The 60,948-nt window shown below is 39.2% G+C and overlaps 2 protein-coding genes, 1 long non-coding RNA gene and 2 pseudogenes across 4 annotated transcripts; 3 read left to right on the top strand and 2 right to left on the bottom strand.

The window, feature by feature from the left end:
- Window positions 1-1,030: 1,030 nt before the first annotated feature.
- Window positions 1,031-4,899, top strand: LOC121742651 ((E,E)-geranyllinalool synthase-like). The gene is made up of 12 exons (XM_042135855.1): window positions 1,031-1,398; window positions 1,476-1,668; window positions 1,784-2,016; window positions 2,146-2,269; window positions 2,370-2,479; window positions 2,567-2,793; window positions 2,887-3,002; window positions 3,082-3,180; window positions 3,258-3,473; window positions 3,584-3,713; window positions 3,824-4,057; window positions 4,138-4,899. The coding sequence occupies exons 1-12, from the start codon at window positions 1,074-1,076 to the stop codon at window positions 4,642-4,644; spliced, it is 2,514 nt and encodes an 837-aa protein (XP_041991789.1). The 5' UTR covers window positions 1,031-1,073; the 3' UTR covers window positions 4,645-4,899.
- Window positions 4,900-22,781: 17,882 nt separating this feature from the next.
- On the bottom strand, window positions 22,782-25,744 carry LOC121741886 (serine carboxypeptidase-like 31). Its single transcript, XM_042134819.1, has 10 exons — window positions 25,333-25,744; window positions 24,808-24,915; window positions 24,567-24,662; window positions 24,389-24,481; window positions 24,230-24,315; window positions 23,876-24,154; window positions 23,670-23,800; window positions 23,354-23,449; window positions 23,162-23,267; window positions 22,782-23,086 (listed from the first exon to the last, which is right to left on the bottom strand). The coding sequence occupies exons 1-10, from the start codon at window positions 25,616-25,618 to the stop codon at window positions 22,934-22,936; spliced, it is 1,434 nt and encodes a 477-aa protein (XP_041990753.1). The 5' UTR covers window positions 25,619-25,744; the 3' UTR covers window positions 22,782-22,933.
- A 5,141-nt stretch (window positions 25,745-30,885) lies between these two features.
- Window positions 30,886-32,012, top strand: LOC121741887 (annotated as a pseudogene).
- A 965-nt stretch (window positions 32,013-32,977) lies between these two features.
- LOC121811651 lies at window positions 32,978-44,663 on the bottom strand (annotated as a pseudogene).
- On the top strand, window positions 35,954-37,653 carry LOC121811652. Of its 2 annotated transcripts, none has more exons than XR_006052741.1 (3): window positions 35,954-36,333; window positions 36,445-36,761; window positions 36,851-37,653. It is a non-coding gene; the product is annotated as an uncharacterized LOC121811652 (long non-coding RNA). The 2 variants fall into 2 exon arrangements; XR_006052740.1 differs by having other exon boundaries at window positions 36,442-36,761.
- Window positions 44,664-60,948: the final 16,285 nt, after the last annotated feature.

The raw sequence follows: 60,948 nt of genomic DNA, 5'->3' as shown, positions 1-60,948 counted from the left end.
GGCGGGACCCCTTCGGCTTAATCTGGTGGTAGGCCTCGGAGACCTTTTCCCAGAAACACTTCCGGCTTTGTTGATTCCCGACGATGGGATCGTATGAAACACGGATCCAGGCGTTGTACACCGTCATCGTTTCTTTGCTGCTATACGGATGCCGGCCTAGATCCTCCTCCTCTTCCTCCTCCTCCTCGCCCGCCTCCGCCTTTGCCCTGGAACTTCCACCGCCTCGGCCTCCTCCCGGAGTGGGTTCAACGGAATAATCCTCCCAAATCTAGGATAGTCCCTGCGAATACCGCGGGGCAGAGGGACGGGCATATGCATCCACGTCAAAATTGGGTGGTTGGTACCCCCCGGCGTCGACGAACCCTGGGTGCCCGGCGTCGACGAACCGGAACCACCCAATGTGTTGTACATGCTCCCCCAGTCGCCGAACGCATTGAGATCCCACGCGCCGGAGCCGCCACCGCCGGAGTTTCCGTCGCCGGACATTTGTGATGAGATGTTAGATGAAAATTGGAGAGGAAATGGACATTATTTGGGGAGAGAAGATGTGTAGTTGTGTGTGAAATGAGAATAAATTAGGAGTATTTATAGAGTACAAAAAATTAAAAAAACAATAATAAAATAAAAATGGCTAATTAAACGGCAATTTTACCGTTTACAATTTATATTTTTTTTAAATTCGAATTATTTTAAAAAAATGATTTATTGCGTCAGCGTGACGATGCCCACTCGCGAGCCGACGAGTGGGCGTCAAGCATGGCGCCTCGACGCGTGGCGAGGCGGCTCGTCACTCGTCATGCCGTGACGGGACGCGGGACGGGATCGGGACGGGCTGGGGACGAGACGGGGCGCCGCAACGCATCGCGCCGCCGTCCCGTCCCCCGTGACGGAACGCAGGACACCCGCGTAAGGCGTTGCGGGTGCCCTTAGTTTGTTGTATCCAGGTTATTCAAAGAATGTCCCCATCACTAATTTAGTATAAATACATCCATCCATGGAATATATGTCATGTCCAAAGTAGTTGCACTAATTAAGGAAAAGTGAGAAACAAAACATTTCTGAAAATAATAATAATGGAGTCGTCACTGCTGTCAATCGAGTCCCTTGTTAATCAAGTGAAAAATGAAATATTTTGTAAGCTCCATAGCCATAGTGATGCATTTGTGTCCCCCTCAGCCTATGACACTGCTTGGCTTGCCATGATTCCCCACCAAAATAATCACAAAATTCCCATGTTTTCCAACTGCCTGAATTGGATAATCCAAAACCAAAAAGAAGGTGGGTTTTGGGCAGAAACCAATGAAGAAGGAATTCCCACCATTGATGCTCTCCCCTCTACTCTTGCTTGCTTGATTGCTCTCAAAATGTGGGACCCTGCCCATCCAAATATTGAATCAGGTATTATTATATTTCATTCATATATACTGATATAGTTAGTTAATTAGTTTGTGACACTTTTATATGTATCCATGCAGGGCTGCGGTTTATTGAGTCGAAGGCGGAGATACTTCTCAAGATAAACTATCAGAACTTGCCGCGGTGGTTCGTGCTGACTTTTCCGGCTATGGTTGAGCTGGCAGAGGCCCACGCGCTTCCTCTTGTTTTCCCTCACGGATTAGTCACAGCTATAGCTCACATTTTCGTCCGGCGTCAACATATTCTTGAAACGTAATTACAAAATGCATAATTTTCATTATTAACATGTTCTCAACGTGAAATGCAAGCTAGCTAATTAAGCCCAAGCTAAGTCTTGACTAAAACTAAAAAATGGGTGGAATTGCAGGGAAGAGCTAGTTGGAGACGAGGAACGGCGTTGCTTTCCGCCACTCCTTTCATACTTGGAGACATTCCCATCTACTTACCATTTTGATCACAAAGAAACGGTGAAGCGATACTTGAGCAGCGAAGGATCGCTGTTTCAGTCGCCGGCGGCCACTGCTCAAGCCTTTATGTCCACCCAGAATATGGATTGTCTTAAATATCTGCAATCACTCCTTCATAAATTTCCAAGTGGAGGTAGTTTACTTAGTCTAATAATAATCTTGTACTACATATAATAAATAATCTATCCCTTCTGCTGGCTCAGTAAGATGTTCATAATAAATAATCTTGAGTAAATTAAAAAGAGAATTAATGACATTGCAGTACCTGCAATATATCCTATGGATGGAGACTTGATAAAACTGTCCTTGGTGGACCACGTGCAAAGACTTGGCCTAGCTCCACATTTTCATCAAGATATTGAACTGCTTCTTGCTCAAATCTATAGGTAATAATCCTATTTCTAACTACCATCTTGGCTAATGAACCGCAACATCATAGTCGATGATAAATTAACTAAATCATCGTATTGATTTGCGTTTGTTCAGGAGTCAGCAGAATAATAAACCAAATCCGAACAGCAGTTTCCCCTTGAAATTATTCAAAGATGCAATGGCTTTCCGGCTTCTCCGGATGCATGGACACGACGTTAATCCAGGTACTTTATCTTAATTTATCAGCACTTGAATTTCAATCAGTTTATGTTTAGTATTAATTATTTTCATATTAATACAATTGTAAGCAGAGAGCTTCTGCTGGTTTGTGAATCAACCAGAAACAATGGAGTATATGGAACAAAACAGCCAACACTTCATCACCGCGATGTACAGTGTTTACAGAGCTACAGATTTAGCATATCCAGGAGAGCACCAATTAGATGAAGCAAGAAAGTTTGCTACTAAATTGCTCCAAAATTCCAAGACCAGGCATAGAGATTATAACTTGTTAATTTCAAAAGGCCTGCAAAATATGGTACATATATATATATATATACATAAACACACAGTCAATTCATTTTATACTTTGTAGCATCATCTCATCTCCTTCGATTATTCATCTGAGTAGATCAAGTATGAGGTGGATGTTCCATGGACTGCTCGTCTTGATCGTCTCTATCATAGGAAGTGGATTGAGGAAAACAAAAGCAGCCCTTTATGGATTGGGAAGGCCTCTTTCTACAGGTATCTATTTTCATCACTCATAAATTGTTAGTTACTTATAAGTTATAGTAATAATGCTACCTACTTTGATAATAAACAGGTTTTCCTGCCTTGAGAACACCAAGTTGAGGCAGCTGGCTGTTGAAAATTTTGAATTTATGCAGTCAATATACATGCGTGAATTAGAGGAGCTTAAAGGGTTAGTCCTATTCATGAGATTAATCCTTTCAATTTGACAATTATTAATGAGAAACATATGCTTGAATATATATTTAGGTGGGCGAAGAAATGGAGGCTTAGTGAGATGGGATTTGGAAGGGAGAAGACAGTTTATACCTATTTTGCAATTGCTTCTTGCTCTCTCTTTCCTCACAATTCAGTCATGAGGATGATTATTGCAAAGGCTGCCATAATTGTGACAGTCGCTGATGACTTTTATGACATGGAAGGTTCCTTGCCTGACTTGGAAATTTTGACTGATGCAGTTCAAAGGTATAACCATATTTGAGCATCAGCATCGCAAGTTCTCTGCGCACACACCATGTGCACGCACTCTGTACTCATGAATTGCGTGAGAATAAATACTTACATTTAACTTGTAGATGGGAGGGCAATGGATTAGGGGGCCATAGCAAGACGATCTTTGAGGCGGTAGATGAGTTTGTGAATGACTTCGTTACAATATGCGAGCCACAAGAAGGAAGCACAGTAGTGCCCAAGTTGCAACAACTTGTAAGTTTGGTGTAACACTAGATTTTAATTTACTTTCGAGTATATATTTTTATAGGGAAATGGTATGCTACATACCTTATATGAGCTGCTCTGCTGTTTATATGTTGTAGTGGCGTGATTGCTTCATGTCGTGGATGGTGGAGAGAAGATGGAGTCTAACAGGGTACACACCATGCATGGATGAATACCTAGAAACCGGGATGCTGTCGATCGCAGCACACACAATAGCTCTTCCAGCCACCCCTAATTTCTTCAACCCAAATGCAAACCCTCTTCAATACCAAAACATCACCAAATTGCTCATGGCCATCGCACGTTTATCAAACGACATGCAGAGTTATCAAGTAATTATTCACATATATTACTAATTAATGGGATAATCTCTTTATTTCCTCCATTGAATAATTTTAATGAACATATGCAGAAAGAAGTGGTGGATGGAAAGATGAACATGGTGATGCTCCACTGGCAGCAAAATCCCGAGAGTGGCATCGAAGAATCAGTAGCGCATGTGAGAGAGATGCTGGAGCTGAAAAAGAAAGAATTGGTGCAGCTTGTGTTCTCAGACAGATTTGAACAAGAAATGAGTAAATCTTGCAAGCAAACACATTTATATTGCATGAAGGTGTTTGAGATGTTCTTCAACTCAGCCAATCTCTTTGACAGTGAAACTGCACTTATGCAAGATATAAACAAGTCCATCTACCTTCCCATTACTCATCGCAAACCCTTCCCATTTACCGCTCCTAGTGCTGTTCCCTCGCTCAAAAACAACGACAAGTCCAAGGTTTCCGCTCGCGTCCACACCCTCTGCACCTCAAAGTCACCACTACACACCACCAATTATATCAAACTTGCACCCTCACCAAAACTACTACACCTTCCCATAAGATGTAATATGCGTCTCACCGGCATCCCGTTGCCACTATAATGATCTTCTACATTTCCTTTGTATGTCATCGTGAATGAGTTTGGTATTTGGGGACGAATATCAAATGTATGTGTAGTTACTATTATTGTTTAGCCACTATCTTTTACTTTCATGTCAAAAGTTTCCAAGAGTTGGCTAGCTTGTATACATAATGTTTATCATCTTATGGTCGTACTATGTTTTTATATTATGTACAGTAATGTTTCAATAGTGTCTTTATGGCCTAATTAAAACTTTAATCACGATTACTCTGTACAACAGATGTATAATTGATGTTTGATTCACCATTCAAGTTTTGCCGTGTATATACAACTATATTAGTCTAATAAATCATGACAACCCTTCGAAAGAATAAAAGAAATTATATTAGTCTAATAAATCGTGATGAGCCTTGAAAAGAATAAAAGAAAAGCATGATGAGCCCATTAAAAATTTGCCACTACAGCAACCTCCACCATATGTTTCTCTGTAACTATCCACTAACTAAAAAAGAGTCACTTGAGAATTCTCCATGTCTTAGTATTTCCTCCGTTCCATAATAGTGAGTTATTTTAGCATTTTGGTACTTTTCATAGTAGTAAAGTGTTTTTTTTTAGTAAAAGTCAATACATTTCTTCTCATTTAGTTTGCTTTATCTTACTTTATTCTCTCTTCATCTCTCCACCTTTTTTCATTTCCTACTTTATTATTTTTTACTTAACTCACTTAACACAATTTTTTTAAATCGCGTACCGAAAAGAAATGCCTCCACTACCGCGGAACGAAGAGAGTATTAAACACACCGTATGCAAAATCGAACATCTTATCAGCAGTGGGAAATCTAGACCACGAAAATGGAGGGGTGAAATTTAGTACTAGTTAATGAAAAAAGAAATGACTTAACTACGATGAACGAACCATAAAAGAAGAATGCGTCTCAACTCCAGGCGACGTCGGAGATATTCTGTCAAGTTGTACTGAATACCCAATGCCGGCAAAAAGAAATTAACCTTGTTTGTTGACACATATTTTTTACTTCCTTTTTTAATTTTTTGAATTAGAAAGATGCTCGATTTCTGTTTCACACAAAAGAGAGAAAATATCTTTCATTATCTACAATTCGACCAGACAAAAGAGTTCATTTGTCGGATATTATTGGAGTACGTATATGAGAAACTTTTTCTTTTACTAATGAATTTAAAAATGTAATTTCACTATAACTTAAGTATTCTTTGCTTCACACATTTTTTTCTATGTCTTATCTCTTCTTCATAACATTATATGTTAAGCTATTTGTGCAATCTCAACATTATCCTAGAGAAAGATCAAAAAAGTTTCATTTCTCTTTTCAAACTTCAATATACTAATTGAAGAGGTTTTATCAATCTAAAGTACTAGTGTGTCACATTCTAGCTTTTCAAACTTCAATACAGTAGCGGACGAAGAAAATTTTTCTAGTAGGGGTTGTATTTAGAGGTGAGCAAAATAATCAAAAATCGATATTTGATCTGGATCAGACCAAATAAAAATTTAAAATTCAGTTTGTTTTTTTTTATTTTTCGATTCAGGTTTAAACTTTTGGCTAATTCAATTTTTTTGGTTCGTTCGGATATTAAAAACTGAAAAACTAGAAAAAACTGATTGTTTTTATAAAAAATAGTATTATAAAAATAATACTATATTATACCTAAAACAAATTCTATTTATGTTGATTTATATATGAAAAAAATTATGTAAAAAATTACAATCACATTAGTATAAAAATACATAAATACTTTATATCTTAATTTTTCCATAATTAAATGAGAAAGAAAAAAAGAAGATAAAAGTGAAATTACCTACTCCATTTGTTAAAATAAAATATTTCTCGTCCCGTCCGGCCTAGGGGTGGGAAATTATACCGAAATACCGTACCGAAAATACCGATTTTTCAGTATACCGCAACTTCCGGTACGGTATGATACCGTACCGCAGTGTTTCGGTACGGTAACAGTATCAATTTTTCTATACTGCGGTATACCGAATCCACGGTATACCGGTATACCGATAGATTATTATTATATATATATATTATATTAAAAAATTAAAAAATAGAATTCTCTAAAATTTAAAAAAAATTAAAATGTAATATTTTGGATATATATTATATTAAATTTTTAAAAAGTGTATATTACATTTATATATATATATATATATATATATATTATTAAATAAAATTTTAAAAAAATTAAATGTAATATATATATATATATATATATATATATATATATATATATATATATATATATATAGAGTTGTGATCAATGTCGAACCAATTTTAAAGACCGAACTAGAGACTAAATCTGGGCCATTAGATCTAGTTTTTTTTATGAGATGTGCTGCTGTGTAAATTTTCCGGTCTTCATTACAAGCTCATTTTACTTTCATTGTATAGGTTTATTACTTCATTCCGTACGTAATACCTTGAAACTACAACATGTTTTTACTTTTTTCCATTAGGTTTTGAAATGATTCAACATAGGTTTCATTTGAATTCATTGACATGAGGTTTTACTTTATTTACATTAAAAAATGCAATTTATTTAAGTGCGTTTATTACTTCATTCAGAAACGTTATTACTTCATTGGATAAGGTTTTTACTTCATTCCAGTATGACTTCAAATGCTTCTACATATACTTCATTCCAATAATTTATTACATCATTCCATGTGTTTATTACACCATATCGGCGTTGTGGCGGTGGTGATACATATTGTAGAGAGAAAGAACGGCACGCGACGGCGAAACCGCATTTACGTACTTGAATGAAGAAATAATCCTACTGGAATGAAGTAAAAACCTACTGGAATGAAGTAAAAACCTACTGCAATGAAGTTAAATCTTCGTAACATGTTAGTATGACTTATTTACCTTTGGATGAATTAAAACAGGCTCGTGATGAAGGCGAAAATAATTGATAAATTTGTGTCTCTCATCCATAAAAAACTAGATCTAAAAACCCTAATTTGGTATGGTTCGGCGGTTCGGTCTTTAAGAGTGGATTTGTGAATAATGGAACTCTCTCTCTCTCTCTCTCTATATATATATATATATATATATATAACGGTATACCGGAAATTCGGTATGGTATCGGTATGGAATTTTGACATATCGTAATTTCCGGTATGGTATGCGGTATGGCACGGTCGGTATGGTATACCGTACCGACCCACCCCTAGTCTGGCCAAATATATATACTCCGTGAAAACAAGAGTGGAACAAATCTCTATACACATAATATTACAGGGGATCACTTACAGATATAACATCCTACATGTAGGGATCAGATCACTCAGGTTAACTAATTACTTGGACCTCTTTTTATTATTGAATCAACACCGAGATGGCTAATCTCAGTAAAGAACAAGCCAATTACAAGATATTTGTTACAACTAGAATCGTATGCTACGAGTACAAGATTACAGTAAACCCTAGCCTATATAGGACCTGGAACCGATCGAATATCTCGAGCTATACACTGTGAATCTCCTGCACACTGAATACACAAGTTAGTAACACAATATCCAAGATCCTTGCGGATCTAAACTGCAAATGAAAGACAAGAACAAAATAGGACAGAAGATTTAGAATATGGCTCAGGTCGCACACACGACTGCACAGGGCCAAGGACCTCCTCAGTCTTCTCCAACAAATCACAAGGGAGCACAGTGAAACAATCGAACCCCAAAACCTAGGGTTTCCGATTACTACAACACAGTAGCCACCTCACACATCAAATGACTCACACCACAGCCACAAGGCTTCAAGAACACACAAATCCCATGGATCTAAGAAATCAACTGAAGATCTTCCACCAAACAGCCAGAATCGAACTCAACCGTTCGAAACCAAAGAGATCTCCTAATCAACCCAGGAGTTGAGAGATGCACACTCGATTCTCACTAAAACAGAGAAGGAGTCACCGGAGAAGAAAGATCGGAAGCCATTTCAGAGAGAGAGAATGTTCTAGAGAGAAGTCGGAGAAAAAGCATGTAGAGAGAGATGCAAGTGAATAGACTGAGGAGTCAAGGAGGCGCAGGGAGTGTATAATTGAGCAAACAAACACACCCTAGATCCAATGGCTCATCGTCATGATCCGCGTGAGGTGGCATACGTGGCAGCCATCGGAGCGTCCATTTAAATATTGGGTCAAATCCGGATTGGGTCACCAATAAACACCAATGGGCCATCAATTAAAACCAGCGCACCTAATTTAAATAGCAAGCTCAAATTGAAGTCCATACACCGTCTCACTTCTCACCTTGAATTCATTTTCAATCTTTCAACTCCCTCTCCAATTCATCCCAAAACGTCTTCTCACTACGGAAATGTGACAGAATGGGCGAATGTGACATGACTTTTTAGCTATATTTTTAAATACTAGCATGTTTTACACCTTTTAAAAATTGATTTACACAAAAAATGTTCGAACGACGTGATTTTTTTCAGGTAGCAAATTAGATCTTATGATAAACTTTAACCCATTTTCATTAAAGATTACTACTAGTGATATTCGGTGGATTTATTGCCTTTTTCAATGAATTCCTGGTCCTAGATTCGATTTCCATAAAATGCTTATAATTTCCAGCAAATTTATACATGCAATAAGGTGATGAATTCATTATAGATCTTCACTATCTAAGAACTACATATAAATAATTCTTAATTTTTATTCTAAAAGCTATGTTTATTTTAGATACCCCTGTATATGACTTAAATTCACATTTCTTGAACTTGAAATTAGAAGTAGATTTGCTACTATACAGACTTGGATTGTATTCAAATCCTTTTCACCTTATATATCCTTTCTCCTTTTTAATCTCATCCATGGATTTCAATGCATCTAATGGCTTAAATTTTAAACTGAAATTATCAAAAAAATTTAATTTTCAACGCTTGGGGGTGAAATAGGGATTAACCAAATTTGTTAGTTACGGAATTGTCCATGAATTACTCCTTTTAGGCTGTATGCAGTTTCAACAAATGATTTCTTCCCAATTTCTCGCTGATTTCTTTCTCCAGCACGCCGCTTTTAATTTTGATAATTTCAGTTCGAGAAATTGGCAGTTCACGATTATAGATCGTAGATTGTGCACGCCGGTGCTTTGTGAATCAAACGCAGACAATTGTAGATTGTGCACGATTGGTCGATAATCAATGGAAGAAGGTTATTCACCCGCTTCTCGCTCATGTTTAGTGGTTTCGACGATTTCATTTTGTAATTGAATATCAGTCGTAATACATAATCAGTGTAGAGCTTCGAGATCGTTTTTCATGTTGGTGTGCGTCTGTTCTCAGTCGCATTACATAATCTGTGTAGATCAGCAAAATAATGCATTAAACATAGGCATATAATGCACAGATTATACAAGGTAATGTACAAACAAATAATGAAGAGATTAAACCAAGTAATGCACATCAACATATTCCATGTACTTTTCAACAATAAAAACCACCAGTTACATGATGCATACACCAGGATATGCTTATGCATATAAATATTCATATAATGTGCGGAACCATTACAATAATGAACACACGAATATTGCATTAATGTTTACAACAATGACCACCAAAATACAAATAATGACTACATAAGTTAAAATAATGCACACATTTATGTTCTAAGTCTAAATAACGTTGTCCAAATACACGAGCTGCAGTAATTCATCTGGGATTGCACATTCATAGTGCGTAGGTTTTTTTTTACTGATTTACATAATGTACATATTATATAGTATAATGCGCAGTTTAGTTTCTGTAATGCATTATTTGTGATATGTAATGAACATTTATACTGACCCGTTTAATTTAAGTTGTTCCGTGTTTCGATATTTGGTTCACGTTTCTTGTTTTCCCTAAGGGTTTAACAAGCCTAGGGGCTAGGGTGTAGTATGTTCTATGTCAAACAAACGTTGTCCAAATACACAAGCTACAGTAATTCGCCTGGGGTTGCACATGCATAGCGAGTAGGCATTTTTAAAAACAGATATACATAATGTACATATTGTGTAGTATAATGCGTAGTTTTAGTTTCTGTAATGCATTATTTGTGATATGTAATGAACATTTATCCTGCTCCGTTTAATTTAAGTTGTGCCGTGTTTCGATGTTTGGTTCACGTTTCTTGTTTTCCCTAAGGGTTTAACAAGCCTAGGGGCTAGGGTGTAGTATGTTCTAAGTCTAACAAACGTTGTCCAAATACACGAGCTACAGTAATTCGCCTGGGGTTGCACATGCATAGCGAGTAGGCATTTTTAAAAACAGATATACATAATGTACATATTGTGTAGTATAATGCGTAGTTTTAGTTTCTGTAATGCATTATTTGTGATATGTAATGAACATTTATACTGACCCGTTTAATTTAAGTTGTGCCGTGTTTCGATGTTTGGTTCACGTTTCTTGTTTTCCCTAAGGGTTTAACAAGCCTAGGGGCTAGGGTGTAGTATGTTCTAAGTCTAACAAACGTTGTCCAAATACACGAGCTACAGTAATTCGCCTGGGGTTGCACATGCATAGCGAGTAGGCATTTTTAAAAACAGATATACATAATGTACATATTGTGTAGTATAATGCGTAGTTTTAGTTTCTGTAATGCATTATTTGTGATATGTAATGAACATTTATCCTGCTCCGTTTAATTTAAGTTGTGTCGTGTTTCGATGTTTGGTTCACGTTTCTTGTTTTCCCTAAGGGTTTAACAAGCCTAGGGGCTAGGGTGTAGTATGTTCTAAGTCTAACAAACGTTGTCCAAATACACGAGCTACAGTAATTCGTCTGGGGTTGCACATGCATAGCGGAAGACATGCATTCACAAATAAATCATATATATGGATCTATTTGACCGATTATGGGATTAATTGATTCACATGTAAAACATTGAATTGCATACAAGAACGCACAAAAATCATGCTTAAGGAATTAAAATCATAATTCATGATATTCTACGGTTTAGGATTACCGATCTGATTCTCCAAAGAATCGACGATTGCTTGCGCCTTCTCCACGTGATGTTCTTCGTACTCAACCACGAATCTTCTAATCTGTATCCCGAACTCAGATAATGACCTTTGGGTGGGCAAAGCTTGTCATAATCGAAAAAGGCTTGACTAGAAAGAAGACAGAATATCAGTTTTCTCAAAAACCGATTTTTCGTCCACTCCCACTGGGGAGCACGAAAATTAAGAGTAAAATCACCACCTTTTGTCTTCTATTTAGTCTCCTTTATATAGAGTTATGATGGGCCAGATTAGGGATCCATGGAGGTTGGACTTGGGCCAAACCTGTTGGACTTTTACTAATTAAATTGAGCCCCAATTTAATACAAGTCCAATAGAATATTATTATCATCCACTATAGAATAATAATATTGACTGCCCGTCCAATTCCAAATTACGAGTAATCCGGGCTTTACCTCTTTAATTTATTATTTCCCGTGTTTAAGATATAAATATCCATTAATTAATTTAAGTCTGCTATTTGACTTTAATTAATTAATATATTTTTCCAAGAGTTGTCTAGTTCAAAATCTTTATTTATTATTCTGGAATAAATTCCAGCCGGCCGGGTTTCTGAATAATAAAACCTTTTTCGAACACCTCTTGAGGATATTATCAAACTGGACTCACCCAGCACACGATTCATTGCAATAACAATACTAGCACCTCTAGACATTGATCACCACTACCCAAGATACCAGGATTCTTGGATTGCGAAAAATCCGCACCATTTGATAATCAAAGTAGTGCATAATCAATATCGTATGCTCAATGTTATGTCAACAATGATTAAGAAATAACAATCACTGAGACCTCGTCTTTCAGTAAATAGCAAGAAAGACTTATCTCAACTGTTAGATCCTTCAGTGCTATACCACACCAGTGTCGTTTATTTCCTAAGGTAAGGAAACATGCAGACTGACACTGCAACCTTTCACGATAGGTAGCCAAAGCCTATCTAGGTTGTGAAATTCTATTTCTCTTCTACAAAGGACCGACTGAGTCACCTTCTGTGAACGTCGTTCACGACCAGTCTACTATGCAGAAGAATTAGACTTATTTGCTTCTTATACATTTAAATGTTTGAGAAACATCTTATAAATGCATAAGCAAACACCAATGCGATAAAATTATTTCTTCTCACCTTGGGATAAAAGTGAATTGTAGAATTTATTGTATACAAGCAATTCTATCCATGCAACATGCTCGAAATATGTTTTTCAGTATACCAATCCTAACATGGTTCACGTTTTTTGTTTTCCCTAAGGGTTTAACAAGCCTAGGGGCTAGGGTGTAGTATGTTCTAAGTCTAACAAACGTTGTCCAAATACACGAGCTACAGTAATTCGTCTGGGGTTGCACATGCATAGCGAGTAGGCATTTTTTAAAACAGATATACATAATGTACATATTGTGTAGTATAATGCGTATTTTTAGTTTCTGTAATGCATTATTTGTGATATGTAATGAACATTTATCCTGCCCCGTTTAATTTAAGTTGTGCCGTGTTTCGATGTTTGGCGCACATTTCCTGTTTTCCCTAAGGGTTTAACAAGCCCAGGGGCTAGGGTAGTAGTTTAAACCGATACAAATAATGCACCAAATGTTAATAGATAATGGATGGTATTGACTATATAATGAACGATATGTGAACTGCAATGTAAAGGTTTTCTGAGCCGGTTTGTTTGTTTGTGTTATACAATTTCATGAATATGTCAGGATTGGAACGGTTTGATTTTTGGGTTTAGTTTCAATCATTCCCCAAGGGTTTAGAAATCCTTGGGGCTAGGGTGTAGTATGGTTTAAACATGTTTGCCAGATTGTGATTATGTGGGGTTTAGGGTTCATTCATTCCCCTCGGGTTGCCCAATTCTGGGGGCTAGGGGTGTAGTATAGTTTGAGAAACACAACCTCTACGAAGGACCGCGACTATGAGTCATTCCTTTAGGGTTTAGCTATCCTAGGGTATAGTGTGTATTATGTATTATGTAACAAAACAATAGCCAAATACCTAATTCACGTAATGTACACATTTGGCATTGTAATGGTTATTTTATGCCTCTGTAATGAACGTTTTATATCTTATAATGTCTTAGTATCCAAAACATTTTTTTATTTGTGTTTGTATACAGTTATGGTTGTGCCTGAATGTTCTCCGGAATCGAAGCCCGTCGTTGGTCAGAAGTTCCAATCATTAGATTTCGCATTCGAGTTATACGATGTATATGCTCGCGCTGTTGATTTTGATACGCGCAAACAAGGGATGAGGAAGGTGCAGAATAAATCCAAAAAATGCACACATGAATATTGCAATCACCCATTGTCCCATGTCCAACAGCAGTCACATAAAACATAAATCATGATAAATAATGCACTATATTAGCTAAATAATGTACAGATACGGCCAAGTAATGAACATACAAATATTCCATTCACTCTTTGACCCATGTACAACAGCAACCACGTGATGCATAAAACAGGATAAATAATGCATTCAAATAGCCAAATAATGTACAGAATAACTCAAGTAATGAACATACAAATATTGCATTCATTCTTGGACTCATGTACAGTAGCAGTCTAATGATGCATAAAACATGATATATAATGCATAGAAATAGCTAAATAATGTACAAATATTGCATTCACTCTTAGACTCATGTACAAGTTCCGTGACGACTTCCTTCTGCCGTGGAGTTAAACTCTTAATACAATTCAGAAACTCTGTTGGGGTTCATCGACAATACAGATGGTTGACGTTCCTACCCCTTGGTTTCCTATCCTCCGTCTCTTCCGAAGCTGTACTAGTCCCGGCCTCTGATAATCGCTCCTGAAATTTTTGGGCAATTCCTACTGGCAGTATATCATCGACAGCCTCGTCGATGTCCAATCTTAGCTGCTTTGATGTTGTACAACATACAAAATAATAACATACAATTAGTTACATAATGTACAGACTGAATAAAATAATGTGGACAGTTATACTGCATTCACTTATACACCCTTGTACAGAAGCATCAAAATAATGCATTTTAATAATCAAATAATGTTCAGAATAAATCAAAAAATGCACCAAGAATATTGCAATCACCCATTGTCCCATGTCTAACAGCAGTCACATAAAGCATAAACCATGATAAATAATGCACTAAAATAACTAAATAATGTACAGATCCGGTCAAGTAATGAACATTCAAATATTCCATTCACTCTTTGACTCATGTACAACAGCAGTCACATGATGCATAAAACAGGATAAATAATGCATTCAAATAGCCAAATAATGTACAGAATCACTCAAATAATGAACATTTAAATATTGCATTCACTCTTAGACTCATGTACAACAGCAGTCAAATGATGCATAAAACAGGATAAATAATGCATAGAAATAGCTACATAATATACAGATTCGATTAAGTAATGAACATACAAATATTGCATTCACTCTTTGACCCGTGTACAACACAAGTCACATAATGGCTAAATCATGATAAATAATGCATAGAAATAGCTACATAATGTACAGATTCAATCAATTAATGAACATACAACTACTGCATTCACTCATTGACCCATGTACAACAGCAGGTCTATAATGCCTAAAACATGATAATTAATGCATACAAATAGGTAAATAATGTACAGATTCAGTTAAATAATGCGGCCATGAATATTGCATTCACCCAGTACTTCATGTACAGAAGCAGACAATTATTCCAGGAATTGGACATGCAAATGAAATAGAATGCTCACCTTCAGACTGGGATGGTTGTGAAGTTGAAGGACGTCCTCTTTTCGTCATGATAAATCTGGGAGACGAACCAAAAAATCAGAATGCTCACCCAGTAACACAACCATGATGAATCATACAAGATATCAATATAGGTAACAAATTAACATTCCAAATAATGAAATAGCTAAAGCAAATAATGCAATTATAACCTAACCATGATGAATCATACAAGATATACTCTTAACCAACAAACTAATTTCATTAATGACAAATACACATCAGTATCCACTATACACAATGCTTATCTTTTAACAAACAATGCACACCCACACATATTACCTGTACTTTTAAAAGGTTCAGTTCATGATATTTTGATCTATAAGAGTAATGAAACACTAATATAGCATATATGCTGACACTAATGACCACTGACATACAAACAAATGAAACATCAGATAAATTAATGCACATAATCAAGAAAATAATGTACAAAAAGGACTAAATCATGTAGGATCAAATTGACAAATATGAGAAGCAGAAAAACAGAGCAGCGTGCAAACAGAAACTCACCCCCTTCTTGTGTTTGTTGCGATTTCGTAGGTCTACCTCTTTTAGTCATGATGAAATCTGCGCGCAACAGTAAACAATCACAAAATTACAGAATTTAACAACAAATAATCGCGGATTTGATGGTAATCTATTGAATCTTGGTGTGGTTGTTTTATTTCGGTCGGTTATTTGGAAAACGATTGTTGAAAATCGAACAATATACGACGAAACCCTACCTGCTGTTGTAGTCCAGCAAAATCTAGTTCAAACCGTGAGGGGATTATGGAAAGCAAGGCACCCAGCGGTGAATCTCCGAGAAAACGCCGCGCTTTTGAACAGCGGCGGCTAGGGTTTTTGGCACTGGAAGGAATTTGTGGCGTCGTTCGTGAGAGAGAATCTGGAGCGAGATTTTTGAGTAATTGCGATTGGTGATGAAGGATGTATTTAGTCGATGGAAAGTAGTGGAGTAGCCCGCTTAAATTTTGGTCAATAGGTTTTCAACATTTTTTGAGTACACAAAATGACTAAATCACCCTCATGATGCATCAAACTGGGTAAATAATGAAACGCGGGATGTTAAATTAGATTATAATCTAGAACGTCCATCCTCCTAATCCAACGACCGAGATTGCGTAGAAACTTAAATCTAAGGGGAAAATAGGAGTTTAACACTACCCATACAGACTTTGGCATATTAATATCTATATATATGGTCCACAAAGTATTGTATGTGGCCGCTGGGATTCGAACCCAGGTCTCCAGAGACCCAACACAGAATTTTTACCACTAAGCTACAGAGCCAATTTATGTTTACAAGCATGTGTGTCATGTATTTTACCCTAAGATGCATGTCCCTCATGCGTCTTTCAATTAAAATAAAAAAAATTAAAAGACGCATTATGCTCATGCGTCTTACGTCTTACCCTAAAACGCATCACGGTCATGCGTTTCATTAACGAGTGACGCATGAGGGTCATGCGTCTCTGCGAAAGCCGAAATTTTAAAAAAAAAAAACAGTACACTTATGGAATGTAAAAAAATACCCTAGAAAAAAAAAAGAATTAACCCGGCGTTTTTGCTAACTGAACTCGAATAACAACCAACCAGCGACATCTGATTTACTCTGCGGGCTACAAACAAGCAATTTCGAACCCCCAGAGGCCGATGCCGGAGAAACATCACGAAATGGTAAATTCCAACCTTTATTGTTCGTCGTTCGTGTTTTTAAAATTTTTAGTTGCTGTCAATAAGTAATATGTAGATTTTAGGGTTTATTCAATTTGTGTGTTTTTGTTCTGGGGATTTTAGGGTTTATTTGTTCGTCGGCCAAATCGCCAGAACCTTAATTCCGTATGGATTTGGCATCCATTGTTGGCGATTTCAGATGATTGCTTATTTTGCCGCTTAATTATGTATTATTCTTGCATTATTTGTGGGATTATCCGAGTATAGTTTTCGAAATTGTGTCTTGTAAACGGTGTGTTGCATCTGGTTCTTGATGGTGATTATTATGTTGCTTAATTTCTCCTTTATCCTTCTTAATATGTGTAAACTATATCAATGTTATCGACGATGCATAATTATCTAAATAATTGTGTGCTTAATTTTCAATACAATTGTTGCGAAAAAATTAATACTATGCAATTATTAAGCCATAATTAGTTATTTTTGAAGAAATCTAATGGCATAAAATGGAAGGATGTTGTAATCTAATAATTAGTTATTTTTGAAGTGCTCCCCTAATATTATATTAGCATTATTTAATATTTTGTCTTTTAGTTAGTCTTCTTCCCCAAATACGTCTTCTTCTTTCCTAAATAAGAGAGTAGCCATTATTACTCTTCTTCGAAGTTTAAATTCAGCCATTTTTCACATTCAACTTCTAGTTATTTACTCTCTGTAGCAACATTAGTTTGGGAAGGGCTATATGTATTTCGATTCGTAATTTTTGAAAAAATTACGAGTAGAAAATTCTATAAAGAAATGAATTGGGGAGGGCTTAAAAGTACTAGTATGTCACATTCTGGCTTTTCAAACTTCAATATCTACTAATTGAAGACGTTTTATCAATTTAAATTCTAAAGTACTATATGCCACATTCTGGTATCGAAAATATATTCATGAAGTTCAATACACCTCATTTTCAATTTTTCATCATTTATAAAGGTAGCCATATCAATACAACAAAAATAAATACCACAAGAACTAGTGAACAACGGTTATTAACTTGTCAAATCTTCAAACGAAACCATAGGGCCCAAAACTGCACCATTCACATGCACCTAATTTAACTATTCATTTCATCTTTTGTGTGATTGATAGGATATAATTCCTATCGGTTAGAGCACTCAAGCCAACTACGACGGACAAATCCAAGTGTAGGTGCTAGGGCTTCGAAAACTATAACGTATATATGCATGAAAATAGGAAGGAAAATATAAATAAAATATTACTCCATCATATTTGAAGGAATAATCCTTGTACTAGGCCGGCCTGCTTTGGACGTCCGTACTCCTTGTTCTTGGGCTATTGGGGTCGGTTGCTACTTTTAGGCCGAGTGAAGGCCGGAATCCCTTATCTGCACCGCCCGTTGAAAATGACGAAAATGACATGAACTATTACTATAAAGGACCACACAGAGCAGACATATGTAAACAAAATTTGAGGAGTACTACGGTAAATGGTGTTCACATTAACAAACACAAACTCAAACTCATCCTGTATTCGACCACTGCAAACATAAGCAATGAGGTAACGCAATTACAGACACAACGTTAAACCCAAAGCATGATATACAATAAGATTATTGGATTGTTGCAAGGAAAGGAAAGAGTAATGAATATGGATAATTTATAAGAAATAAAAAATAAAAAATTAATTCAAGGACTTGCACACGAATTTTTCTTGCCATAACAGTTCAATACTCTATTGGTTTTAATGTCTAAACTGGACTCGAGAATTATAAAACCTTGTATAAAAGCCTATGAATCAACCGATGGACCCACAAATGGTGTCTCTGTGTCACTACATTTTTTATCTATCAACCAAAAATATAAACTACAATGTCATGGACTGTTAAGAAATACTAGTATTTCCATGATCAGTTGCGTCTTGTTGTTGACTAAATTTAGCATAATTAATCAGTTGCGTCTTGTCATCGACTAATTTTAGATCGATTCCATAATTAATCAGTTGCGTCTACGACCTACATGTTTCGAAACCTTTCCAACGAGCTACGCTATTCAATGTTTCTTGGTAGTGTAGTCTATAATTGTTTAGGTTAATCCTAGAAAATAGAGGGCAAGAAATATAAAAAGCTACCATTTTCGTACTAGATATTTGGAAACGTTCGAAACGTTCACCACCAGTAATTCAACTCTATTAGTTTGTTGTATCCAGGTAATTCAAAGAATGTCCCCATCACTAATTTAGTATAAATACATCCATCCATGGAATATATGTCATGTCCAAAGTAGTTGCACTAATTAAGGAAAAGTGAGAAACAAAACATTTCTGAAAATAATAATAATGGAGTCGTCACTGCTGTCAATCGAGTCCCTTGTTAATCAAGTGAAAAATGAAATATTTTGTAAGCTCCATAGCCATAGTGATGCATTTGTGTCCCCCTCAGCCTATGACACTGCTTGGCTTGCCATGATTCCCCACCAAAATAATCACAAAATTCCCATGTTTTCCAACTGCCTGAATTGGATAATCCAAAACCAAAAAGAAGGTGGGTTTTGGGGAGAAACCAATGAAGAAGGAATTCCCACCATTGATGCTCTCCCCTCTACTCTTGCTTGCTTGATTGCTCTCAAAATGTGGGACCCTGCCCATCCAAATATTGAATCGGGTATTATTATATTTCATTCATATACATTGAAGACTAAAGTCCAAAATTGGTCCCGTATATTTGTGTAAACAATATGTTTTGGTCCATATTTAATGGTTCCGTAAAAAATCAATGGTCCAAACACTTCAGGCTAGATTGAATTATTAAGTTAGTTTGAGACACTTTTTATGTACATGCAGGGCTGAGGTTCATTGAGTTGAAGGCGGAGATACTTCTCAAGATAAACTATCAGAACTTGCCGCGGTGGTTCGTGCTTGCTTTTCCGGCGATGATTGAGCTGGCGGAGGCGCACGCGCTTCCTCTTGTTTTCCCTCATGGATTAGTCACAGTCATAGCTCACATTTTTCTCATGCGCCAACATATTCTTGAAACGTACGTACGAAATGCCTAATTGTAATTATTAACGTTCTCAACATGAAATGCATGTGTACCAAATGCCTAATTTTTATTATAACTAACTTGTTCTCAACATGAAATGCATGCTTGAATTGAATTAAATGAGGTAGTAATTAGCTAATTAAGCCCAAGCGAAGTCATGACTAAAACTCAAAAATGGGTGGAATTGCAGGGAAGAGCTAGTTGGAGCCGAGGAACGGAGTTGTTTTCCGCCACTCCTTTCATACTTGGAGACATTCCCATCTACTTACCATTTTGATCACAAAGAAACGGTGAAGCGATACTTGAGCAGCGACGGCTCGCTGTTTCAGTCGCCGGCTGCCACTGCTCAAGCCTTTATGTCCACCCAGAATATAGACTCTCTCAAATATCTGCAATCACTCCTTCACAAATTTCCCAATGGAGATACTTAATTTAATCTAATCTAACCACTTATTGCTAAGTAATATGTCCATAAAAAATTTTCAGTAATTAAAAAGAAAAGTAATGACATTGTAGTACCTGCAATATATCCTGTGGATGGAAACTTGATAAAACTGTCGGAATAATTCTTTTTTTGGTAATGCATGTTAATGGAATTTCATTTTAATGAAGAGCTTTAGATGTATTCCGACTCAGGGAGTGACGCACAACCGTTATGCGTCGTTGTTTAGTGACGCATAACCATCATGCGTCGTTGTTTAGTGACACATAACCATTATGCGTCGTTGTTTAGTGCCGCATAAGCATTATGCGTCTTTAAATAGTGACGCATAATGCTTATGCGTCTTTCCTTAGCGACGCATAACACTTATGCGTCTTTGGGTAGTGACGCATAAAGCTTATGCGTCTTCCGGCGGGTTTTAAAACAGGCAGAGAAGGCAGAACACTTCGCATCACAGACAGAAAGCGGCGACCCAAGCGACGATTCACAACAATTTCCGACGATTCCCAGCAATTTCCGGCGAATTTCCACCATTTTGCAACCATATTCCAGTAATTATTCTTAAATTTGGCTAAATACATCATTTATGGCTTAATTTGTGCAGGTTTTCCGTAATTTAGTAAAATTATGGTTTATGATGAAATTGATGGGATTTTTGGTCAATTTTTATTGTTTTGTTGCCTATACTTAGGGATTATGATGAAATTAGAGGTTATGATGAAATTGATGGAAATTTTTGGTCGATTTTCCGTAATTTGTGTATTCCATATGCATATTATTTAGCAAAATTAGGGTTTATGATGAAATTGATGGATTTTTTGGTCGATTTTCCGTAATTTGTATATTTCATATGCATATAATTAAATGTGTAGAAGTAATTGATTCAGTTTTTGTAATTGCGCCCCTTTCATATGCATAAGGGTTGTGCGTTTCATTAATAACGACGCATAACTCTTATGCGTCACTCCTCCCTTCAGAATACATATAATCTCCTTCATTAAAATGGAATTTCATTAGTGGGGTATAACAAAAAAAGAAAGAACTCTATGTCTTTGGTGTACCACGTTCAAGGACTAGGCCTAGCTTCCCATTTTCATCAAGATATTGAGCTGCTGCTTGCTCAAATTTATAGGTACTAATCCCGTTTCTAACTACCATCTTGGCTAATGAACCGCAACATCATAGTAGTAAATGATTAATTAACTAAATCATCGTATTGATTTGCGTTCGTTCAGGAGTCAGCAGAATAACAAACCAATTCCGAACTGTTGCAACTTGTGTTCTCAGACAGATTTCATCAAGAAATGATAGAGTAAGTCTTGCAAGCAAACACATTTATATTGCATGAAGGTGTTTGAGATGTTTTTCAACTCAGCCAATCTCTTTGACAGTGAAACTGCACTTATGCAAGATATAAACAAGTCCATCTACCTTCCCATTACTCATCGCAAACCCTTCAACCCTAATGTCGTTCCCTCCCTCAAAAACAACGACAAGTCCAAGGTTGTCGATCCTAATGTTGTTCCCTCGCTCAAAAACAACGACAAGTCCAAGGTTTCCACTCGCGTCCACACCCTCTCCAACTCATAGCCACCACTACACACCACCAATTATATCAAACTTGCACGCTCACAGAAACTACTGCCCCTTCCCATAAGATGTAATATGAGTCTCACCGGCTTCGGGTTGCCACTTTAATGATCTTCTACACTTCATTTATATGCTATCATGAATAAGTTTGGTATTTGGGGACTAATATCAAATGTATGTGTAGTTCTAATAGTGTTTAGCCACTGTATTTTACTTTCATGTCAAAAGTTTCCAAGAGTGGTCTAGCTTTTATAGTTCATGCTTATTATCTTATGGTTGTATGTTTTTATATTATCTGTATACTATACAGATAATATTTCATTAGTAGCTTTATGGCCTAATTAAAACATCAATCATGATTAATCTATTCAACAGATGTATAATTGATTGATGTTTGATTCACCATTCAAGTTTTGCCGCGTATATACAATAATATTGGTCTAGGACCCTTCAAAAGATTAAAAAAGAAAAGCATGATAAGCCAATAAATATGTCACTACAGCAACCTCCACTAATCTAAGTTATGTTTTTTATAACTGTCCACTAACTAGAAAAGAGTCACTCGAGAATTTGATAAGAAATATAGTACTACTATATAATAATTTGAGTAATGTAATTTTTGTAGTAGCAAAAATGCCAAGACTTGACCAATCTTTGCATCATGGAGTTTAATATATGGTGAATTATAATATATGATTGGATACATTAAGTAGAAAAATGCTCAATTCCATCTCTGAGAAGGTGGAGATTCTCCTGCAAGAAAGGAGGCAAAGAAAGCAAGGGATTCACTGGGTTTGAAGATGGGCACAGCATGTCCTGCTCCTCTAAATGTGGCGAATGTCAGTCCATAGTACTCTTGCACCCATCCACTAACCTACAAATCAAATCGAGATCACGCACAGCCATCGTCCTAAAGGTTTAATTGTTGGAAATAACAAACACCTCGTACCTGTTTCCCGTGGTACCAAGGTCGCCACGCCCTCTTGATCGCGAGTTCTAACGAGCTCAAACTGTATCTCGTCGACAGAACAGGAACTCTGCCATCCGTATCACCACTGACACCAAAACCAAATTCTCACTAACATTAACCATTCCAACAAAATCAGATGTTAACAAGAAGCATCTGTCTATATATCTATACCTGTACACCCATATCCGGAGGCCAGCAGCTATGAGCTTCTTGTATATCGGAATAACAGATTTCTTCGTGTCATACCAGTTATGAAACACCGTCATACTGCACAGTCGAACATCACGTCAGTGTCTAGAAACTAACTCTACCTGGCATGAAGACATCCTCAAACTCACAATTATCATGAGAAAAAGTGATATTTATTATACTATCCTCTAACTAGAAAAGTGACAACCAAGCTAAGAAATGTGATCTGTCCGCACATCCTCACTAGGAGTACACCTCAAATAAAAATAAAAATAAAAATAAAATAATTGAAGCTTACTTGCATAAGCTCCATTTCTTGAGACTGATTCCATCAGAGACATGGAGGGCCTTCTGAACCTGGGGTTGATTGTAGTAAAACTTGGCATAGTCATCCAAGCACGGGTCATAACCACCCATCATTCTCGGCATCTACACATGTAAGATCATTTTTTCGGCCTTCTATTTTCCATAGTTGAAACAAGAGAAAAAAATAATAGCACTTACCATCTTGGATGACCTCCTGGCTTTGAGCTGACTTGATAAACCAGATGAATTAGCTATGCACACTGATGTATAAAGGCTGTACATATCTATCTCATCATACTGGGTAAGCAGTTCATCCCAGCCAGCATAGCAATCGCTGTTGTTCAACGTGTCATCACTGTAAAAATCGCAGGACTTGATAATGGTCTTGTAGGTCTCATCCGAGACCACAGCATGGCTCCAGGCATAGTCCACCATGCCTCTCCAGTCCTCTGCATCGTGTGTCTCCGGATTGCCCAGCTACCAAGAGAAAAGGGAGTTCAACGTATTTTTCTTATATTTTGTGAATAATAGAAATTTCAAAGGATTAAATACCAGTATGCCTCTGAGATTAATGAATAAGGAAGAGGGATCTGTATTCTTGTCATGAATGATTTCAGCCAGCTCAGGAACATACTTCCCTGATCAAACACACACATGAGATCAGACCAAATTTTTACAGAGACGGGTGCTGGAAATCGAGCATAAGTATACCTGCATAGCTCTCTCCAGCTATATAAAATATTCGATGTTGATATGATGGGAACTTGAGGAACCAGTTGTGGAGGAAAGCATATGCATCATTTGCTGGAAAAAGTAGTCCAATAAAATTTGTTATACAGTCAGCCAAATGTGGACCAGATTTACAGTAAAATATAACAGTAAGGTTTACCTGTAAAGTCATCACCCAGACTATCATAATCACCACTAGTGTTTGTGTATGAAAAGCCCACACCAATTGGAGATTCCAGGAACAATAAGTTGGCTTCTGTACCATCAAACAGGATACATAAATAACTTTTCAATCCCTGTATATATTAACATGCTACAATATCCAGTTTGTTTTGCTTTAGATCTGATGAGAATATTTCTTCTTGCTATATAATGGAAAAAAAGAAAACGAAAAATCAAACCTTTGGTCCATGAGAAAGGATTTAATTTCAAGCCACGCCCATCGCTGTCCACAAAGAAAGGCCCAATTTCTTGTGTTGCTCCATATCCCACGGAAGAACAACCGGGACCTAGAAGATATATAGAACCTGATATCAGCAGCAAATACGGTAGTAGAAAAAGGTAAAAATGAAAAAACAAGGAACATACAACCACAACCTTGAACCATATAATTTAAAGGGAAGCAAAACTTATGTACGATGAATCCTCTGCCTTTAGAAATGGCATAGAACGGAAACTGCTTATATCTTTTGTTTAGATAGATTTAAAGAAAAAATATGGTTAAAAGATTGATATTAGGTTGACAAGGACAGATGAAAATGTGCTTAGCGTTCATGCTTCTGCATCAAATGGATCATGCTACAAGCATACGATACTTCTAGAAGACCTTGGCACCCTCAAGATTTTATATAAGATTGTAGCATACATATGTGTGATGCATGCTCGTTGAATTCTAAAACATTATGAGGCAATTTTAGCCCTCTTACCTCCGTTTAGCCACAGCACTAGAGGTTTTTCATCAGCCAGAGTTGTGGCTTCGTAAAACCAGTAGAAGAGTGCTCTTCCATTGTTTTCATTCACTGTGACATAGCCAGCATAATGTTTAAAATTTACACTAGGTTGGCCAGGAAGACTTGTTACAAGATCCTCAGTGGCTGCTGAAGAATTAAATTTTATTTCACTAGACCAGTGCCGATATCTGGCTTCGGCTAAAGGTTTCATAGAAACCAAACTCAGAGAGAGGACAAAGAGCACTTTTAGAGCGATATCCATTGAGATATCAACTACCAATCCAGAGATGGTTATGAGATAAAATATGCCAAACTGGCATGTTTATTTATACATAGAGGATTACATGTGTTTAACAAACAATGAGAGTGGTCACATTGTCTTTAGTGAGATATTCTATGTGGCACACAGCATTTTTAATTCGTCAGCAATTACTTTATGGCCTCTCACATGAATTTAGGCAGGTTATTACATAGCTAAACTAGCACCAATTAGAGTGGAGCCTCCATTTACATTTGGGTTGTTGGATCAACTTCACGTGGATATATATATATCAAGATTAAACTACACATTTCCAAATTGTATTAGTCAATATTCTTCTAGAGTGCAATCTTGTTCTTCAACAGTCGTATTCAACTTCTCTAAACTTGCTTTAACTGAATATCGTGCATTCTTTTGTTTATTAATTTGACTGCCTACATGTGTAAAAGGTGTGGGTGTGTGGTTAACGTCTAGATGAAAAAGCATCCAAATAGTATTAGTATTTCATAACCATTAGTAGAAGGCATCACTAACATGATGGCTGAAGTTCTTTCCCAAGCTCCCAAGTCCCTTAATTTCTAAATCATAAAATATTTCACTGATTGATGTTTCTAATAAGTTCGAACTAGATAAGATGACTAAGCCTGGAAGCATAGGAGCTACGACTAAACATGCATGAATCTGAAATAGTATGAGATTTTATTGATGCTACATCACATGAACAAATCAAAGCAAACAGTTTGATAATATTAGATGGGCTTTCTCTATCATTGAAGCACGCAGTCAAAGAAAGTCACATAACCATTCTTTTTGCGTGATGATGACATCATGATCATTCAAATCAAGGTACAAATTTCAGTGACATCAAGCTACTATTACAAAGAGAATAGGAGGATCAGATTTGAACGGGGACGGATTTTTGCAGCATGCGCTGTTTTTCCCATATATTGACCACGTAATCATTTTTCTTTTTTTCATCAAAGTGGCAAGTGAAATGATATTTCAGTATATATTCTCAATTAGTGGTATGTGTGTGCAGTGTGTAGATAAAAGTTGACCTATTGTTTTGGAATCTCATCATCAAAAGAAAGAAAGAAAAGAAGATTGTGGCGAACCTTATGGTGTGTGGCTTAATCAAGGTGATGGAATTTGTATGATTGCAACAGCCAACTTGGATGTGGACCATGAGTTGGATTTCAACTTGATTTAGTTGAAAAATGAGAAGGAGAACATCTGTAACGAATAAATAAATTCAACAAAATTGGCAAGTGCAATTTATACAGGAAACTATATAATTATAATAATAAATCCTTCTAAGACCATCCTCTGTATATGTCAAATTAGCATAAATCTCAAATATAGTAGTGGCCTGACATAGATGTGCATCATTAGCACGTTACCTCGATAATTCATATCAAAGAAATGCCCAGAAAAGGATCTGCATAAGTTTCTTAAAATATAGAGAGCACTAAGAACTTGGCTTCAGTTAAGTAAGTGCGGATACACTAAAATATGAGTTCAGCATTCTCATAGGCAACTCCTGACTACACTGTTCCAAAAGTGTGTAGCAAAATGAGTTCTCACGTTGGTTCCGAATATGGTAGGTATTATAGTCTTGGAGCATAAAGCAACTAATTTAGTGGAGCATATTCTTAGGTGTGAGCTCAGAACCACAGATGAATTCCACAATCTAATTCAAGAAATGTATATCCTTACTTAACAGTCTATATATTCAATAAACTACAGTCACAAGTAGTGCAAGATGTTATTATATGCATGAAATTTTATATTTCTATAGGTTTTAAATCAAGCTTGTGGTGTACACATCAATAAGCATACTAAACTAATTAAATTAATTTTCCCAACAAGCAGCATGAAGCCACTATCTGTATCGTGCAGACACATATCATGGATGACCATGTGTTGAGTATTGAGAATCGTGGATGCCAGAATGGGAGACAAAATCTAATGGATTGAGCATTGCCCCTTCATCATCAAGTTTGCTGTCATATAGTCTTTATTTGAGCCGAAAAGGGAGAAAATGGCTCTTTTTGAGACAAACCTTGAGAATTTTATCTTAATTACAAAACCTATGCAGCCGTCAAGTGGAATATCGTGTAAAGTTCTTTGCTGAAAGAGCTATCTTGTGATCTGTTCAAGAAACAAAGAAACTGAATAATTTACTGTCATCTTTTCTTATTTGTGATTTATTACAATAAAAACCCTCCAAGTTCTACATCTCATTAAATTTCTAAGGCACATTCTAAATCAGGTAGAGAGAGAGAGAGAGAGAGAGAGAGAGAGAGAGAGAGAGAGAAATACTATAACGGTGGCACTACATTCCAACTAAGGCCCTTTTTTTCTCAAGTCAACCATGGCACTGGTTGGGAAAGAAGTTGCGTTGGCCATTCATCTTTTTTATCTACCACAGATGATATAGCAGAGTAGCTATAGCCGAATATGTTAGCTAGACTCCAAAACACCGAAACAAACTTTAAGAATTAAAAAGTTGAAATATGATGAAAATGTGACTTGAAAAGATGGGGCAACCCCACGCCGTTGGTGGCCGATAGTAATGTATCTGCAATCCATGAGCTTTTTCACTTTATGCATGTAAGGTATAAGTTAATGGATGGGTCTTTTGCTGCTGTTAGGCCTGCTTGCCTGTCTTCGAAACGTGAAAGTCGTTTAGTCTTATCTCTAAGTCAATTTCCTACACACTGCATATAGCTTTGGACGACATAAACAACTGGAACTATATTTTCCCAACCAAGCAAAATATTCAAGAAAAATTTCTAGAATCAATTTTTCTAGAGGCAGAATCTAGGCTATGTAAGTTATTACTTCATCAACACTGATTCGAGATCAAATTTGACCCTGATGGTGCTTTGATTAGGGAAACAATCGATAGCGAACACCACCTAGACCATGGCAGACTAAGATCATACGAGAGAATTAACAAACCCTTCTTTTCAAAAGGCCTAAAGTTCTTTGAGATATGCCTAATCCACTTCTATAAAAGAATGTCTACTTTTTTAAACTTCATTGCAGCTACTACTAATCGAGCAAGTATAATTCTATCCAGTTTCCGATGTGTAAAACTTTGTAATCTCAGTCAAAAGTGCTCCATTCAAAAAGTGGGAAGGAGTTCTTGCTATATTGCTTTATCCTTTATTCTTATCATGGATGAATTTGTCGCCTTGGTTAGTGGTAGAAAATGATAAATTTATCAGCATATGCATCTAGGAATAATATATTTGAGGACGTCACATGGCTTATTCACGACTCACCAATCATGTTTATTGAGTAGCCTGATTCTCAATACATCAACTTATGTTCCTCCACAGCATAAGATTTTCTGGATTTTGAAGGAAAACAGTCCATAATAAGTAGTACTACAAGTTTCCAACAAAAGTAGAGGAGAAACAATAAAACCGTGTCAAAATATCCCCTTCAATTCTTACATCTTTCAAACCAATTAAACCGAAGAGTAATCCAAGAATAATGAAAGTAAAACAGAGTAAATAACAGAAATCATAATGAAATAATCAAAAGCACCTTTAATTAGCCTAGCCCCTCCTTTTTGACTAAGTGTACATTAGCTTTAATTTTCACTGTTTATGTAAACCCCCCAACAGCAGATAAGCTTTATGATTCCAAAATGCAGTTGACCATGAGTCATGGAGAAATAAATAAACAAATAAAATTCAAGTAAAATATTTATGATAACTACCCCCACAATGTCAAAATCCCCCACATAGTGTTGCCCACGGTTCACGAACCGGCGGTTCCGGTTCGGTCGAAGGCGGAACCGGAACCGAACCGTGAGGCTATTTCACGGTTCCGGTTCCGGTTCGAAAACCGGCGGTTCCGGTTCCAGTTCGGAACCGCCGGTTTTTCCGGCGGTTTAGGCGGTTCCGGTTCGGAACCGGCGGTTTCGCGGTTCGGTTGTATTTTTTTTATTTATTTTTTGAAATTTGGATTTATACAACAAATTGGAACAAGACAATGTATAATTCAAATAGAAATACGGCGAATAAGGAGAAAATGATATCAATTTTATTGAGTTTGAGTTGTAACGGACAACGATACATTACAAATTACAATATATATACATCTACAACTACAAGTATACGACATACAACAATGTAATATAATTTACATTGAAAAAAACATGAAATGGGGGAAAAAAATTAAATTGAAAAGGGCTTGAGCTCAACTTAAACTTTCAAAGTTAAACTTTTCAAATTTAAGTTAAACTTTCAAAGTTAAACTTTTCAAATTTAAGTTGAGCTCAACTACAAAATAATATTTGTATTGTAAATATCAAATAAAATTATGAACAATAATGTAATGTAAATCAAAATTAATTAAATTAGTAGATAATAAATATTAACCTGCCACGCATCCATGTTCATTTGAGAAATCTCATCAATAACGGCTCTCCGAGATGGCCTCTTGGACTTTCCCTTTCCCTTATCAACACGACCTTCTCGGGATGAAGACATCTTGATATATAGTAAAAATGTAGAAATATGAAATAATATATATTTTTTTTGTTTTATCAATTGAGAAAGAAAGACAACTTATAGAACTACGGGAACAAGTATAAAGTGTATAACAATGCTTAATAAGAATAGCACTTGAGTAATTAAATGGAAGCACAATAGCACAAATGAGAAATTGGAGACAAAGAGAGAGAATTGTGAGATTGAAGAGAGAAACTCTTATTAACACAAGAGTGGGGTAAATGTAAATGAGGATAGAGGGGGGTATTTATAGATAAAAATGAGGGAGAAAATGGAAGAATTCGAATTTGAAATTTGAAAAAAAAAATTTGAAAATTTTGGAAAACCGGCGGTTTTGGCGGAAAACCGCCGGTTTCCGGGACAAAACCGCCGGTTCGGTCAACGAACCGTCTGCAAAAGCTACGCCATTGTCGCCTCGTGTTCCGCGCCGCATCGAAAGCCACTGAACCGGCTGTTAACCGCCGGTTTTCACGGTTAACCGCCGGTTAACCGACGAAAAACCGGCGGTTCAGGCCGGTTTTGCCGCTGAAAAGCTGCCGCCGGCGGCCCCATCCCTGACACCTTGTTTTACGCGCCCGAACCGGCGGTTTGCCGGTTAACCGGCGGTTCCGAACCGTCCGGAACCGGCGGTTCGGTGACGGTTCCGGTTCGAAAAATCTTGAACCGGAACCGGACCGCGGTTCCAAATGCGACGGTTCCGGTTCGAGAAAATTGTCACGGTTCCGGTTCGGAACCGGAACCGGTGGGCATCTCTACCCCCACATCGGCAACAACGAAAAAAGAAAAGTAAGGGCTGTTTGCCACCACATTATTCTGGTCAGTCTCCACCAACCAGAACTTTCTAGGAAGCAATTCCAATTATACTTTGATTAAAAAAAAGAATCCAATTGCGAGAAGGGAGAAAAATGGAGGAAGAAATGGCTATACCTCATTACTGGGGAGAAACTCCAGAAGAAGAGTATTACAAAGAACAGGGAATCAAATCAAGCAACTTCTACTACAAAGCAGCCAGTGGGCTAACCCTATTCACCAAATCATGGCAGCCAATCAAATCCGGGGCTCCACGCGGCGTCATCTGTATGGACCATGGCTATGGCAATGGCATCAGCTGGACCTTTCAGGCCACCCCAATCTTCCTCGCCCAGAACGGATTCGCCCCCTCGACCTCCACGGCCACGGCCGCTCCCAAGGCCTCAAAGCCTACGTCCCTAACGTCGACGTCGTCGTAGACGACGCTCTCTCATTCTTCGATTTCGCGATAGCCCAAGATCCAATTTTTGAGAAACCCCCACTCAAACTCAAGAGGTCGGAATTCTTCAAAGACGCGATCTTGATGGCGCCCATGTGCAAGATCTCGGAGAAGGTGAAGCCCAGGTGGCCGATTCCGCAGATCCTGACGGCGGTGGCGAGGTTCGCGCCGACGCTGGCGGTGGTGCCGACGGCGGATTTGGTTGAGAAATCGGTGAAGGTGGGGGAGAAGAAGATAATCGCGGCGATGAATCCGATGATGTATAAAGGGAAGCCGAGATTGGGGACGGTGGTGGAGCTGATCAGGGTTACGGAGTGCGTGAGTGAGCGATTGAGGGATGTGGAGATTCCGTTTGTGGTGATGCACGGAGATGCTGACGTGGTGACGGATCCGGATGTGAGCAGAGAGCTGTATGAATTGGCGAGGAGTGAGGACAAGAGCATCGAGATTTATGAGGGGATGATGCACTCTCTTGTTTTTGGGGAAACTGATGAAAATGTTGCGATTGTTCGTGCTGATATTATTAGGTGGTTGGAGGAGAGATGTGATTGAAATTGAATTGTATGAAATCATCTCATAATTGCATTTCATTCATTATATTCCAACAATCTTGATTCTACTTCTATGTGTTTGCTGTCTTCAAACAAGAATGAATACTCACTCACTATAGTACTGTCTGTCTATCTCTTTGGATCCAAATTTTATGTTTCTCTTTTTTCCTCCAATCTTATGTTTTTTTAGTTGATATGCAAGTCTGCCTGTTACAGTTTTCACAGCAAACAAAATGAAAACCAGCTCCTAAGTCTATGCATATTGAACTAGATTTTCTTGAAACAGAACAGGAGATTGAAATTTCAATAACAGGACGGCAGTCTTCAAACAAGAAGAATGCAACATGGAGTATGTATTACGAAGAAAAGCTCAAGATAAAAACTAAAGACGAGTATATATGACATGAATGAAGAAAACAAATGAATGTTATGTTCAAAATTAATTAAAAAAGGTCCCACTGGATTCAGAGTCCAATGTCCTAACAACTACACCATGAGACCTTGGTGTTAGAGTATGTATACATATTTATTATATACTTAATCTATCAAAGGAAGCACATTATTTTTATACATACCTTCTTCACTTCCCTTGATGAAAAAATATACTCGTTTTAGGGGTGGAAAATGGGTAGCGGATCCCAATTTTACGGGTTTGGGTAAGGTTGTGATTTTTTTCGGGTAAGGGGTATTACCCGATTTTAGTTTTAATTAAGGTCATTCCGTTCTGTAACCATACCTTCTGTTTTGATACTAGCATTTTGTAGTTTCTGTAATGAGTAATCAGTAATGCTCGTGTAGTTACAGTATTGAACTGTCTTTAAATACTCATCGGTTTGCATGCTCATGGAATTCCTCGGTAGCAGCCATGGTTTAACATTGTATTTAAGTTTTGCAGTTGTTATAATCCACTTTGCAAGTGGAGTGAAGTTAGACACTACCAAATTTATTTGTGGTTCTGGAACAATAACTGAGATTATTATTAAGCAGTAAAAATTAAACAGTGTAAAGTATAAACTACTCACTGAATAGTGAATATCAAGAAGTAGGAAAAATATATTGACTAGAAAGATATGTTTATGTGACGGAACTCTATAAAAGCTATACACAAGGAGATAGCAAGTGATTTGCTTCTCTGTAAACATATTAACAATCTGTTCTCAAAAATCTATGCACTCTATTCTAAGCCTAATCATCTTTTCTAGTAAATGCTAGGCTATCAATCAAGCTTTTCAAAATGCTGTAAAATGTTAAAGAATACTCTGTCAGAAATGTCTTAATCAACCCTGAAATAGATACTTCAAATCTTCCACAGTGAGCCGAGTTTGTCGACCACCCGTCTCGTCCTCACCGAAGGCAGATGCAACCATCTCTCTCTTCTTTTCCTGAATAAAAGCAGTGTCACAACATAACCCAAACAATGACATAAAGGGGATGATATTATTCCAAGTGAGAGGAGGTACCTGCAAGGCCAAAATGCGATCTTCTACTGTATCTTTCACAGTCAGACGATAAACTGAGACAGGCCGTGTCTGCCCGATACGATGTGCTCTATCTATAGCTTGGTCTTCAGTCGTCGGATTCCACCAGAGGTCAAGGAGGATGACGTGGCAAGCAGCCACCATATTCAGTCCAAGACTAGCGGCTTTCAGAGACATGATCATGACAGTAACCTAGCACAAAGTTCGAGTAAACATCACCTTGAAACTTGCAAAAGACTAAACTAATCGACAGCATGCCAAAAGAGTAACAAACCTCTGGACGACTTTTAAATTCTTTCACTGCCTTGTCTCTGGCAGAAACAGGCATTGTTCCGTCAAGTCTGCGGTATTGAATGGATGAACTTTTCAAATAATCTTCAAGCAAATCCAACATCCTTGTCCACTGGGAGAACACAATTGCCTTCTCCCCTGCAACTTTAACAGAACTATTAGAAACATGTTTTATGTCTGGAGTTCCGTTCTCTCCCACTGAGTCACAATCATGCAACAAATCTGAACATCCTTCATTCGGCTCTAAGAAACTCAATGTTGATGCAGGAACATGTGGCTTAGACAAACCGGTCAAGAGCTCCATAGTAGCTTTAATTTTGGAAGAACCTTCTGGATAGCTTGATGAACAAGATCCAGAAACTTTAGCAAGCTCAGAATCAGAGCAGTTGAAGGTGTGGTTATTTTCTTGTTTTGGGTTATCTGATATAGCATTCCGTAATGTGGTGGTAGAAAATATGTGTGAGGAAAGTAACACGAGTTTTGCAACTTTTGTAGGGACACTGGGTATCATCACCAATCATATGCTCACAAATGCACTGGTTGCAAAAGACATGCCCGCAGACAGTTACTACAGCATCTTCAGGTGGATCCTGTAATGTATTCACAGTATAAGATTCATACGAGTCATGGGTCCTCTACAATACAACTCAACATTTAAAGAAAAAGAGCTGATGACAGCAGAAGAAATAATTTTATATACTCACACTGCATATCCCACAAATTGCCAAAGAGCCTTCCAAACGATTCAGAAGGAAAATGTTTTTTTCCAGGGGAAAATTCATAGCCATGTTAATGGAGGAAGTCGTTTGTGTAGTAGAACCGAACCCCTTAACAAGAAGAGGGTGGTCACAAGCCTGTCGAAGCCGCAGAAGCATTAATAATATGTTCACATAGTTCTGTTTGACTGTCCCTGCTTTTGCATATTCCTGACAATAGCAGAAACAGAGGTCAAGGAGTTACAAAATTAACAAAGATACTTATAGACAAAATTGCATTTAATAGTATTGTTAACGTACTGCAAATTGGGCCTTTGAATCAGCCTCAAGTCTGCGATAGAAATCGCGCTCCTTCATGGAGAAATCAACCCTTTTCAATTCTATAGTTTTTGGTGGAAGATCAATAATTGGCTCCCCATCAATACAAGTACCTGAATCAAAGTTACCACCAAAATAGTATTACACTCCAGAGAGATGATTCTTCATTAATGAGAAATATCTCCATTTGTGGAAGCCAGAAAACCTAGCTGGGGCACTGCATTTCTAATCCTATGGTTTAGAATTAAACTACACAACAATGGGGAAAAGTGTTTTTTCTAAATATAAACTCATACGTGCTAAGCTTGCTCAGCTTCATCACAGTAGGTGACTAAGTGGTATAATATACTCAGTGGCGGAGCCAGGAATTTTGCGGTGAGGGGCCCATGAAGAAGAACAATTTTAGCTCTACCACCGTTAATAGTTGCATGTATCTCTCAATGTTTTTGTCATCAAAATTAGTCGTAGGAAGAAGTTTTTTTTGTCTTGAAGATCTTAAAAATAACGAGATATTTTTAGATATGTACTAGTACTCGAGAATTAAATGCATATCAAGCAAATTTAATCTAATCAAGAATAATTGATATATACACTTTGTGATGACTTAAAAAGTATTCTACCTACTAATACAATTAAGTTTTTCATAAATAAAGCAAAATTGTTTAATTATACATACTATAAAATCTGCATGAAGCTATTAATTACTCATTTACTCTATATTACAATACCAATAAAAAAGTAGTTTAAAATATAATATTTATTAATATAGATTACAATATTCACAAGTCATTGAACAAATAACATTCTTTCAAACTATAACCTTTAAAAGTCATTGTTTAAATATAACACTATCGCTTAAAAGTGATTTGACAGTAAAAATTATTGAGTAAATATAGCACATCTCTAAAATATAATTTGACAACAAATAAATTAGAATAACTTTGCGTAAATATTTGAAAATAGTATTTAAAAGACATTGGGTAAATATTGCAATGATGATTTGACGAGAAATAAGGAGTTGCTACTAGCAGTAACTACTAGCAGTGGGTAAATATTGAAAAAATAATGGCATAGCTGAGAATTGAACTCAGCACCTGCACGAAAGTATGATCTAAAGATCAGACCACTTGCCAACTGCGCTATCAATATTTTTTAATAGCGTATCTGAATATATATATATATATTATAGGCAAAACTCGAATGGCTGGGGGGCCAAGGATCCCCTATATAACACGGATACTTCACTTTGTTGCCGTATCGCGTATCGGATACGTATCCGATACCGATACGCGACGGATACGCGACGGATACGTATCCTGGGCGTATCCGCGGGATGGGCCGTATTGGGCCGGGAAACCTCAGATTCGATACGTATCTCGGTGGATACGGCCCAGTTTAAAGCCCATCTAAAGGAGCCGGCCCGATAGAATTAACGGGCTGGACCAAAAAGCCCATTTGTGATGTAGCCCATTGCAGCTGGATGAACAAATCTAGCTCTATAAATAATGATGCTCTATACAATATAAGATTCCACACAATTGAGAAAGCCGCAGCTAGGTCAAAAACTCCCCGCCTCCATAGATTCGGTATGCTTTTTTTTTAGATTTTTCGTTTTATGTATCTATTTTTGCCATCGCTTTCTATGTTATAATTCAGTTTTTTGCTCCCCCAATTCAATTCAATTATAATTTCAGCAGTATGGCATCTCCAAATCTGAGTGCTACTGCTGCTAGTTCTAGTGCTAGTTCTGCTGCTAGTTCTAGTGTTGGATCTGGGTCCAGACAAATAACTGATATCAGGGCTCCATTGTGGGATCATGTCACCATTCTAGAGAAGCCTAAACCTGGTGGAGGAAATATATTATGGAGAAAGTGAAGAAAGAAATATATTTGTATGAAGGGAAGGAACCAAATGAGGAGTCAGACCTCTACTCTGTTATTCATGATATATTGATTGCTAGGTGGACAAAAGGCAATAATCCACTTCATTGTTTGGCTCATTCACTCAATCCAAGGTAATATGCACTGTGCAATTAAAATTCAGATTCTTTGCTCTTCATTTTTTTCATTTTAACTTCATGATCTAAATTGCTGCCAATTCCAGATTTTACAGCAACATGTGGCTTCAAGAAGGTGCTGGCCGACTACCCCCCCACAAGGACAAGGAAATATCACAAATGAGGATGACTTGCTTCAAGAAATTCTTTCGCATACCGCAAGAGTTGGCTGCAGTGAAGGAAGAATATGCAAGGTTTCTAGTTGTTCAGAAGAATTCAATGACCCTGATTCTATACATGATAGATGGGCTGTTTCCCCAATGACATGGTGGACAAATCATGGACAATCTATCCCTCTTTTGATGAGTTTGGCCATGAAACTGCTCAGCCAACCGGCCTCTTCTTCTTGCTGTGAAAGAAATTGGAGCACATATAGCTTCATCCATAGTGTCAAGAGAAATGCCTTAACTCCTGAGCGGGCTGAAGATTTGGTCTTTGTGCACTCAAATCTGAGACATTTGTCAAGAAGAACTGATGCATACAAGAAAGGAGAGACAAGGATGTGGGATGTTGGGGGAGATTCTTTTGATTCCCTTAGTGGTGTTGGTCTTCTTGAAGTTGCTGACCTCTCCATTGATGAACCTGAGTTGCAGGCTGTATCATTTGGATTGGGTGATGCCGAGGATGAAGGTGTGGAGCTGGAGGAGACGGGGAATGAGGAAGAAGCTTGATGTTGATGGCTTGATGCTAGTTTGCTACTACCTTTTAATTATTTCCTAATTTAGAACCTGCTGCTATCATGTTATTTTGAGTGTAATAGACCTTTAATGTCTCTATGTTGAATTAGAATATCTATTTTGTAATTTATTTTGCACTATTATTATTTATTAAAAAAAATAGTTAAAACGTATCCGCGTATCGGGTTGTTTGGGAAAGAGCCGTATCCGCGTATCCGTATCCTTCGGATACCGATACGCGTATCCGTATCGGTGCCGCATAGAGGATCCCCATGCCCCACCGTAGCTCCGCCCCTGAATAGACTATCAAGTGCACAAGAAAATAAAGTGAAATCAATTTTGCAAGTTTAAAGCACACTCAACTTGTGAAAGTCCAAAAATAAGCAATTCCACAATCATGCGCATGAAACAAAAAATCATAAGAATCAAATTCACCAAAACCTCATTTCAGGGAAGGGTCCATAGCTCCAAATGCAATTTTGGACGATGGATAACTTGTTAGATACATAAAGCACTTAGAAGTGTAGGAACTGAAGGGGGGAGAAAGTGAAAAGCAAATAAACTGTCCATAGTTATTGAGGGCAAGGGAAATATAGACTAGAAGCTAGACGCAAGAGTGGTTAGAAGACAGAGATAATCTTACCTTTTGTTCGGCGCAACATGATAGTCTTCAGCACTGCTTGCAGTTTTTTGTACCCAACCGTAGGATTCCTATGGATTGGTGACTTCAGATGCTCACAGAAAGTCTTAAAAGTAGCATAAGGTTCATGCCTGAGAAATCTAAAGTAGCTATAAAGATCATCTATTGCATTCTGAATTGGTGTACCAGATAAGCACCACCTACGCTTAGCACGAAGTCCCCAGCAAGCCCTAGCTACTTGAGTTCTGTGGTTTTTGATGGTTTGAGCCTCATCCAGCACAACCCTATACCATCCAACCTTGGCAAGAGGGCCAGATATAGTTTCAAGCAATTCATTATCAATTTGTTTCTTACTCTTCTTACTCTTAGCTGACTTATTAGATGTAGTTTCAGGTAACTTCCTTTTTTTACTAGATGAGAATCCATTAAAAGGGGTGCCAAATTGATCATCATTCTCATCAACAACAGGCTGCTTTGGCACCTCCATGCTAACAATAGCATATGTTGTAATCACCACATCATATTTAGCAAGCTCAAGAGGATCCTTAATGCGGCCGCTTCCATGGTAAACTAGAACAGAAAGATTAGCTTCCCTAGTCACTTTATTGAACAACTCTTCAGACCATTGCCGGAGAACACTTGTTGGACATACAATAAGGGTGCCAGCAGGCGGTCTACCCTTTGTTTGCATGTTACTCTTGCAACCATTGTAAGTATCAGAAGCTCCATTGTCCTTGTCGAGATCACACATCTCCATTTGACATTGTTTCATAGTATTAGCTACCGGTGCTTTGAAAGAAGGTGACCTCTCTTTTAATATCAATGCAATAGTTGACACTGTCTTGCCAAGTCCCTACCATAACAGATATAATAAAAAGTTAATGCCGGTGATTGATTATATACCCTTCAGAAAGAAAAGACCATAAAGCAACCTGATCATCCGCAAGAATCCCACCAGAACAACATGCACCTTTCGTCTCTTTGTTAACCATCCAGAATAAAGCAATGCGCTGCCCATTAGCTCAACTAGAGTCAGTAGGGATTGAGAAAACTATCATAGAATACACATTTGGACAGTGAAAAGCTATCCGTTCAAGAATAACATAAAGTGAATCATAGAGCATAATACACATTTGGACAGTCTCTGTTGAAGCTTAATTTCTATATAGTTTTAAAAAGATTAATAAACCAAAAGACCTTTTCAATTCAAACACCAATAAGCACAAATTTAATCTGGGTAAAGCAGTGAATTCTAGCCAAGGGGCATTCATGGATAAGGAGAACTCAATTGTAGGAAGGAATAAGGACGACAATACAAAGTGAAAATAGCCTTAAAAACTCTAGGCAACATCATCTCCCACAAATCACACCCCCTACCACCCCCCACCCACACAAAAACAAAAAAAAAAAGAAAAAAGAAAACCCAATCTTCACCCAAGTCACTACTCCTCAATCCTCAAGATCATAAACCAATCAGATGTGTGTATACCCCTGGAAGAGCCAATAACCGAGTTGGGAACTTCATACCTGATGTTTCAGTAGAGCCACAGCCAAACCATCAGGTGGAATAGCTTCTGATTTTGGCTGAGAAAGATCCTGCAACATATGCAAAACTTCACCATGGTCAATCATCCAAAACAAAACTACGAACTTTCATAGGGAAGGCATGCATAACAATTTATTATAGCTTCAGAAAAGCTAACTCGGCACATCAAATATGATAACATTAAATTTTAGAACATGCAACCAACATATAAGGTCTGAATTATTGAATCACCTGCACGGCAACTTGGAAAATAACCCGTTCATCATTTGGCCTAAGCCTTGAATGCCCCATTGTCATCTGGTCAACAGGGCCTATCGATGTTGAATATTGTGAAGCAGCCAAGAACTTTTCATTTATTGTAACAGGCTTTGAGGCTACTGCTGGTGTACTCATATCCTCAAGAATACAAAGATCAGAGTAATCATCGAGATTGATGGGCTCTAATGTGTTACTTTGAACCCTTTGGTAATTGATGATGGGAAGATAAAGATTGTTGAACTCTGATACCTCATTTTCCAACTTCTGACAATTCATTTCTGCCTTAACTGGCGCTAATGGCCATATGCCAGGTTGACATGACACCAGAAGATCAGAATTACCATCCTGAGCAAAAATACCTATTTTTTGGTTGTTAGTCTGACCAAACACACCCTGAGGAAGGAAATCACTCTCAAAAAGCATGTCCTCGCCTTCATCCTCTCTGCATGAAACATAGTTCTCACACGAAACCGAAGAGAAGGAACCAGATGGAGACCATTGTATACTTTTTACAGCTGGCTGCTTACTCACATCCCCATGATATTTCCTACTGGCCATGTCAACTACTTCAGATGCTCTAGAAACAATTTCATTGGTGGTATCACCTCCTGTCTGGCTAAAGATGCATGACAGAGAATCAGGAGAAAGATTTTTTGTCTCCGCCTGCAATGTATTCATATCTCTGGAATAGCTAAATCCAACTTGGCCATTTAAGGGAACACTTCTACCACTCCCACATTCAGTTGTACATTCCCCAAACTGAGAAGCAGCCACATACATGTATGGTATTGCATTTATGGAGTCGTCGCTAAAATTTTCTCCTTCATCCTTAGCATTGACCATCCTACCTCCATCACAAGCTAAGGATTGAAATCCAGAACTACGAGAATCATAGGATGGACCATCTGAGCCGAAAAGGTGCATGCCACCATTTTCAGGAGTAAATCTGGAATGTCGACTGTATTTAATTTCACAAGAACTGGACTCCGTATGGGAAAGTTCCAGAGAAATCCTATCTCCATCAATAGCTGAGACATCCTCCTTGTCTGCAGCAAAAGACCAATGGTTAGTTTTTTCATAGGTTTCTGGTCACATATACAAACAATATCAAAACCTAGTACTCCCATCCCATAAATAGTGCACACCTTGATGTGACACAGGTTTTTATAAACGTTAGGCAGTGTTTTGTGAGAGGAAAAAATAAATGGCCCCACTTTGTTGTATTTGTGTTAGTTAATGTAGATAATGGTGGGCCATAATTGTTGTTTTGTAAATAAGTACGTAAAATTAGAGTCAAGTAAAAAGAAAAGGTGTCAAGAAAATGAAAGTTAAAAAGTGTACACTATTAAGTGTACACTATTTTGCAGGACATCCCAAAATGACAAAGTGTGCACTATTTTCTGGGACGTGGGGAGTAACTTTTATTGGAAAATATTTAATATATTCTTGATAATGAAATTTAATAATTTATGCACAAACAGAACAAAAACACTAGAATGAAGCATTAAAATCAAGACTTACTTTCATAGTGAAAATCTAGCCCAGAGTATCCAATCAGATCCTTATCATGGTTCTTGTGAATATCAGCATAAGACTCTCCATCATGAGTAACATGGTGGGTGCCATACGAACCCAACGGGTCACAAGAATTGGACGTCCCAGATGGAGGTCTGCCACCATCATTTTGGTTGTATGATGATGGCGTCTGGGGACAACCAACTATAGAACTATCAGAACGGCCATTTTCTTGGACCGATATTCCGTCAGTGACAGTTATAGAGCAGCTGTGCTCAGCTTTACTGAACTGTGGAGAAGGTTCTCGCATTCCAGCACCCACAATTGCAGAAGAAGCTCCTGCAGATCCTGAGATGCCATCTGAACTTCCAGTCCTAGAATCTGAGGTTTCAGAGTTGTGTGAGGGTGATAGTACACTAGATCCTGGTATCTCAGCTTTTGACAAAAATATATCGTTTGAATTCTGAACTCCTATCACAAATAAAATTGGACTTTGAAAATGAGGCATTTATAGCAAGATGCAGTAAATCATTATCATTTCACGTTGAAACCAAATGTTTAATCTCACTAAAATAATTTTCCCATCTACCCTAAAATGTACCCAGAAAAATGTTGGACTCTATCGATCAGTGGAAAAATTCTTTTTTTGGTAATGCATGTTAATGGAATTCCATTTTAATGAAGGGCTTTAGTTGTATTCCGACACAGGGAGTGACGCATAACCATTATGCGTCGTTAATAGAGAGACGCACAACCATCATGCGTCTTTCTTTAGTGACGCATAAGCATTATGCGTCTTTCTTTAGTGACACATAAGCATTATGCGTCACTAAATAAACTCCATTCCAAAAGAATCAAACAAATAAACCATTCCTACTTCCTTCACCATTAGCAAAATCCCAAATTTCTTCACACCGCAACCAACATCGCCCCCAGCACCACCGCCAAAAAGCCACCACTCAAGCTCCCGGTGCCGCTGGCAGGAGCTGGCGCTACCGCCGGACCTGAGGGATAATCGACCTGAGAGATGGATTGCGGTGAAAGGCGAAGCGTGTGAAGAAGGCTTACTTTAGTTTGAGGCCTCGAATTTCATCCAATTGTTTAATCTGTAATCTTTTCGATATACTAAGTTATCGGGAAAGAAAAGAGATGGATTTGTTTGATTGTATTATTCTTTCAACGGTTAAGATAGTAAAATGACATATAAATTTAATTCGTTACGTTTAACGATATCATTACATATTGTATAATATTTCATTCTATAACATAAAACATGTCATTTCGTGATGTAAAATATGACATTCTATAGCAAAAAAATGTTTAAAATATCATTAAGAAATGCATTTATCTGAATGTATATTATTATTTCAACCATTGATTGCTCTTTCTCCTAATTAAAATGTCCTTTATACATTTATATGTTAGTTAAATTTAATTGATTACGTTCTTTTAAAATATTAAATTTATAAAATGACATGGTTTAATTGAAAGTGTATTTTGTGCGCTGCTTCTGCCTTCTAAAAGCTGACTGAAAGACGCATAAGGGTTATGCGTCATTAGGGAGTGACGCATAAGGGTTATGCGTCATTAGGGAGTGACGCATAAGGGTTATGCGTCTTTTAACGACGCATAACGCTTATGCGTCACTCCCTAAGTCGAAATAAATCTAATCTCCTTCATTAAAATGGAATTCCAATAGTGGCCTAGAACAAAAATAGAAAGAACTCGTCGATCAGTTCCCAGAAGGAAAAAACAAATTTACAAATCTACAAGGCTGCTTACCAACCTTGTGGGACATCAATAAAAGATAGGTCTTCCAATATATTACCCTGCAAATTAACAGCAACTGGAATCACAACTCACGCACCTCACCTAAAACTTTATAAAAGTGAAGTAATTTCCAACAGAGTAACGAAAATTATAATTTAATCCAGATCGTCGAAGCAGACAAGCAATCTAACAGAGAGCATCGAGAAGATAAAAGAAAGAGAACAGAGATGGAACATGGGAGGAATTGGAGTGAAACAATGTCACAAAGCACTTCACAATCTGTTAACAAGTTGGAGACTTGATGGAAATTGCAAGAGGGGGAACTTAATTCACCAAAGAACTATGCTTTCATCTCTGTTATTTTATCCACGCATAAAGCATAACAGCATGCTGCACATATTGCATGACCAAGCCAAGTAATTCCATATCTTACATTAGTAAATTTCCTCCACTTTTACAAAATATAACAAAGAGAATTGTCCATTAAGATGACATAACTCAAACTGATAGAAACAACTTCTTCCAAAATAACATGGTAAACTTAAATTCAGAAAGAAAGAAAAAAGGATTTTTCACAAAAACATAAGAACTGTTGGAAGTTCTAGGCTAAGTTAAACCTATTTTCAGTTGGTTGTGAGTCTTGTGGCAGTGCCATATAATTCTGATCACAATCAGATTGATACATGATATGCATGTAGAGAAATATTAAACATGCATTATCAAACACAATTACTCATAACACACTTGACGAAATACACAATATAAGTAAAATCAGATATATCCTAATTAAATAAAGTCAATTACACAGTAATGCAAGAATCATGCGCGGCCATATCACCCACTCCTCCAAGTGGCAAGTGTTTAGAAGCATTAATCTATTCAAGAAAGGAAAAAGCTAGTGATCACCAACTTATACTTCCAATCCATTCATTGCATTCAATAAATACGCTTTACATATAGCAATTCCAATTATGTAAGTAGAAACTGATCCACGAACCACAAAAACAACCTGCGAAGGCGAAGCGGGCGCGCCCATGAGTTTCCAGAAAGAATCAAAATCGATGTAAACATCGTCGCTTTCATCGTCCGCGCTAAACATCCCATCCACAATCCCCGATGATCCCTCCTCAGCGTTCGCCTCCAACATCTCAATTTCCACCCTTGTCGACTAAAACAATCAAACCCTAATTTTCCCACCAAAAAGAATTAAATTCCAACTCCTATTATGGGGTGCACAGGCATGCACCAGCGTCAACGTATTTACACAGCGGCAATCAATAGAAGATGCGAATCGATAGCTAAACAGAAAATTCAGCGAATTTACTGGGAAGATTTAAGCAGAATTTCAGATTTTTGAAAGACTTTACGATTAAAAGGGAGGAAGAATTTGATTTCTTAAGTGGTGAAAGGGGGCGTAGGTTAAGGACTTTATTGGTTTACACTTTTGACTAATCTGTTCCTCAATATTTTGTTACTATGAATTTTAACTTACGCCGCTTTGACTCTTTCTTAGGATTAGGAATAGGAGATGCGTGTTTTTTCAAATCATTCATTGAATTGGCTTGTTATTAAATGAATCTTTATTTATTACTACTACCAATTTTACTATGAACAAATCAATTATTATTAAATCTCTCAAATTAATATGGAATCTCTGCCTTGTTTATTTCATCCTCTCGTCATTAATTAAATAGAAGTAATAATGAACCCTCCTAAATTAGCCTTGATTGCATAAAATCCTATGTGGCAGATAACTAAACCATCATGTTGGCCGTCACTCATTTACTACAACTAGAAACGTGAATCTTACCGTATAACTTTATCAGATTTTGGATTAGTTATAGGTTAGTGAATTGTAATTTTTTAGATTAAAAAATTAAATCCCAAAAAAAGCTAATAATGAAAATAATACATGTATATTTTATTTTATTAATCATTAGTAGTATATATAATATTATGTACATAAAATTAAAATTGTAAAATATTTTTTTAAAAACAGTTTTACGAAACATAATATTAATGATATACTAGTATATAACAATCATTTGGTTTATATAATCAAATTGTCTCATATATCAATCTAAGATTTAAACATTTGAGAAATATTTTTTCCATAATATATTTGGAGCTTTAAGATGAGCCTTCACTTTGAGTTCATATCCTTCAAACCCTTCACCATCTAATAAAATTTTATAATATTCTTATTTTTATTCAATAATTTAAAAAACTTTTATAACAAAAATATAATCTCACCACCCAAATATTCATGCAACCAATTACGCGTGCAAAGAAGAGTTAGAAGTTTTTTTTAAAATTAATCTATATGTGTATTTGTTTATAACGATTGCTACAATATTGAAGAAATATTGCGATGTTACTATTATGAGAATGTTAAGGATGCTTTTGTTATGAGAATGTTAAACTACATATCACACACGTCTTTCCAGCAAATTTTTCGAAATAGGATGCATGATCTGTGTCATGTTTGAGGAATAATACTCATATTTATACATTATAGAATATTTATACTTTAAGTGATAAGTATAATAAGTTGACATAGGTTTATCTGTTGGAAAGATTGCAGAGGATCTCCTGCACAAATCAAAGAGGAGATTAGATGGAATCAAGGAAGAAATCGGAGGAAATCAATCACAAGCAATTAGGAAGATTATATACACGTTTTACCTTGTTTAGGATATTACCTTGTATAGATTCTTCCTATGTCTACATAAACATGTAAATGCAGTGTGAATAAGAACATAAAAGAAATCCTCCCAATTCTTAATTTCTACATGGCATCCGAGCAGGTTAGGCTCAGAAAACCTTCATCATAGCCCCAAAATCATACCTTTCTCGACCGAAACGGCGAGAACAACCAAACCAGCCCCATAATCATACCTTTCTCGACCGAAATGGCCGAAGACAAACCAGAAACAACCGAACCTATTGCCGAGAAAATCAGGTCAAGCAAGAGTGTTACCATAGCCTTCAAGTTGAATGGCTTAAACTTTCCATTATGGGCACGATTGATGAAAGTGTCCATAGGCGGCCGAGGAGTCTACCGCCACATAACAGGAACACCACCTCCACCACTACCGACGGAGAAGGGATATTCCGATTGGGAGGAGATAGACCTAATAGTCTTCTCCTGGATAATCGACAATATGGAAACCAGCCTCATCGCCGACTTCGCACATCATCAAACGGCGAAGGCACTGTGGGATACCCTCGCCGTCACGTTCGCAAGTTCAGCGGACTCATACCTAATATATGATCTGCGAGACAAGGCAAGCAAGATTATGCAAGGAGATTCGACATTAGAAGCCTACTGGAGCAGGCTGCACGAGGCATGGATCGACATCGATCGATGCCCTCAAAAAACCGTGAATTGCTACGACAAAGGAGTAGCACAATATCGAGATATCAAATCCGAATTACGGCTGTTTAAATTTCTCACCGGGTTGAACGAGAAGTACGACTGGATCCGACGCGAGATCCTCAAGGAGGATTCCTACCCCTCAGCCGACGTAGCGTATGGATGGGTGAAACGGGAGGCGGCTCGACTCAAGATCATGTCGCCGGCATCCGATTCAACCTCCATCACCGTCGGTTCCGAGACATCATCGGGGATCGGATTCGGGTTCGGAGCGCGTGATTACCGCCCATCACAGCCACCGCAAAACAGAGCACAACCACCGATACCGCGCTCCGCCGCCAACCGCCAGGGAAACAACAGACCGGACAGATCCAAATTATGGTGCTCCCATTGTGGAATGCACAAACACACAAAGGAAACCTGTTTCCAATTAGTAGGGTATCCAGATTGGTGGGAGGAAGAGAAAGCCGGGAAGGCTAAGGTCGCAATCGGGACCAACGGCGGAAGAGGCCGAAGCCAGACAGAAGGGAATCGAGAGGCGGTGGCATTCCAGGAGAAGAGACCTGATGCCGGTGGCCTCCCAACCGACGGTGGCGGGCGAGGCGAAGGCAGCGGCGGTGGAGGGAAGACGGCCGAGGCTATGGTAGCCGCTCTCAGATTGGACGGCGGCGGTGAAGGAGGTACAGGGTTGGGGATTTCGATTCCTAACCCTAATACACACACCCTTGCTATTAAGTCCAAGAATCCTAAGAATTATGAAAATTACCCCCATCAGGATAATTATTCTAGAAATCGTCCCCAGCCTATCAATAATTGCGAAAATGACGCCATCATTTGCCAAAACTCATTTGCACCCTTGGAAAACTTATCATATGCATTTGAGGCCCAAAATTGTGATGTTGTTAATGACACCGGATGGATCTTTGACTGTGGGGCGACCGATACAATGTCTTTCGACAGAAATGATTTCTTGGAAATTCATAGAACTCCTAAGTCACATATAAAAACTGCAAATGGAGGGGTAACACCAGTGGAAGGGGCGGGAACTATAGAAATCTTTCCTAATGTTCATATTCCCAATTGTCTCTATGTGCCTAGATTATCTCAGAAGTTGATGTCAATTAGTCATGTGACTAAGGATTTAAATTGTACTCTACTCATGCACTCGAACTTCTGTATGTTGCAGGATATCCGGACGGGGAAGATTATTGGACGTGGCACTGAGCGTCGTGGGCTCTACTTTGTGGATGAGATTGCTCGACGAGATGGTGCGGCGATGCTTGCTCACGGATCCACTAATCAAGATACTTGGCTCTGGCACCGTCGGATGGGCCATACCTCTCCGGGTTATTTAAAATTCTTATTTCCTAAACTTTTTGTTCCGAAAAACTTCTCGTGTGAAGCATGTGTTTTGGCCAAGAGCCACCGAAACTCGTTTAAACCAAATGATACTCGTGTTGACACTGTTTTTTCCCTAATTCATTCTGATGTGTGGGGCCCAGCGTCTATAGGAACTGCTTTTGGTTTAAAATACTTTGTGATATTCGTTGACGATTGCAGTAGAGTTACTTGGGTTTATTTTATGAAACATAAATCTGAAGTGTATAACAAATTTGTGTTGTTTTATAAACTGATTCAAACCCAATTTCAAACGTCTGTTAAAATCCTCAGATCTGACAATGGGGGGGAATTCTTAAACAGCTCCATGAATAAGTTCTTTGACGAAAATGGGTTAGTTCACCAGACTTCGTGCTCCCACACACCAGAACAAAACGGGGTAGCGGAACGGAAAAATCGAATCATCCTTGAAATGACCCGAGCCCTCTTGTTTGACTCAAAGGTACCCCCATCTTTTTGGCCTGAAGCCGTAGCCACCTCAGTTTACCTTCTCAACCGACTTCCCACAAAAATACTAAACCGGAGAACACCTCTAGATCACCTTTCCACCTTAACCAAAATTCCCTCCGCCTTATCCTTACCACCAAAAACCTTTGGTTGTTCTGTTTATGTCCACGTTCCCAAGCATGAAAGAAATAAATTTTCCCCATGTGCGATCAAATGTGTTTTTATGGGTTACGGGATTAACCAGAAGGGCTATAGATGTTATGACCCCAAAACCAAACGGATTATTACCACCATGCACTGCAACTTTCTTGAAACCGAATTCTTCTACCACCTTGGGACTCAGGGGGAGAGTGTGAGACAGGGGGAGAGTGTGAGACAGGGGGAGACCCAAGAAAACGACTCCCTTCGGTGGTATGTGCCAAGTAACTTTGATTCGGATCTAACAGAGCAAGCTGGCACCATTCCTGAGCCGATCCCGTCAGCAGAGATGACCTCTACAATGCTTCCGCCGCGCTCTTCTGATCCAACCGTAACGGAATCCGAGGTAACTTCTAGTCCGAATCATGACAGTTCAGATATTGTTCCTGACCCACTTAATACAGAAGAGGAAGAAGATACTACTATTGATCAGGATACAGGACAGTACGTGCTTCCCCCACGAAGTACGAGGGGAATTCCGCCAAAGAGATACTTCCCGGAGCGGATAGGGAGGAAGAACAGATACTCTGTGGCCAACTTTGCCAACGCCAACATATCCAAAATGGCGAAGGCATTTCATGCAGCCCTGTGCGAAGAGGAGATTCCCAGAACCTTTGAAGAAGCCTTCAAAATCAAGGACTGGAGGGAGGCAATGCTCGTCGAGATGAGAGCGCTGAAACGGAACGGCACTTGGGAGGTAGATTCCTTACCCGATGGTAAACATACAGTTGGCTGCAGATGGGTCTTCACAATCAAACGGAGACCTGATGGGAGTATTGAGAGATACAAGGCTCGATTGGTGGCAAAGGGTATACGCAAACTCAGGGAGTTGACTACTCAGAGACATTCTCCCCAGTTGCAAAAATGAACACGGTAAGAGTCTTACTGTCTATTGCAGCAAACAAAGACTGTCCACTTCATCAATATGACGTCACGAATGCGTTTCTACATGGAGAATTGAAGGATCCAATCTATATGGAGGCACCACCGGGCTTCACAGAAGAATTTGGACAAGGCAAGGAGTGCAAGTTGAGGAAAACTCTAAGCAGTCCCCAAGAGCTTGGTTCGGGAGATTCACGGAGGTAATGAAGCAATACGGCTATCGGCAGAGTAACTCCGATCATACCTTGTTCATCAAACGAAGAGGAGAAAAGATCACCTGTCTGATAATTTATGTAGATGATATGATAATTACAGGGGATGATACAGATGAAATAAACGATCTCAAGGGACATTTGGCTACAGAATTTGAGATGAAGAATCTAGGAGACCTCAAGTATTTCCTTGGGATTGAAGTGCTCAGATCTGGAAGAGGAATCTTCATTAGTCAACGAAAGTATGTCCTTGATCTCTTGACGGAATTAGGAATGCTCGAGTGCAAACCAGCGGATACTCCTATGGTGCAGAATCATGGCCTTCAAATAATCAACGGAGCATCATCAACTGATAGGGGAAGATACCAGAGGCTAGTAGGGAAGCTTATATATCTATCCCACACTCGGCCTGATATTGCATATGCAGTTGGGGTACTCAGTCAGTTTATGCATAACCCACAGAACGAACATTGGGAAGCAGCACTTAGAGTAGTGCGCTACCTAAAAGGAACCGCTGGGCATGGAATATTGTTTCGGAAGAATGGACATCTCGACATTCATGGATACACAGATGCAGATTGGGCAGGAAATCCGGTAGATAGACGATCGACTAGAGGATACTTTACGTTTGTTGGTGGAAATTTGGTCACTTGGAGGAGCAAGAAGCAGAAAGTAGTGGCTCTATCGAGTGCAGAAGCGGAATTCCGAGGCATCAAAAGCGGACTCACGGAAATCCTTTGGCTTAGGAGGGTAATGAAGGAACTGAATCTCGAATCACAGAAGACATGCAAATTACTCTATGATAACAAGGCCGCAATTAGTATTTCAGAGAATCCGGTGCAACATGATAGAACCAAACACGTCGAAATTGACCGACACTTCATAAAGGAGAACCTCGAAGAGAAGATAGTAGAGATCTCATATGTGAAGTCCGAAGACCAACTAGCTGACATCTTAACCAAAGCCGTATCTGCCAAGAACTTTCAAGAAGTTTTGAGCAAGTTAAGCTTCAGAAATCCCGTCGCTTAACTTGAGGGGGAGTGTTGGAAAGATTGCAGAGGATCTCATGCACAAATCAAAGAGGAGATTAGATGGAATCAAGGAAGAAATCGGAGGAAATCAATCACAAGCAATTAGGAAGAGTATATACATGTTTTACCTTGTTTAGGATATTACCTTGTATAGATTCTTCCTATGTCTACATAAACATGTAAATGCAGTGTGAATAAGAACATAAAAGAAATTCTCCCAATTCTTAATTTCTACATTATCTATTTGGAAGATAATACGTCAAACAAGCATAAAAATTAATCAATATATTAAAGTAATTAAAATGGTAGATAACTTAAAAATGAGAGATAGAAAATAATCATTGGACAATTGAGTACCAATTTTTTGGATAGCTGATGAATTTGTATACCATGGTCCATGGATAATCACCGACCTCTAAGATAATTTTGCACTATTTAGGAACATTTTTACTATTTTCATTGTTATTTTAATCTTCATTTTGTAGTGGTCATTTTCCTTTGGTTTTAATATTTAGATTATTGCATGTAAGCTACTTGTGATTTTTTCACATATTTTTAATAAAATAATCAGATATATTATTTTGATGGCAACTCTTTCACAGCATATGTTTTCTTGAATGGCCTTGAAAATCAGTGGCCAACACACGGTTCATGGAGGGTAGGGCTTAAAAGCCCTTACCCAATTTTTTTTTTGTTTTTTCTGTTGTTAAAATTTTCAAAAATTTTGAATTGTATCTTTAGCCCCGCCAAACTAAAGTCGTTTAAGATTAAATCAACAGAAGTTGTATGGTGAGATGGGACTGAACAATTAAGAAATAAAAATTGGGGGGATGAGATGAAGAACAGTAGCTACCGAGCTACCGAGGTGGTTTGAAGAAGACGTGATTATATAAGTTAATACTAAAACTATTAATATTAGCATAAAATTTCTTCATAAAATGTGTCAAGATGTTGTGCCGCTTAAAAAAATGTCGGTTCATTTATGGGCAATTGATTTAAATTACATGTGCAATAATTTCTTAAATTTAATACTATTTGTTTGAAATATATGAATTTCTTTAAAAAATGTATTGTGTTAAACTTTTACTTTTATTTAGGAGTGTTAACTAAATTTAAATTTAATAACTTAGTATTAACTAATGAATTCAAAAGTATTATTTCAATTTTCTTTGCATATAATCCATGCAATCTCAAAATTTGTTATCTTAGTGACTTTAAACCATAAGATAAAATTTTCTCTTTATTTTTTCAGTCTAATTATGCAAATATATTTTGTTTCATTTTCAAAAAATTGTCTATTTTCTTATTTTGGTATACCCACAAAATTAGTGTAATTTTTACTGATGGAAAAAAAAATTCACTAATTTTTCTGTTTTCCTCTTGCACTTTACCCGTTACGTTACCAATACACATTAAAAATTGTTCCGTCTACAAATAAGACTATTTCTAATTTCTCGTTGACAAGTCTAAGTAAAGCCCTTACTAGCAGAAATTCCCATGTCCGCCTCTGCTTGAAATATTCAAGCTCAGTCATACATTCATAGCAATGGGTGACTATGTAAAGTGGAGAATTGTACTTAATCTTTGGTTAAATTGTGTTACAGCTCCCAAACTTCCGAGCTTAATGAAAATGTTGATGGGGGCTCAAAATCAGCTGGATGAAAAGGCTTCTTATCCTCGACTTAATGATATTTGTACTGCAACACTCGAGGATCCTTCTCTTTGACACCACTGCAACATCACTTGTAATTATGCTAGATTTAGTAATGCTCATGTTTCTACTTGTGTAATAACTATACTCTCTCAAACTAGCTACTTGCATCTGTGAAATCAAATGAGTATATGTTTCTTTCCTATATCTTTTTCATTTTATTTGGTTTTAATAAATGTACATGATGGGGTGCGTACTAAACAAGCCCAACAGCAATGACGGCCCATCAGCCCAAAGCCAAAGCAGGAGTATGAGTTCGGCATTACCAAAGAGTTCGGCCTCAGCCTACAGCTCGGTAAAAGCCAACCAATTAAGCTCTGCTCTCAGGTCGGCATCAAGCTCTACTCTCAGATCGGCAACCAAAGCAGTTCGGTCTCAGTATTCGACCGAACAAGGAGTTAGTGGACCCATACAGGATGTCCAACACACCCACTACCACGTGGTGTCAACTCAGGCCACGATCGTAGGCCATGACCTACGCTACATCCACGATCTTAGGCCATGACCTACACGACATCCACGACTTAGGGTGGTGATGCAAGCCACGATCTTAGTTCAAGATATAAATAGAACTTAGATCAGATAGAAGAAGGTTAAGCTCTCTAGAGATAAAACACCATATAGCAAATAGCAAGTTTGTATTTGTAAGCTGTAGAAAACAGATCAAGCAATACAATCTTGCCCTCCCTTTTTCCCGTGGACGTAGATTTACTTCAGTAAATCGAACCACGTAAATTCTTTGTGTCATAATCTTCATTCTCTACCAGCATTTACGAACATCAGAAATTCGCGGATCCATCACTGGCGCCGTCTGTGGGAAGCGAAGAACAAAATTTGTGATAAAGCGAATTTTTGATCCATTTTTTCCACCCAAAAAATGCATACCAGATCGCAGAGTACCCGTATTCCTGCTCGTGAGAACCAGGAGGAAGCCAATCCATCCCATAGGTCTGGAAAACAGCCTAGGGATAAATCCACCACCAGTTCTCATGGCGAAGGAACAGGCCGCTCCAAAAATCGTCCCACTGAGTCTTCCCAGCAGCCTGATTTGAATGAGGCTGTCAAGCTGTTCTTGGCTGAGAAGCAGGATGAGTTCTTAGCCTTCCTGCAAAAGAGCCAAGAGCCGAAGACGAAAGCGGAGGATTCTCCTTCCTCATCCAGACATGAAAGTCACTACCGCAGTAGTGCCGTGTCTTCCAGGAAGAAGAATCCTCAACCCCGACATATTCCTGTTTCTTCCTCGGTACCGGAATCACAGGAGAACTCAATCTCCTCCATACCGACGAGATATCGGATTCGCCGTGTACGGAGCACTGAAGACTCCGTTCTCGGACGACATCACCCGAACTCCCCTACCACAGAACTACCGAACTCCGTCGATGACTTACGACGGGCTCGTGGACCCTCACGATTTCTTGGGGCGCTATCAGTATAACATGGCGAACCAGGGTCTCAACGAGGTCCACATGTGCAAGCTGTTTCCCGAGCTGCTCATCGGGAACGCGAGAAGGTGGTTCGATAGCCTCCCCCAGGGCAGCATCAGATCTTACCGAGATCTAATGGATGCCTTCCACAGGAGGTTCTTTCAGAAAGCGGAAGCCCGAATCACTTCGGCTCAGCTGCTTTCCATTCGTCAAGGTCGCGACGAAAAAATCAGCGACTTTATGACAAGATTCCACAAGGAATGCCTGCAAGTAGACGATCTCAACGATCTGCTTGTCATCTCGGCATTCCAAAATGGAATCCTGCCCGGAGCTCTCTACAGGAAGCTCGTTGAGTGCGGTCCGCAGACAGCTCAGGAAATGTGGGACATTGCGGACCAGTACTCCCGGGCCGATGAGGCAGACCGTCGCAAACGGTCGTTAGACAGCTCATCGTCCCGAGGAGACAGGAGGAAGCCCGATCATAGCGATCAGGGACATCCTCGCCGAACTCCTTTTGGCGATCAGGGACATCCTCGCCGAACTCCTTTGAAAGGATTCAAAGGACTCCGGTGCAAGACAGATTGGGACCCCGTCTCAATCCCGAGCAGCCGCCCGCTCAGTTCGTACCACTGAACAAGCCGAGAGCGGAAATTTTCGAACTACACTCTGACCTGTTCGAAAAGCCAAAGCGGATGACGAAATCTGCCGCGCGCCGACCCCAGGATAAACTACTGCTCCTACCATCAAGACCACGGTCACGATACCGAGGAGTGCAGAAACTTAGCTGCAGGTATCGATGTTCTTGTGAGGGCAGGGACATTGAAAAAATACCAAAACAAGCAGTCAAAGAAGAATAAGAAGCAGAGAGGTGCGAACTGCGCTCCTCAGGGTCCGAAAAGGCAGCCGGATCCCGAAGACGATGACGAGCCGCAATATGATGGAGTAATCCTGACTATTGACGCTCTCCCTGCCGGGAAGACCAAGTCGTCCCTGAAGTCAGAGCGCAGAGGCTCCAATCGAGAAGAGCCAACGCATAAAAGGCTGAAGCAGGACGAAGTGATTACGTTCTCGGATGCTGATCCCGTCCCGGCCATCTCTCCTCACCAAGACGCCATTGTCATCCAAGCCGGAGTGGCAAACAAACTGATCCACAGGGTGTTTGTGGATACAGGAGCGTCAGTCAGCATTCTTTTTAAAGAGTGCTTCGACAAACTAGAAGTGGACCCAGCTCGGCTCAGCCCGGCTCCGCTTCCCCTGAAGAGCTTCGCCCAGGAGGACACCCGCCCTGAAGGTATTATCAGCCTTCCGATCACGGTGGGGAAAGCGCCTACTAGCTCCAGTACGATGATTGAGTTTTTCGTGGTGAAAGCTCGGTCCCCGTACAACGTCATCCTGGGAAGAGACTGGCTCAACACAGTTCGGGCCATTTGCTCCACTTATCACCTCACCATCAAGATCCCTACTAAAGGAGGGATAGCGGTCATCCGAGGTGACCAAAAGAGAGCAAAGGAATGTCTGCAAATTGCGCTTAGAAGTGCCGAGCAGTCAGATCGGCACCACCAAGCATAGCAATCACAGCAGCCGGAGTCAGAGGCAATGACCGAAGTCATACCGGAGCCGAATTCGATGACAGTTCAGCTGTACGAAGACGATCCATCCAGAACGGTTAAGATCGGCTTCGCGGGAACGCCTCTACTTCGGGAAAAAACCATCCAGCTCCTCAAGGAGTACAAAGACGTCTTTGCATGGTCTCCGTTGGACATGACCGGAGTGCCCCCCGAGGTAATCACTCATCGTTTAAATATTGATCCTTCGGTTCGGCCGATAAAACAGAAGCAAAGACTCTTTGCGGCAGAGCGAAGTCAAGTCATCCATGACGAAGTCCGTCAATTATTGAAGGCGGATGTGTTATTCGAAGTGAAGTATCCTTCGTGGGTGGCCAATCCTGTCATGATCAAGAAAAAGGAAGGAGGATGGCGGATGTGCATAGATTTCACCGATCTAAATAAGCACTGTCCCAAAGATTGCTATCCCCTTCCGAACATAGATAAAAAAGTAGAAGCTCTGATAGGCTTTGAAATTTTTTGTTTTCTTGATCTATACAAAGGATACCATCAGGTTTTAATGGATGAGATTGACGCTTCAAAAACGGCCTTCATTACTGATTTCGGCATTTTCGCTTATAAAAAGATGCCATTCGGTTTAAAGAATGCCGGAGCCACTTATCAAAGGATGGTAGACAAGCTTTTTCGGCACCTGATTGGAAAGGAGGTCGAAGTGTATGTTGACGATATAGTCGTCAAGAGCAAAAGCACCTCGGAGTACGAGCACAACCTCAAGTCCACTCTCAACGTGCTCAAGAAAGCCAACCTCAAACTTAATCCCCAAAAGTGTACCTTTTTGGTAGATTCGGGAAAGTTTCTGGGTTGTTGGGTTTCAAAGGACGGACTCAAGGCAAACCCCTCAAAAGTTCAAGTCGTTCAGAACATGGCAATGCCGAAGTCCATACATGACGTGCAAAGGCTAACCGGATGTCTAGCCGCACTGAATCGATTCCTTTCCCAAGCAGCCGAAAAGCAACTGCCGTTCTTCAAGGTGTTGAAAAAGGCACCAAAGTTCGAGTGGGGAGCCGAGCAGAAAAAGGCCTTTGACGAGCTCAAAAGTTATCTAGCCGAGCTTCCTATTCTCTCTGCTCCAGCCGAAGCCGAAGTACTATTCTTGTACTTAGCGGCATCGGATCAAACCATCAGCGCGGTGCTTGTACGAGAAGAAGGCCTAAAGCAGCTTCCCATCTATTTTACAGCCGAGCATTAAGAGGTCCAGAAACCAGGTATCAACCTCTGGAAAAGATTGCTCTAGCATTAGTAAATGCAGCAAGGAGACTGCGGCCATACTTCTATGCTCACAAGGTATGCGTCTTAACTGATCTGCCACTTCGGCAAGTGTTGACCAAACCAGAAGCATCAGGCAGAATCGCCAAGTGGGCTATAGAGTTGGGAGAGCACACAATTGAATATCTACCTCGGAAAGCCATCAAGGGACAAGCCTTGGCGGATTTTCTTGCAGAAGCGAAGTTCGATCAAGCAATTCCCGTTATTGCCGAACAGAAGAATTCTGCCAATGCCGAACTAGCACAGCCCTTGGAATCCGAAGTAGAGCCGCCGGACTGCTGGAGCGGATTCGTAGATGGAGCTTCAAACAAGATGGGAAGTGGAGCTGGTATTTTACTTGTCGCTCCCGACGGACACGAGGTAACCTACTCACTTCGTTTCCTATTCCCCACTACTAATAATGAAGCCGAGTACGAAGCCCTCCTGGCCGGACTCCAGTTAGCGCAAAGTCTGCTCGTCAAATCTCTCAAAGTCCATTGTGATTCACAAGTCATAGTAAATCACATGTTGGGTACAAGTGAAGCTCGTGACGAGAGAATGAAGAAGTATTTGGACAAAGCGCAAAGCATCAGCCGAAGTTTCTCCTATTTTCGGATAATCCGCATTCCCAGAGCGGAAAATAGCCGAGCAGATGCCTTAAGTAAGTTGGCCTCAGATCCGAGCTCAAAGGCGGAAGAATTAATGCATCGAAGCATTGATGAAGCCGAGGTACATTCAGTATCCAGCTCGCCGAACTGGATGACGCCGATCTTGCAGTATCTGGATCAAGGACAATTGCCCGAGGATAAGAGAGAAGCTCGGAAGATCACGTGCCGAGCTCTTCGGTACGAACTTCATGAAGGAGTCCTCTTAGAAAGTCTTACCTCCAGCCGTTATTGCGGTGCGTAGGACCAGAAGAGACGGACTACATCCTCAGAGAAGTTCATGAAGGATCGTGCGGTAGCCACATCGGAGCCAGAGCTTTAGCTAAAAAGTTCTGAGATGGGGATATTATTGGCCAACCATGGTACAAGAGGCAGTGCAGCTCGTCAAGAAGTGTACGAAGTGCCAAATTCATGCAAATGTCCCAAGGATGCCGCAGACCGATCTGTACACTATGCAAAGCCCTTGGCCTTTCATGCAATGGGGCATAGACATAGTGGGACCACTTCCTCAAGCTCCTCGGCAAATGAAATTCCTTATCGTTGCCGTGGACTACTTCACGAAGTGGGTGGAGGCGGAACCATTAGCTACGATAACGAGCTCAAAGGCATTGGACTTCGTCTGGAAGAACATAGTGTGCCGATTTGGCATACCCCACATCCTCATCTCGGATAATGGGACTCAGTTCACCGACAAGACGTTCAAGACTTGGTGCCAAGAGCTGAACATTCAACAGCGGTTCACTTCGGTCTCCCATCCCCAAGCAAACGGACAAACGGAAGTAACGAACCGGATTCTGGTGAAAGGGTTAAAAGCTCGGTTAGAACAAGCCAAAGGACAATGGGTAGAAAATCTCCCTCAAGTCCTATGGTCCTACCGAACTACACCCAAAACCTCCAACGGTGAAACTCCGTATAGCCTGGTGTACGGCACTGAAGCCGTAATTCCGGTGGAGATCGGCGTACCCAGTCCCCGAACTCTAAATTTCTCCTCAGAAATGAATGACGACGGACTGAGAGCAGAACTAGATCTCGCCGAAGAAAGAAGAGAATTGGCGTGCATAAAAGCAGCCAAGTATAAGGAGCAAGTAGCCCGGTATTATAACCAAAGGGTGAAAAAGCTTCAATTTCAAGTGGGAGATCTCGTCTTGAGAAACAACGAAGTAAGCCGAGCAGAAAAGCTGGCAAACTCGAACCCACATGGGAGGGTCCATATCGGGTGTCCGAAGTCCTCGGCAAAGGGTCTTATAAATTGACTCACATGTCAGGAGAACAAGTACCCCCGAACATGGCACGTCTCCAACCTCAAGAAGTACCACTTGTAAGAGACAAGGTCCGGTCAGTCTGTCTTGTGTCTAGTTCGGTCATAGGGGTACATGTTTTTATTTGTTTGTTTCTTACTTGTGCCTTTTACTTGTCGTTTTAAAAAAAGGTTTAAAGTTTCTTTCCTTCGTCTTTTTCATTTTTCTCTATGTGTTTTGTCTCTATGTGCTTGTCGTCTCTTACAAATGGTACCAAGGTATATCGTTCTTTAAAGACTGATCCCCTTTTTAGATCGATTATTAAAGACTATTGTGAGTCCAAGCTTCCAAGGAGGATATAAGACCACAATTCAGCTTAACAAGCAGTCCGTCTGAAACGAACTGCAATAAGCCAACGATTGTGAGTCCAAGCTTCCAAGGAGGATACAAGACCGCAATTCAGCTTAACAAGCACTTCGTCTGAAACGAACTGCAATAAGGGAAAGTCCGATCCACGCGATAAACCTCGCCGAATTAGGACGACCAAGTTCGGTCAAAGAAGTTTACCTCATAAGACCGGGGACGACCATGTCTAGTCAAAGAGGTTTACTGCATAAGACCACTTCGGTTAACTGGGAAAGTCCGATCCACGCGATAAAACTCGCCGAATTAGGACAAGGGAAAGTTCGATCCCGGCGACAAAAATCGCCAAATTAGAACACAAACCAAGTCCGGTCAAAGATGTTTATTTCATCAGACCAAAGACGAGTCCGGTCGAAGATGTTTATTTCATCAGACCAAAGACGAGTCCGGTCAAAGATGTTTATTTCATCAGACCAAAGACGAGTCCGGTCTAAGATGTTTATTTCATCAGACCAAAGACGAGTCCGGTCAAAGATGTTTATTTCATCAGACCAAGGACCAAGTCCGGTCAAAGAAGTTTACTTCATAAGACCGAGGACAAGTACGATGAAATTTTTTCGCTAAGCTGTAAATACAGTGTTAGAAGCGAAAACAAAATTTCATTTTTCAAATCTTGTTCGGCATACAACTCAGCTACCCTACAAAATGGCGTTACGCTATTACAAAGGACTATTCTACTGTCCAGGGTTGCTGAAGTTAAGCCACCTATCTGCAAAATCCTCTGGAAGCCGAGTTCGGTTGTTCCGAGCAGATGAAGAATAAGCAGGTCGACGAGATGCTATCCTCGACCCAACGCCTCTTCCCCGAGCCCGAGAAGTCCTAACACCTCGGCGATGAAGAGTCTCTGCAATAAGCATCTGCTGATCTTGCTCGCTCATAGTCACAACTCCTCGGCGAATTTCAGTCCGTCCCTGTCTTGACGATTCCGGTTGCTCCTGAGCCCGTTCTCGTCTTGACGTTTCCGGCTGTTCCGGAGTTCGTTGTTGGCTGGGAGTAGGATTTTGAACAAGGGAACCAGAGGTTTGATCTGGAGTGCGAGCATCTGTTGGCGCGATATGCCGAAGGAATCTTTCTATGGAGGGGCGCCGAGAAAGAACAATGTTGTACCGAGAAGCCCAACGCCGCAGTGATGTCACAACTTGTTGGCAAGCCGGGCTCTCCAGCACATTGTTCATACGGAGTACATGATATTCCTTCCCACAGTTCGTCAACTCGACTCTGAACATCTGATATGGTCATTCCCCCGCGCACACGGATGTAATCCTCATACGCAGTCCTCTCAGCAATGGCCGTATTCAGCTCGGCCTCCAGATCTTTCTTATCGGACTCTAAGTCCTTGATATCGGCCTCCAGCTTCACTAAACGAGCCAGAAGCTCGTCATTCTTCGTCTGATCGGCTATAGCTCTTCTCTCAGCTTCGTCCAAAGCCGAAGAGTACAGCCGTTTCCAGTGAAGTATCTCCATCTCCTTGGGTACAAAGCAGCTATATTAGTTCGGCAGCTGTACCGAGCAGATAGTAAAATACAACAGGAATAAGGCGAGTACGAAAAGCTATACGAAGACAAGTGTAGAGAATTTTTCATTCACAAGGAAAATTTTTTACACTAGGGCTTCAAGGCCATTTTACAAGGAAGAAACTAGACTAAGAGAAGGGAGACGAAATCATACTCCGCCAGCTTCGTCTCCGGCTCCTCGGTCTGGTACAGCTTCTTTCTCCTGGGCTACCTCAGCCTCAGCCTCGCCTCCTGCCGGCCTCGCCTCCGCCTCCTGATCGGCTTCCTTCTCCGGATGCCCGGCCTGATCGACTTCGGCCCTCCCGCTCCAGCGGCTCGGCCTCACCCTCTCCGTGGTAAGTCGAAGCGGG

This window comes from Salvia splendens, chromosome 7 (genome assembly GCF_004379255.2).
Source record: "Salvia splendens isolate huo1 chromosome 7, SspV2, whole genome shotgun sequence".
In the NCBI taxonomy this organism is placed as follows: domain Eukaryota; kingdom Viridiplantae; phylum Streptophyta; class Magnoliopsida; order Lamiales; family Lamiaceae; genus Salvia; species Salvia splendens.
The sequence above is the reverse complement of the archived record's forward strand: the minus strand, read 5'-3'. Positions and strand labels throughout refer to the sequence as shown.

Bases quoted from the DNA above. Each gene is read 5' to 3' on its own strand.
- LOC121742651 (XM_042135855.1), top strand. From the start codon at position 1,074: ATGGAGTCGTCACTGCTGTCAATCGAGTCCCTTGTTAATCAAGTGAAA. The intron at 1,669-1,783 runs GTAATTACAAAA...GTGGAATTGCAG, and splicing joins CGTCAACATATTCTTGAAAC to GGAAGAGCTAGTTGGAGACG. The intron at 2,017-2,145 runs GTAGTTTACTTA...ATGACATTGCAG, and splicing joins TCATAAATTTCCAAGTGGAG to TACCTGCAATATATCCTATG.
- LOC121741886 (XM_042134819.1), bottom strand. From the start codon at position 25,618: ATGGATATCGCTCTAAAAGTGCTCTTTGTCCTCTCTCTGAGTTTGGTT. The intron at 24,316-24,388 runs GTATACTTATGC...GTGTTTGATCAG, and splicing joins AGCTGGAGAGAGCTATGCAG to GGAAGTATGTTCCTGAGCTG. The intron at 23,268-23,353 runs GTATAGATATAT...TTTTGGTGTCAG, and splicing joins CTCCGGATATGGGTGTACAG to TGGTGATACGGATGGCAGAG.